Source organism: Periplaneta americana, chromosome 16 (genome assembly GCF_040183065.1).
Source record: "Periplaneta americana isolate PAMFEO1 chromosome 16, P.americana_PAMFEO1_priV1, whole genome shotgun sequence".
In the NCBI taxonomy this organism is placed as follows: Eukaryota; Metazoa; Arthropoda; class Insecta; order Blattodea; family Blattidae; genus Periplaneta; species Periplaneta americana.
The window spans coordinates 153,744,972-153,798,647 of record NC_091132.1 but is presented as its reverse complement, the minus strand read 5'-3'; the positions used below and the strand labels follow the sequence as shown (position 1 = coordinate 153,798,647).

The window sequence follows — 53,676 nt, the reverse complement described above, 5'->3', positions numbered from 1 at the left end:
TCATGCAACCATTAGAAGAAAAAATTACAGAATATAGAAATAGATGGCTTGAACACATTTCTCGTATGGAAGCTGGCCGGACACCCCAAGAAATGCTAAAATACCACCCTCAAGGACGACGACGACCTGGACGTCCACAGAAACGTCTATTGGATCCCGTATAGCTGCAACCGAAACAGGCCAACAATGGCCTAATTTCGTGCCTGGAATATGATGATTATTATTAGTGTAAGATAAGACTCTAAAATTAAATATTCTAATGTTTTATTTCCCAAAGGAAAATATTTTGCAAGCTTTTTGGGCATTAAATTTAAGTTGTCTTGACTGGGTAATAGGTACTGTTTTGTTTCCCTAAAGTTTCCAGGACTTATTCATAGAGAGATCAGGTGTTAAAATGTTTTTTAACGAGCTGTTGTTGAATAAATATTTTGAGATGTCTACACTGTTAATTCCAAAGCTTCAGGATCAAGGAACTTTTCACTCTGTACTACGTTCTTCCTGCCATTTTTTTTCAGTACTTGGGGTTAATCTTAAAATTCAAGTGAATATTTTGACAGAATTTTGTCAAAATTGTTTTGAAACTGAAAAATTAAAGATATTAACTCATTTGTAACATCAATGACATGGAAGAAGCAGCTATAAAATATGTTGTTGTTTTCTAATGCCAGGCGTTTGACAATAAAGTCATTTGACCTCTTGCACTCCAATATTTTTCAAAGATATTATCATGACCAGCCGCTGAAGCACAGATTTTGAGGTGTTCCGAATCCATTTCTTGGTTTGAGTTGCACAATGGACAGTTAGGGGACTGATATATTCCAATTCTATGCAGGTGTTTGGCCAAACAATCATGGCCTGTTGCCAATCTAAAAGCAGCTACAGATGATTTTTATGTTTTATGAATTCATTGGATGCCATGAGATTTGCATAGCTTTCACATGCACACTATGAGAATGAATCTCTTTTTCCCTGAGGCAGAGACCTGTGTTTTGTATTTTTTGTTAATAATGTGTGAAGTGAGTTCACAAATCTTGTAACATCCGTGACGGAAACTTTTCTTTATTTTCTGCAAAAATAAGAAATTTTATTCAACAACTTTTTTTCTGTAAAATGATACCAATCTTCTAAATTGATTCTAATAATAAAAGTTGACGAAAGTCATTTCATTTTCAATATATAGAGTTTGCAAATAGTAAAAGTGTAACATCTGTGACAACTGGAATGACTGATTGGCAAGAACAGACACTTTTATCCTCTTATAATATCCTTCTTGGATTTCAAGATTTATGTAACAAGATTTATTAAATTGTGAAATAAATGTAGTTGCCATACTAACTTCTCCATGTACAGCAAAAGTTGATATTCCTAATTTATTTACTAATGAAACTCTCAGAGCTTCCAGTATCAATTAAAGCTTCTGCAGGCATTTTATTAATTTTTTAATTCATAACAGTTCTGATCAAAGAACTCATGCAGTTCAATTCCTTTCAGCAGGTAGCAATCGAATTCTGAGAAAACTATCTGCTGCTTTTTTTTTTAACAGAAGTACTAACTTCAAGAAAAAAACTGCTTGCCACTTAGAATTATAAGAAGTGGAGACTTTTGAAAAATACATTTCTTCGGCCTTATCTTGAAGCAGCTTCCAATTTCACCCACAAATCCAAAACACCTTAATTTAATACTTCATAAATACCAGTACTCGTAAATCATTGGGAACAATAAATAACTTGTAATGTTTTAAAAAAATTAATAATAATTAAGTTACATAATACAGATTTCATGTGAATATTATGGCGAGGTTTTAAAAATAATTTCTGAGTATCCGTCAGTCAAACATTACTTGCAGGTTTCAATCATAATCAAGGGACTTACAAGCAAACATTCTGATGGGGGCAGATAAAAATTTTTTTTTCTTTCACCATGTTAATAATATCAAAAGAAGTACTTATACAAATAATTTCGGCCACTCGACCGCAATTACGAGTGCCGTAAAAAAATAAGTTCGCCAGGGATGTTAACAGCAACAAAACACAATTACATTGGAAAAATTTATTGGAACAGACACAGCAATAAATTATTGAGCTATTTTTCAACATATTCCCGGCTGGAATTGAGACATTTGTCATATCATGGAATCAGCAGAAAGGTGCAGACGGCTGTCAAATGCTGATTTCAATCTCAGGTGGCTGACTTCTATGACACAAGGATACAAAAATTGATCCCTTGCTATGACAAATGTCTCAATTCCCGTGGGAGATATGTTGACAAACAGCGGAACAATTGCTGCACTTGTTTGAATAAATCTTTCCATGCAATTGTTTTTTTTTTCTCCTTTAAACAGCCCCAGGAAAAATCACTTTCTGCACGGCCTCGTAATTGCGGTCGAGTGGCCTAAATTTGTATAAGCACTTCTTTTGACATGATTAACATGGTGGAAGAAAAAAATTTAACTTTTCTTTTCTGCCCCCTTGTTAGAGGTAAACTAGGCTAAGCGACATTAGGATGTTTCTGAGATATTTAAGTTTTTAAAGTTTAAATGCGTATTATAAATTCTCAGCATTTTTTTTTTATAAATTCTTCCAAACATATAGATAATAATACTTTTGTGCACTCTTTTAAACATACCTTCAACGAGTAATTACATCATTGTTTTCCTGTATGTTTTGCATTATTTTTTTATACAACTTTGATATATAATTTTGTATGCGGAAAACCAATCTAAGTGATAGGTATTACCATTGTCGGCATATTTCCCATTTGCTCGACACACTATTTTAATTGTCCCTACGTGAAAGTTCGATTAAAAATTACATTTATGTAGGCCACTACAAAATACAGACTTAATTGTCACGTAATTCGTCGTCATCCAACAGCTAACGAATTAATAATACGCACTTAAAAATATTAAAAAGCATGTGATCGTTCATTGTTGCATTCAACACTTTAAATAAATCACGAGTTTTCAAGAAGCCATGTTTTTACTTATGATACTCTGCCAATCAATTCCATCTTATCCTGTCACAAATGTGGAGCTTGCGTCCAAAATCAGACAAGTTCATAATTGGAAGAAAATGAGTTTATGATGTTTTCGTTATAATTTTATTGAATTCTATCGATATCTGCAATGATTTTCAGGCAAACTTGAATATATTCCATACAAAATTTCATTAGAAATATGAGTTTCCGGTCAAAACCGAACACGTCCAAAGGTAACATGAAAAATAAAACGTTAACACATTTCCAGTCATTACAAAAATCGTATATGTGTATAATCCAAAGTATGCTCTTTCTTCAACCAAGATTATACAAATCCCTTTTACACATTATCTTGAGAAAACCTTTGTATAAATGTCAGTAACTCAACCCTAATGCTCTTGCAAATACCAAATGCATCTGTAGTGAAGAGACAATAACCTTTCCCTTTTTGGGAATACCACATGGATCTGTTGTGTAGAGAACAGTAACCCACCACTTTCACTTTTTGGGATAGCCAAAAGAATTTTCTGTTCACAGGTGAGCAATCTATACTTGTCTCTTAACTCTCTTTTATTTTTTCCTTGATAACCCACTGACATGTCACCTCTGTTCCAGTGTTGATTGCATTACTTTTGTAAGATATTTGGGGACTTCATTCCCCCCCCCCCCTTTCATACTAAATAGTATAACAACCGATTCCGACATCTGTCCCTGTATCATGGCTACTGTCGTAAAAACGCAAGAGAGTGAGAAATTCAATTATTAAAGTGATTCAATCTATGATTTAAATGCAACAAATGTTTTCACGAGAAAGAACAATGGTTTAGTAATGTTTATTTGTAATCAAAAAATGAACAAGTGTCCAAACCATTTGCACTCAATGCAAAACAAGTTCACCTCTTACAATCAATACTGAAGAAATAGCTCGAGGACATTTTGTGTACGGCAGAATATAATCTACAATATTACTTTGTAGGTCCTCAATACCCTAACAAAATATTACATTCACCGTATTGATGTGAGTCGATTTCAGTTTCCCCCCCCCCCCACTTCATGAAAAATTAGCATTGACTGACTTCTCTGTTTTGGACGCAAGCTCCACAAATACTATCTACCCACGTTCATCTTCTAACCTCTTCTTCCAAATGCAATGCGTACAGAATACAAAAATATTTCCCACAAACATCGAATCTGAATAGATTCTCGTGAGAATGTGTACGTGCATAGCTTGCAAAAAAAAAAAACCACTTCCGACAAATATTGGATTACATCAGGCCAGAATACATGTGTATGCACTATAAGTCACAAGATTTGAAGAAACTTTTCCTGTATACAGAATACTTGGATTCCTTTTCGCCGAAACGCTTATAGTATGCTAAAGACGGTACTTAGCTTTCTCGCCAGAATGTGTCTGTGCATGCCTTTTGAGATGACTCGAATCTGCAAAACCTCGCCCACAAACCTGACATATGAATGGCCTCTCGCCAGAATGCGTGCGTTCATGCCTTTTGAGTGTGCCTGACTGTATGAAACATTTCCCACAATCCCCGCACTTAAAGGGCTTCTCTCCAATATGCTTACGTACATGCATTGTGAGATCACTCGAATGTACAAAAGATTTCCCACAAAGATCACATCGAAATGCCTTCACGCCAGAATGCGTACGTAAATGGCAAGTCAAATAACATGAATCTGCAAAACCTTTTCCACATTTATCACATTTGAATGGTTTGTCGCCAGAATGAGTACGTGCGTGCACGATGAGTCTAGATGATTTCACGAAACCTACTCCACAAACATCGCACATGTACGGCTTCTCACCAGTATGTACCTTGAAGTAACCTGAATCTACAAAACATTTCCCACAAATATCGCATTTGAAAGGCTTCTCTCCAGAATGCCTGCGTGAATGAACTTTGAGGTGGCTGGAAACGACAAAACATTTCCCACAAACATCGCATTTGAATGGCTTCTCGCCGGAATGCGTACGTGCGTGCACTGTTACCTCACCAAACCTTGCGAAATATTTCCCACATATTTCGCATCTGAAAGGCTTCTCTCCGATGTGGGTAGGTACATGGGATCTGAGATTGTTTAATCGTAAAAAGTATTTCCCACACGTATCACACTGAAATTTCTTGTCGGCGGTGTGTATTCGCAAATGCCTTCTCAGGCTTTTCACAGTCCGTAACATCTTGCCACAAATATTACACTTAAAGGATCCAACGCCCGTATTACTGTCTGACTGCGATTCCTCGGTCTTTTTTCTTCTAAGCCAGTGATGGAATATCTGGGATTGGAGCTTACTGTCTCTGACAAGATTATCAGAAAAACAGTTTTTAGTGCTTACGCACTTCACCTGTGGCGCTTCATTTCCCTCAGTGTTAAAAGAGCTGTAATCAAAAAAATATCATTCATGAAAATTACACTACCATCACAACAACAAAGGCAATCAATATCAAGAAATATCAACAGTAAAGAAGTGCACTATCCTAAAAACTATGAAATATGTTAGGATTTGCATAGAATATTCGGTTAGGAATATTGGATAGGTCTGATGTTAGAAGTCAAATCGGCGGATTAAAGCAGAATGTAGACAGTTGGAGGTAAACATCGAATTTTCAGAAACTCAAGAATATTAAGTAGCCTATGAATTTAGCTCTCGTGAACAAATTGCAAAAGCCAAAAGGCAAAGATTAATAATTGGTTTTGTTTTGTGATACTGGAATAGTCGGCTTTCCATGCTGGTGTCTCTGGTTTGAATACTAGCAGGTCGACATTGTGTTTGTGATGGACAAAATTGCGATGGTTGGTAAGATTTTGCGGGAAATACATATTATCCTACTGTCATTCGAACACTTCTCCATAAGTCATCACTTACTGGACACGGATCTCGAAGAACTAAAAACTTATATTTCAAGCGTCTAAAGAGGCACTAAAGATCTTAAAAGTGGGCAGTAAAATTTGAGGATTGGAACAAAAAAGCACTCAAATATTTTACTGTACATGCGTCTAAGTTTAGCAAAACACGTATAATCAGTAGAGCAAACTTATATGGACATGTGGGGCCCAAGACCACACAAAAATGTCTGGTATTAGTAATACTAAAAACTGAGGATTGGAAGAAAAAACGCACTCGTATATTCTACTGTACTTGCGTCTAAACAGTAGAGCAAACTTATATGGGCATGTGAGTCCCAAGCCCACACATAAGATTCTGATATTAGTAACACTAAAAACTGAGGATTGGAAGAAAAAGCGCACTCGTATATTTTACTGTACTTGCGTCTAAGTTTAGCAAAACACATATAATCAGTGGCCCAAACTTATATCGGCCTGCAGGGTCCGAGCTCACCCAATATATACTTGGTTATTTAACGACACTGTATCAACTACGAGGTTATTTAGCGTCGATGGGATTGGTGATCGCGAGATGAGGCCGATGATTCGCCACAGATTACCAGACATTTGCTTACGGTCGGGGAAAATCTTGGAAAAAAAAACCAACCAGGTAATCAGCCCAAGCGGGAATCGAACGTAATTCCGGATCGGCAGGCAAGCGCCTTAGCCGACAGAGCTACGCTGGTGGCCCCCACACTGCTGCCGCTGCCGCCGCCGCCGCCGCCACCACCACCACCACCACCACCACCACCACCACCACCACCACCACGACGACTACTACTACTACTACTACTACTACTACTACTACTACTACTACTACTACTACTACTACCAAAATCTGTGGACTGGAAGAAAAAAGCACGCATATTTTACTCTACTTGCGACTAAATTTAGCTAAACACATATAACCAGTGATGCAAACTTATTTGGGCCTGTGGGGCCTGAACAAACCCAATGATTTGTGATATTATTATTATTATTATTATTATTATTATTATCATCATCATTATTATTATTTATGGGATTTATTTATTTCAACTTATAACTCAAGTCCATTCAATGTTTTTCAAAAGTTGGCGTCACTACAAATAATAAAGGAAAAATAAATTAAACCAGCTGTATCTGATATGGAGCAACAATACTAAATCAGTGAATGCTAACTGGGACAGAAGATCATGCAGGTTCTGTTAATGGGTTTGTGGAAGGTGCATTATCGGTATTTCATTCTAAGACGACTGGTGATTACCACAAAGACATGGATGCCACCTGTTACACGTCACAGTTTTTCCTAAACTGTTTCCTAACATTCCTCACTCTCGAATAATTGTTACTGACAATGCCTTCTACCACTCCACGCAATTCGACAAAGCCAACCACAAGGACAAAGAGAAAGGCAATTGGGTCTAATGGCGTAATGTACCCTGCACTGACGATTTAAAACAAGTTCAATTACTACAGTTGGTAAAGATACATTAAACCCAAGTCCGCAATATATACAAAATTGACATCTTTGCTCAGGAAGTGGGATATACTATTGTTCGTTTGCCAACCTATCATTTAATATATAATAGAACAAAACTGATTTGAGCACAAGTTAAAGAAAACTTTAGAGGAAAAACAATACTTCATAACAATTCATGAATGCCGAAGTATTGAATTTGACCGAAGATGTGTCGCAAGTCACCTGAGATAAATGGCTCAATGTTGTATACTACATAAGGGACCTTATACAGCAGTGGTTGTCAGCACTCACTGTAAATGGGTAACACTGCAGTGCTTCCCAACCTTTTTTTACTGAACGCCTACTATATTGCGACACACTTATTTGTTTTTATTATTAATAATACTATAATAATAACAACAACCAGTGCTTTTCTTCTGGAGAAAAGGTGGTGAAACTCTGTGCAGAATATTTTATAGTGGACGGGGAGATGATTACTGTTCAATGTACAGGAATTTTGTCGTTTTTAAGCTCCTCTTCGTCCAACTAAGAGTTTCAAGGCCTAAGCAGAATACAAAGAAAAAATTATATTAAAAAATAATTATTCACACATACAGTATTTCTGTTTCATGATAAAAAGAATGCAAGAAAATGGTGCCAGAATGCTGTTCAAACGCGTTTCACCAGGATAAAAGCACTGATAACAACTTCTTTGTATTGTCGGACATCCAATGTTGTAGATAGGTCGATGTTAACACGCAATCGAGAATTCTAAAAAACAGCAGCAACTTGAGCGACGTTAGAAAAAAAAAGGTATGTGTCAAAAATTCCAACCTATCTATGCTGGATGTCAGATAAAAGATTTTCATTATCGTTTTTCAAAACTCACCAATTTATATTACTGTCAAGTCTGCGCTTGGTGGGTTGCACAGAGTTTCTCTATACGTGATCTTATGGTTCACAGACCAACACGTAAATCATCTTCAAGATACAGCAGTCTGTTCCTTTGTTTAGATTTCACTATTTTCATGGTACAAAATGCTGATTCGCACAATTATGACGTTGAAAACGGCAGTTGCAAATGTTTTCTTTAGTTTATTCGGCACCATCGACTGATTTGACAAAACATTCTCGCATGTAAGACACTCGGGATTTTGTTTATATTCATGGCCACACCACGTAAACCATATTGCAAGTATTCATCACTGTATTTACGAAACGCAATAGGTTGTGAACCTTGAAGGGAATTTTCGCTTACATTATTCGAATTAGCACTGCTGTCATCTAACCTAGAATTTGATTCTGATTGTCTTTTTCGAATTAAAAATTTGTCCATGATAAAATCTAAATAAAACACTTCTGATGAAATAGTCGCACTATCACCTGCTCACACGTATATACTGAAACTGACCAATATGTTCTGACGATTCTAAACTCTGTTAATTATTAAGGGGGAAGAGTAAATGAATTACTAAGCACTGATGCAGTGTTCACTTTCATTGGAATTATCACCAGGCAGAAAAATTAAACTGAGCATTGTTGCAGGTGTTCACTTTTCATTGGTAAATCTGTCCCAAAATAAAATGTACCATATCAAAGACTTCGTTGTAAATAAGAAACTGCGTTGTAAAGAGACTTTCTGGATGGCATGAAATTTATTTTTCAATTAAAAAATTTCGCGACACACTCCATGGGGCTGCGCGACACACCGGTTGGGAACCCCAGGGGTAAGGAGTGTATTGGAATATGCACCATCGTGCAGAAGAGAGGGGTAGAGAGCATACCTGCCAGCAGCTACGGATGCACGCCAGTGCGTCTCTTATCACTTGTTTCTCAAAAATACTTCCATTTTATATTATTTTATTGTATTTTATTTTATTGCTTCCTCTAATTTTGATGTTGCCCGTAGACAAAGCATACTAGACAATAATCAATTTATATAATGCATTAAATACAATGTTCAGCTAAAGAAAATTCAAGTTTACAACAGTGAAAAATTATGAAAAGTTCCATAATTAAAGTAGATAGTAACAATGTTTAACAGGGTTTTTTTGTGCCAACGTTTAACTTCGTGTCTTGGAGGGAGCCACCAAGTTCGGACACTTCATCACCTTGTTCAACATCAATACCAATCATTGGGTGGCGCAATATATACACAAACTACTAAAGTTCCTTGATAATCGGTACATTTTGCAAACAGCAGCTCTTGTGTTCCTGGGAGTGCAGCATGGTTTGCACTCTGGATATTACATATGCTTCTTCATGGAATTCGTTGTAATGAAGTTTGAAAAAGCTGCTACCCATGTCATACTTAAAACAAGTAGAAAACATTCATTATAGCCTAATAATGAATTCTACTGCCAGGATTTATCCATTCCTTGTGTTATGTACATCTCATTACTTCTGAACGTACAGAGTGAGTCAGCCAAGGCTAGACCAGTGTCAGCAGAAAGTCGTATGCATAGTAACTGCTGCGTCATCGCAGTGATCAGACCTCTTGCTCGCGTACGTTTTGTGTTTAGTTACGTAAACACATTCAAATAGTGAAGGTGCAGCTGTATACCGTACATTTAGAGCAGACGCAGGCAAACTGGTAATCATGATTACATCTAGTAGCGGGGAGTGTTCTGACGTCACGTTCCTCCCACTAACTTCCACCCCCTCTGTAAGCGACTCTTAGTCGATGTGATGTATTGTCTTTGCGATGTTGAAAATATCAACCTCAGTGAATACTTATAAACGCCCATTACAGGTAGATTGGGAAGAAAAACTCTTCTGTTGTGCTTATTATGCCACAAAAGTCGTTATAGGAACCACAGAAGCAATATACACAGACATTATATACAATGTCATAAGAATCATAGCTTAATATCACAGGTAAGTAATCGTAATTTGAAGTTTAATACCTACACAATAAGCTAAAATAATAATATTAGCTAAATCATTTTTCTGTTTTCACAATTTTTAAATAAAATTTTGCTCTATCTTTTCTATTTCTCTCTATCTCAATTTATAGAGACCAAACGTACGGAGCAGCTTGAAATATTAAAAATCGAAATATTACATAACTAGAATAGAGAGGAGGCGAATGGCTTGACTTAAAAACAAAAGGAAATTCTTGCAGTGACATAGTTGCATAGGAAGTCGCAAAATCATTGAAACCTTTTAGTGACAGGGAATTTGTTAAAAAATATTTAATAAGTGGCGAGTATTATGTCTTTGAACAAAAGAAATAATATGAAAACATTAGTTTGTCTCGTCGTACTATAGGAAGAAGAATAGAAGATATTTGATATCTGGTGGATGACCACCTAAAATCTAGTATTTCCCAAATTCATAGCGTATTCACTTGCTTTAGATGAAAGTTCGGACACTGCACAGTCAGCATGGATCTAGAGGTAATTATCACTTATTTCTAAATCAACTTCATGTAATAAAATGTGTACAATTAATTTAATTGTAAAACATTGATGAAAGCATGCTTAACACACGGCAGAAATAATGTGTCCTCATATCTTATATTATGTTCCTGTTACAGATCGCCACTGCATATGAAATGGATGAAGTACATTCCCCTACCATATAAACTCTCTTCTGTGTGACGGGTGGTATCTCAAGATCTGTCCACCACTGATTTAGAGTGCAGTAGAGTGTCCATTATGAAATATAGCCTTCAACAACGAATGTTTATTTACGACAACTTTGTGAAATACGAATCATGGACAACAACTGTAACAAACTTCTGTCAGTAATTTCCTGGTTCCCAGAGCCTTGTATAACAATGATTTACAATTTAGTGAAGACATTTCGTACAACTGGATCAGTAATGAATAAGAAAAGAACATGTGTGAAGCATGTACTCGCTGAGGAGATGTTAGATGAAATTGGTCACTGACTAGAGACAAGTCCTATGACATCATCGCGCCATGCAGCTCAGCAGGTAGGGGTGTCAAATACCTTACTATTGTTGCCAGACAGCTAGCAGTTCTGTGCGCTAACGACGCTGGTCCTGCTACCTAGGCAACTGGTGTGGCGATACACTTGAAACAAGCTGTAATCAATGTATATTGTGCTGGGCTAGTTAATAGTTTTATTAATTAGTGCTGTGTTAAAATGTCAGGGTGTATACATGCTGTTTATAATTGCTACAATTACAGCATTACAAATTGCTCCAAATCGTACTTTCCATTTTCGGGAGATCATAAAACGTGAGTCAACAAAATTCTTTATTAGGCCTAATAGCTTTGTTTCTGAGTTGATAGAACAATAAAAATTAGCTTTTTTATTTAGGCCTAATAAATTGAATAGAAGTTAAAATGTATTGAAAATGTTAATGTTTTATCAAATTAAGTTTCATTGTTGTCCATATGCCTTTACTAATTATTACAAGCCTCACATTACTACCAATTTTATCTTTGCAGTTGTCAGCAATGCGTATATAAAGCAATATTTCTCATAATACGCAGTTTTGATAAAAATAATGTTACATTAAATACTATTCAACATTTCTTAAGTGTCTCATATATTATTCCACATTAGTACCTCTTGTTTTAAACAATAGTCCGATTCCCACTGTGTTAATATTTGTATTTGTGGACATAATTCCATGCCGCTCAACCAGATGTCAGGTCCGCGATATTTCGCACTCACGTCAATGCTGCTAGTAATACAGCTGTCTGGTATTATTATAGTAAGGTATTTTGGGGTGTCACAGTCTTCAGTGATGAGGCACGAAACAATTAAAATTAAAACCTTACATAATCAGAGGTTAACAGAACCCAATTATCAGACTTAGGTTTTACATTTGGTTGCAAAAGTCAGTGTATGATGGACTACTTGACCCCACATTAACATTTTTTATAGTGACGAAGCATGGTTCCACCTCAGTGGTTTCGTCAATACGCAAAATAATCGTTACTTGGGCAGTGAAAATCCACATAGTTTTCACGAACCACTAAATGACATAAATTCGAGCCATTTTGGAGAATGAACTGCAGCAAGTTGCTGGACATGTCTTCAAGAGATGTGCAACCTGTCAGATATCACAAGGACGTCATTTCGAACATGCATTGTGAATTCGTTAAGTACATCATTACACAATACTAACCGCAAAAGTGCGGAACAAATCCTCTGCATATGGTAGCGCTGTTACATATGAATCAGCCGCCATGAGAACAGTTAAGAGACTAGCCCTGACTGGTTCATCCTGTATCTGATCCATCATTAAACCTACTGAAGACATCTGTGTAGTACTACACAATTGTTGCATAGGAGACTACACTCTCCTCTTACTGTTGTGAAACCCATCTATTTCATTTATTAATGTTCTACATTATCATGTAACTGAACTACATAAATTAAGCACAAATTAAACACATGCACACTACACTCACCTCTCAGTCAAGACTTCAGATTCTGCTTCCACTATTTCCAGCTCCTTCTCTTCTTTTTTAGTGATTACACCTATTGTCTCTTCCTGAAAACAATAAACACAACAGAGAAGGTTGAAAACACAGGACCACTGAAATACAGAGTAATTATTGCCAAAGCTGTGCAAAGTGAACTTATCACTACAGCCCTGAATTTTAGGTGCTAAAAGTTAATATTGTTCCTCGCTATAGTTTATAAATATAGAATCCATGCCTCCACATCTTTGAGATGATATTCAGTATTTTCCCTTCGGTACCACTAAAGATCTCTAATCCTCTTAACCACTACTTACAAACTAGCGCATGATTTATCATTGCCATGCCTCCACTTCTTTGAGATGCCATTCTTGTCATTCAGTATTTTCCCTTTGGTATTGTTAAAGGTCTTTAATCCTCTTAATCATCACTTACAAATTAGCGCACAGTTTACAAGATCCACTGCTCAGTCCTTCTGACTCTGTTGTCTATTATTACATATCGGACTCTTGTGTAATAAGCTTAAAACCCTCCTCACGAGCACTACTTCTATTCATCTACCCTCAGTGTCATTCTTAACTTTTAGCACCTAAAATTCCGAGCTCTACTTATCACCACTGCACTCTATATTTATTGAGTGTTCTCATGCAATCAAAGAGAATGTACAGAGCTTTCAATAAATGACGAAACAACATTGCTTTCATGAAAACAAATATAATATTTTTACATTTCTGCATTTCATAGTGCATGTTTAATTCTTCTCATTTTGAGACTTGAAACTCGGTTTTGAAGTTTGTATGAGTGCTTATAATAATCATACTTACTTACTTACAAATGGCTTTTAAGGAACCCGAAGGTTCATTGCCACCCTCACATAAGCCCGCCATCGGTCCCTATCCTGTGCAATATTAATCCAGTCTCTATCATCACACCCCACCTCCCTAAAATCCATTTTAATATTATCCTCCCATTTACGTCTCGGCCTCCCTAAAGGTCTTTTTCCCTCCAGTCTCCCAACTAACACTCTATATGCATTTCTGGATTCGCCCATACGTGCTACATGCCCTGCCCATCTCAAACGTCTGGATTTTAAGTTCCTAATTATGTTAGGTGAAGAATACAATGCGTGAAGTTCTGTGTTGTGTAACTTTCTCCATTCTCCTGTAACTTCATCCCGCTTAGCCCCAAATATTTTCCTAAGCACCTTATTCTCAAACACCCTTAACCTACGTTCCTCTCTCAGAGTGAGAGTCCAAGTTTCACAACCATACAGAAGAACTGGTAGTAGAACTGTTTTATAAATTCTAACTTTCAGATTTTTGGACAGCAGACTGGATGATAAGAGCTTCTCAACCGAATAATAACACGCATTTCCCATATTTATTCTGTGTTTAATTTCCTCCCGAGTGTCATTTATATTTGTTACTGTTGCTCCAAGATATTTGAATTTTTTCACCTCTTCGAAGATAAATCTCCAATTTTTATATTTCCATTTCGTACAATATTCTGGTCACGAGACATAATCATATACTTTGTCCTTTCGGGATTTACTTCCAAACCGATCGCTTTACTTCCTTCAAGTAAAATTTCCGTGTTTTCCCTAACCGTTTGTGTATTTTCTCCTAACATATTCACGTCATCTGCATAGACAAGAAGCTGATGTAACCCGTTCAATTCCAAACCATGCCTGTTATCCTGAACTTTCCTAATGGCATATTCTAGAGCGAAGTTAAAAAGTAAAGGTGATAGTGCATCTCCCTGCTTTAGCCCGCAGTGAATTGGAAAAGCATCAGATAGAAACTGACCTATATGGACTCTGCTGTATGTTTCACTGAGACACATTTTAATTAATTGAACTAGTTTCTTGGGAATACCAAATTCAATAAGAATATCATATAATACTTCCCTCTTAACCGAGTCATATGCCTTTTTGAAATCTATGAATAACTGATGTACTGTACCCTTATACTCCCATTTTTTCTCCACTATCTGTCGAATACAAAAAATCTGATCAATAGTCGATCTATTACGCCGAAAACCGCACTGATGATCCCCAATAATTTCATCTACGTACGGAGGTAATCTTCTCAAAAGAATATTGGACAAAAGTTACCACAGTTGGTTTTGTCCCCCTTTTTAAAAATAGGTACAATTATGGACTCCTTCCATTATTCTGGTACAATTTCCTTTTCCCAAATAGCAAGTACAAGTTCATAAATTTCGCTATATAATGCACTTCCACCCTCTTGTATTAATTCTGCTGGAATTTGATCGATAGCTGGAAACTTGTACTTTTTCAGATTTTCTATCGCAATTTCGACTTCTGAAAGCGTGGGTTCGGGTATAAATGGCTCAGCAGTTTGTATTTCAATTTCGTCCCGATCATTTCTATTTGGCCTATGTACATTTAGTAGTTGCGCAAAATAGTTTTTCCATCTGTTTAGGATTGATGGAGAGTCTGCAAGCAAGTCACCATTCTCATCCTTGATCACGTTTACCCTTGGCTGATATCCGTTATTAAATTCCTTTATACTCTTATATAAATCTCGAATGTTTTTATTCTTACTATTTGTTTCTACCTCATTCAGTTTTTCCTTCAAGTAACCTCTCTTTTTATTCCTAAGTGTACGACTTACTTCCCGTCTTTCATTGAAATAATTCTCTCTCTTCTCCTCAACTGGATCCTGTAAGAATTTCAATTTTGCCTGTTTCCTTCTTTCTACTACCATGCAACAATCTTCATCAAACCACGGTTTCTTTTTCTTAGTTTCATAATAACCTATGCTCTGCTCAGCTGCAATTTTGATACTATATCTGATATTTTCCCACACGCTATTAACATCTAATTCTTTCTCAATTTCGTCGGAACTTTCTAAAGTGGCAAACCTATTCGAAATTTCGACCTGATAATTTTGCTTAGCTTCCTCGTCCTTTAATTTCAAAATATTGAATTTAGTAATATTAACTTGTTGCTCTACTCGCTTGGCTACTGATAATCTTTCTCTTAATTTTCCAATCACCAAATAATGGTCAGAATTACAGTCTGCACCGCTGAAAGTTCGAATGTCTACTATACTAGTGTGTCTCCATTTATCTATCAAGATGTGATCTATTTGGTTGTGTGTCAATCCATCTGGAGAAGTCCAAGTATATTTATGTACATCCTTATGGGGGAATGTTGTACTTTTGATAATTAAATTTTTCGATGTGGCAAAGTTAACTAATCTAACTCCATTGTCACTACTAATTGCATGTAGGCTCTCTTTTCCAATAGTTGGTCTAAAAATATCCTCCCGTCCTACTTTAGCGTTGAAATCCCCCAATAAAATTTTCATGTGATATCTAGGGAACTGATCAAAAGTATGTTCCAATTCCTCATAGAAACTATCCTTTATATGGTCGTCTTTCTCTTCTGTAGGGGCGTGAGCATTTATAACTATGATGTCGCACCATCTACCCTTAAGTACTAAATATGATAACCTGTCATTGATAAATTCGACCTTTTTTACTGCTGATTTTATTCTTTTATGAACAAAGAATCCTGTTCCTAATTGGTGATTATTGTTTCCTTCCCCATAATACAACAAGTAATCTCCTATTTGTGATATGCCATTCCCATCTAACCTAACCTCTTGTACTCCCACGAAGTCTATTCTATATCTAGCTAGTTCTTTTGCTACTAATGTTACCCCTCCTGTTCTATAAAGACTAGTTACGTTCCAAGTGCCAAATCTCAAAACCTTATTCATTTGCTGTGGTCGTGCCAGAGAATCAGTCCTATTCCGAGGCTTATTGTAGGGATTCGTAACAAGCTGTTTTTTACGGTGATGGGTTGTTAGCCCTTCGCCCAACCCCCAAGCTGGAGGACCACCCCTTATCGGCTGTCCACGACTGCTTATTCAATATATTCGCAGCTACCACTCCATATCTGGAGGCCGTCTCCTCTATCCGCAACCTGAGGATGCGCCATGCCGTGGTGATAGGGACCCACCATACATGGGTATAATAATCATAGTTTTGCAAAATTTCCCGCACAAAATGTCAGTGGATTTTATACAAAATTAAGCCATGGATCATCAAACTGCATGACAATGAAATCAGTTCGTAACAAGATGAAATAAGTAAACTGTTGCGATTTCAATCTGAAGCACACTGGTCAATCTATGGTCATTTGAGGGATATTATTTGCAAGAAGTGAGAAAGATAATTACACAACGCAGAGCTGCACGAATTGTATTCTTCACCTGACATAATTAGGAACATTAAATCCAGACGTTTGAGATGGGCAGGGCATGTAGCACGTATGGGCGAATCCAGAAATGCATATAGAGTGTTAGTTGGGAGGCCGGAGGGAAAAAGACCTTTGGGGAGGCCGAGACGTAGATGGGAAGATATTAAAATGGATTTGAGGGAGGTGGGATATGATGATAGAAATTGGATTAACCTTGCTCAGGATAGGGATCAATGGCGGGCTTATGTGAGGGCGGTAATGAACCTCCAATAAACGCCAATAAGTAAGTAAGTGAGAAAGATAATTCCTCTCGATTCCATGACAAGAAATATTAAACAGGAAATAAGTAAATTAAAACACGACGCATTATAGACTGCAATGAATACTGAGAGAATAATTCATGCACTCTCACTCAATTTCCATAACGCTTCATTCTGTTATGTGGCACCAAATTCTGAATTCTGTTTGCTATTCTCTCTTCTCGTAAAGGGATTAGGCCTATTATCATAAACAAATTTGCAGTTGGCACATCATTACTTGTATAGCAGAAGCAATACAATTCATGAAAGAGTCCTGAGTTCAATTAACACCAATTCTAAATTGAAGTTACAGTGGACAATAATACTGTGTCAGTAAATTTCCTGATGTACTCCCATTTCCCTTGCAAGAATTCCACTATTAATCTAATATTATAACACTACTCAACATGAAATTACCTCCGTGAAGATAATACGTGTTTTTAGTCTATTTTCACGTGCAGATTCTGAAAACAATACTTAAAATGTTACATCACGTCATAATTTTTAGATACTTTATATTCTACATCGAAAACAAGTTTGCGTGCCATCTGGTAACACGTGTTTCATATCTTGGCTACTCCTGCCCTACATGACTGCTTACATACTTACAAAATGTAAAGTTGAAAATGTGTTACAGTAAAATCCCTCGTAACTGGCACCCAAATAACGGCACTTTGGATGGTCAAAAAAAAAAAAAAAGTTTAAATCTGTCAGATTGCCACAGTCTGGGGCGTCAGTTTTGCCACATTAGGAAGTTAGCACGAACTTTCATTTTCAGTAAGTATTCGAATCTAAAATTTGTGTGTTATTTGTGTTGTGTGATGTATTTTAATAAAGAAAATCCACACAGTTTTTATGTTTAGTTAGTTATGTTTGGGCCGTCAGTGTCGCCTCATTAGGAAGTTCGCACGAACTTTCATTTTCAGTGAATATTCGAACCTAGAATTAGTGTATTATTTGTGTTGTGTGATGTGTTTTAATAAAAAAATTCCACCCACACAGTTTTTATGTTTATTCAGTTATGAGCAAGTGATAGAGAAATAAGCTTCATATGGCTGCAGTTTCAACATTTGGCACCACGAAATAGCAACTTTTTTCGTATATACCAGTATTTAATCAATTATCCGGCAAAATCTAGTATCCGGAAGTAGCCCGGTCCCTTTGGTGCTGGTTAAGAGGAATTCTATTGTATTTGTTATATAGTGTGCGACAGTGCAATATGAAGGTTTTTATAGCCCTGTAATGGAACACTCAGGACGAATTAAAAGAAAACACATACTGGAAGTAATCTAGTGCAATGCAAGTTATTAATGTCTGATTACTTTTTAAAAACTACATTTCGTAAGTAGCCTCCACGACAACGAATAAATTCCTGTAAGCTGCTATGAAAGTTCGATGACACTAATTTCGTTCCTTATGTTTTGTTTCAGCTGGATGATGATGTTGCGAGGCTTGTTGTGATGCACTCTACTTTTGAGATAACTCCATAGAAAGTAATCAGCGCACACTGCTCATGGTTCAATGAACTGTCTGCGAAACATGATTCCAGGACAAATAATTTCAAAATTTGGAGACCTTGCCTGGCCGCCAAGATCTCCTGACCTACACTCTCAAAAGTAGAGTGTATTGCAACAAGCCTCGCACCATCATCCAGCCGAAACAAAACATAAGGAACGAAATTAGTGCCATCGAACCTGTTTTGTTGGGGCGAGTTATGCAGAACTTTCATAGCAGATTGCAGGATTGTATTCATTGCCGTGGAGGCTACTTACGAAATGTAGTTTTTAAGAAGTAATCAGACATTAATAAATTGCACTGTATTAGATTACTTCCAGTATGTCTTTTATTTTAATTCGTCCTGAGTGACCCACAACAGAGCTATAAAAACCGTCATATCCCACTGCCGCATCTTATACAATCTAACCAAGTCTTTGTCAGTTATCAGGATACTGGTCAGAAATCTGTCTTTTATTCTAGAAGTAGACACTGCAAAGAGATAAATCCAGGTAGAGACTGATCAGATACTTCTAATGGGATTGTAAAGTAATATTATTTCCCAAATAAAACGTGATCTAACTTATGTTATTCACATTTCTGCTTACTAAAAACAGAACCGAAAATTTGTCGGTAAACAAAAATATTTGGAGAAATAGCTTATCTTATTCCTTTCAGGACAATGCATTGTTAGCAGAAGGTTGAATCTGTATTACCTACGTGGTGATTTCGTCTACCAGTTTAAAATACGTGTACTCCACTTGTGAAATGAATCGTCAGTCTCATTGTGGATGTGTTGACAGCAGTGAAGTAGGCCTATATTGTGAAATTTCTCTTTCATTTAATGTAATTTTTTCAGAAGTAAATGAGTGTTTTAGTTGTGCAATGCAAAGGACTAGTTCACATCGGAAGTGCAGAAATAATCCGGATAATTTTTGTTATGTTTGTGGATGTTTACTCTCAAAAATGAGAGGAAAAAAAATTTATAATATTACTAAATGTGCACATTCTTTAGTCTTTACTTTGGGTGTCAAATTGGTGACCAGAAAAAACAATGGTCATCTCATCAATGTTGTATCACTTGTACAACAAATCTTACATGGCATACTTAAAGCATTACCATTTGCATGTACCAATGTTGTGGCGAGAACCAACAAATCATATTAGTGATTGTTACTTTTGCTTGACAAATATATCTGGCATGTCTAGGAAAAGTAAACACGTTATTCAGTATACAGACATGTCTTCTGCCATGCGAACTGTTCCACATAGTGATAAATTGCCTGTAACTGAACTCCCTAATATATGGAGTAGTGACAGTATTGGTGAAGGAAATAGTGATCTCCGATCTGAGTTGTTCCCGGAGCCAGAGGCCTCTACTTCAAAAGATTCTGACTTTCAACCAGATAAATCTGAAAGTGAAAGACATTTTGTAGAGCAAGTAGACTTGAATGATTTGGCATGCAACTTAAATTTGTCGAAAGAAGACTCTGAACTTCTAGGTTCTAGGCTATAACAATAGAAATTATTTGCATCTAGTACAAAAATTTCAGAGTTTCGAAATAGACATCAGATATTTGAAAAATATTTTGCTGTGGAGGAGAACATGTGTATCTGTGTAGACGTTAATGGTTTAATGAATAAACTAGGGGTTGAGCATAATCCAGAACTGGCGATTGTTTATATATTCATTTAAGTTTAGCTTAAAAGCAGTGTTACTTCATTGTAATGAATTTCCATCTGTTCCAGTTTTCCATTCTGTAGGTCTTAAAGAAAGTTATGAAAGTATGGCTAAGACTGTGTGTGTTTTAAAATATGAGACTCATTGTTGGAAGATATGTGGTGATCTTAAAGTAATTGGTTTGCAAGACGGCTTCACAAAATTTTTTTTTTTTTTGGATTTGCAGACAGCCGTGCTACAGAAAAACATTATGTGGTACAACAGTGGAACAAGCGATAGAAATATGTTCCGGGGGAAAGTAATATAAAAGAAACACCATTGATTCAGCCTGATAAGATTTCTCTTCCTCCCTTGCACATAAAACTTCAGCTGATGAATTTTGTTAAGGTACTCAACAAGGACAGTAGTGGCTGTGTATATTTACAAGGGAAGTTTCCACAGTTAACATACGCAAAATTGAAAGAAGGAATTTTTGTTGGACCTCAAATCAGAAAACTCATGGTGGAAGAAATTTTTGAGAAAAATTTACAAACGGTTAAATTAGCAGCTTGACAATCATTTAAAAGGATTGTGCGAGGTTTTCTCGGAAACACAAAAGAAGAAAACTATAAAATTTGGAGTCAAATTTGTTGAAATGGTATAAAAACATGGGTTGTCGAATGTCTTTGAAAATCCATTTCATACATTCACATCTAAACTTTTTCCGGAAAACCTGGGTGATGTTAGTGATGAACAAGGGGAACGACTTCATAAAGAAATTTCCATCATGAAGAAGAGATATCAAGGTCATAAGGATCCAGTAATGATGGAGGATTACTGTTGGTTTTTTGTGAGGGAGAACAGGTAGGAGTACAAGAGAAAATCACATATTACCAATCACTTTTAAGCAAAGTTACAGGTATATTCCCTTAAAATATATCCCAAATATTATTACATGCATATAAAACTACATTTACGAATTAATCTTAACCTGGCATGAATACAGCATTATAACATAATATTTTATCTGAAACTGCATATGTGAGATTCTAAATGTGTTTATATCTTTTTAATCTGATGTGATAGGAGATTTTTATGGCGATTTTCAAAATCAGCGCAACTTTTTCGTTAAGACTCACCTATTTTTATTGCGAAGATATGACAATTTCTTTTTCTTTTGAGTGGTGTAATCAACTACCTATGGAAAACATAGATCTACCTCCCACAATATGACCATAGTATAATATTTCAATGTTACCTCTATAGCAGTGTGTTTGTCATTATCAAAGATGAGCATTCTAGACGCGGCTGAAGAAAACAATGTACGAACAGTGCTCAAAGAAGTAAATGAGGGTTACAAGGAAAGAACCAGTTTTGTCCACTTTCCTTCAAAAATGAGTTATACGTGTTGTGTACAGTATGATTTCATGTAGTTTAATTTTATGAATCAAACACTGATAATGTGAACAGTCTGTGTGTTCTGACAGACTTTAAATTTGGCATATAAGGGAAAGTATATGCTAACGACAGACTTTAAACTGCTCTCCTGAATAATTTACTAACATGGACTGAGCTCATTCTTTTCCTGTACCCTTCACAGTCTGTGAAATCTCGCCATAGGTATCTGATTTATTTTTTTTTTGTATCGACTTTTTAGTGTCCCAAACCTATGAATGTGTCCGTCTTTAGGGATGGATAGACAGACAGATAGACAGACAGAGGTAGATAGATAGATGGATGGATTGGATGGATAGATTAGAGAGAGAGATTAGATAGATATATATAGAGAGAGAGAGAGAAAGGGAAATATATATATATATATATAGAGAGAGAGAGAGAGAGAAAGGGAGGGAGGGATATATATATATATATATATATATATATATAGATAAATGTCCCGCGCCGTGGCGTCGTGGTCTAAGGCAGCTGCCTAGGACTCGCGTTACTGAATGCGCGCTGGTTCGAGTCCTCATGGGGGAAGAAATTTTCTCATGAAATTTCGGCCAGTGTATGGGACCGGTGCCCACCCAGCATCGTGATGCACTTGGGGAGCTGCGATAGGTAGCGAAATCCGGTTGCGAATGCCACTATAACGGCTGGGGGGATCATCATGCTAACCACACGTTACTCCATTCTGGTTGGATGATCGTTCACCTCTGCTTCGGCATGTGGGCGTGAGGCCAGCAGCCGGCTGGTCGGTCTAGGCCCTTCACAGGCTGTAGCGCCAAGGATTATTATTATAATAGATAAATAGATATATAGAGATATAGATATAGAGCAATAGAGAGATAGAAAGATAGATATAGATAGAGAGAGATAGAGACATAGAGATAGATAGAAAGATAGAGAGAGATAGAGATATAGATAAGAGAGATAGAGACATAGAGAGATATAGAGATATAAATATAGAGAGATATAGAACGACAAAGATAGATATAGAGGTATAGATATGATTTGGTTATAGATAGATAGACAGATAGACATAGATATAGATAGATAGATAGATAGATAGATAGATAGATAGATAGATAGATAGATAGATAGATAGATAGATAGATAGATAGATAGATAGATAGATGTTATCTTTTATTTAACGATGCTCGCAACTGCAGAGGTTATATCAGCATCGCCAGATGTGCCGGAATTTTGTCCCGCAGGAGTTTTTACATGCCAGTAAATCTACTGACATGAGCCTGTCGCATTTAAGCACATAGATAGATAGATAGATAGATAGATAGATAGATAGATAGATAGACAGGCAGACAGACAGACAGACAGAGACAGACAGACAGATAGACAGCTAGACAGACAGATAGTGTTTGCGCTTTTACATGTTTCCAGTGTTATTGTTTTGTGTTTTTTTATGTTAGTATAGATGTCTCCACCTGTATTGTTTCAGTGGAAGCATCGCCATTTTTTGTATACAGACGTTCTCTCTCATGTGCTAACTGCCATGTTCTATTTGTTTTGAATTATAAATAATTCATTATCTCAAGTGCCACATCACCAGTGGATCTCTCTGTAAGCTCCAAGACGGCTACTCAATAATCAATAAACATGAATGAAGGTAACCTTGTGCTAATTTTATTTATTATGGGGCAGTCCTCCACAGACAGATAGACAGACAGACAGGCAGGCAGATAGATAGACCGATGGATGGATGGACGGACAGGCGGGCGGGTGGGCGGGCAGGCAGACAGACAGACAGACAGATTTATTTGTTACAAAATATTGTTTAATAGCATAGAATGAAGAACATGTCCAATTCTTACGTTTAATATATAAAAATCTAAATATGAAACATATCAGAATTAATATCTTAATAACAATAATATATTTATTATACAATGCAATATGTTTACTATTTAATAATATTAAAATAGAAAGTGTGAGATATTAAATAATTTTTTAGTTTTACCTTAAAAAATGGTTATGACTCTTAATGTCTTCAGGAAGACTACTGAAAATTTGTATTGCCATGTAACATACTCCCCTTTGATAGTGAGATAAATTTTATTATGGCGAAAGAAAAGCATTCTTTCTGCGGGTATTTATACTATGTATGGCTGAATTAGTTGGAAAATTTTCTTTATTACATACGAGGAAATTTAGTAAAGCATATATGTACTGATATGTTAAGGTCAGAATCCCTAATTAAAAAAGAAAATAGTCTACACGATTCTCTAACCTTTCCTCCAACAATTATCCTAATTGCTCTTTTTTGTAATAAGATTATACAGAGTGCTTCACGAGGATTTACCGTCCTTTACAGAGTATATTTCCGAAGACATTCTGAGCAAAAAATGTCATATAAACATGGGTCCTATTTTCAATATTTCCACAATTACATTTCGTTATTGGAACACATTGCTGTGAACGCGTGATCTTGGTCAACGTGAAATCAGCAGCCAGCGCAAGCGCTATAGAAATCAAAGTTACATAGTTACAGTTACGCAGTTACATAGCACGACAAGTGCCATTCACAAGCATGCAGCCAAGTGTACTCAAGCAGACGGCAACATTTTTTAAAATGTGTTGTAAACTCTCCAATACTGTAAATTAGGATGCAAAATTGAATTGTAAATAATTAAGTCGTTGGAAGTGGTGTGATTTGTAATAATTGTTGTGGTAAGTGCGTAAGAAGAATGTAGTTTTCTAGTTAAAAATAGAAAAAGATGTCTGTATGAAGCAACTAAGGAGTTCATAGCACATTTTTACCTTCATAATACTTGCCAATTAAAGAAATGATACTTCTGAATGGTTCCTTCTCTATTTGGATTATTCTTTTACATTCAAACTAAAGAAAACGTATTTTACAAACAACTTTAAATCGATGTAACTCTGAAAATATTGAGAATAGGAACAATGTTTATATGACGTGTTTGCTCAAAATGCCTTCAGAAATAAGCTCCGTGAAGGACGGTAAATCCTCGTGAATCACCCTGTATTTTTGCTGTCTGCAGAATTTCCCCAAAATATTCAAAATGGAATGAAAATAGGCACAACATATTGTCTTTAAGATACTACTATATGTTCGATCTTATTTGAATTGTTATGTATCTGGATAATTTCTTTTATCTCAAGCATTCACCTTCAATTGTCTTTAATGTATTCAAATTCATTTGCTCCTTTATACATGCCAAGACTTCATAACGCAACATTACCAGCAGAATTTTACAAATAAAGAATGAGAAATGGCAAGCCAATGGCGTGTCAGTACGATCTGCACAGCATTGAAAGACAGAAAGGCTCACGAAACAATACATTACTAAGAATGTTACAGAATTTCAGTTCAAGAAATTGTTACTAGAAGTACTATTCACAAGTGGCGCATGCATGAGAATTCTGTGCAGATCATAATGAGACTGTCAGTGGAATCTAATGAGATAATGAGACATTAATTTCCATTATAGTTTCGTAAGTCTGAGAAGACTGAACAAATGTCTAGGATATTCAACCTTCAAGGCAACACCCAAGGATTCGAGAAAGGTTTAGACAAAGTCATCTCATGCAATAGATGATGATGATGATCAACAAAATGGAGAAAAGTATATCTAATTGTAGACTTCCAGCATGCGATAAACTTACATTTCTAAGTTGTGCAGAATAAAAGATGATTTTGTTTTACTGGAAAAATACTGTTTTATGGATAATCTTAAGGAATACTAATTTGTATGTAATGGATGTTTTTTTCTTAATTTTTAAATAAATATTATTACTATCAATTAAAATTTTCGCACGGAAAAAAATTCTTAAAATATTATTCATAAAAATTTATGTTTGCACTTGTTGCAAGTATGTTACATTAAGGGGTTAGGTACACCAGCGAATAGGGATTATAAAGAATGGACACTGAGCGAATTTTCCTGTGTTTTGCTTCTCTGTGCGCAAGCGTTTAGTTCCACTTTCAAGCGCTAGAGGTTAGTGTAATCGAGCATACGCTAAGATCACTGGTCAACAAAAAAATATTTTTTTCGAGGTGCCAGGGAAGTTGCAATGAATATGGGGTATTTTGGTGATGCTGAATCCGAATCTCCCATTGGTTTTTCCAAATTGGCTCTAGTTTTTAAGATACAGAGTGTTCATCAAATAAACCTTGTATTCTGACATTACCTACCTGTTTCCATTGACTTATGTGGGAGAATCTTTCAATTTTTTTTAATTTCGGTTTTATTGTCATGTGACATTATATTGTGTCAAATTAAATATTAAGTTCCCATTTTCTATGCTTTGTTGCAATGAAATATGAGTTCTTTACGAAGAGGTTGCCTCACCTGCCCTGATGAGCTCTGTTATATGTGTGGTGACTAAACTAAGCTGAAAAATAGTAAGAACATCATTGATTTTGTGAAGCAAATATGTTTGGAATATTTTGGTATTCATCTTGGGGACCAAGATAAGTCTAGGACTCCCCATAAGGTTTGTAAAACCAGTGTGGAGATTCTATGAAAGTGGACAAAAGAAAAGTTTAAACTTTGGAGTGGCAATAGTATGGATAGAACCATGAAACCACCACGACGACTGTTATTTTTGTGTTGTGAGTGTAAAAGACTTCAATAAATACAAGAAACGGAAGTGGAAATATCCTGATTTGAACCAGAAGACTGGTGACTGTTTATCGACAAATTCGTGAAAGCTTGAAATGCGTGCTGTTACACAATGGGAAATCCTATCCATCTATTCAACTTCCCCACTCCACAGTACTTCATGAAGAATACAGCAACATGAATATGGTTCTGCAGAAACGTCGTTATCATCAGCATGGGTGGCTTATTTGTATTGATTTGAAGATGGTCAACATCTTGCTTGGGCAGCAAAGTGGCTACACAAAGCACCCATGTTTCATCTGCATGTGAGATAGTAGAGCTAAGCAAGATCATTGGGAAAAGGTGACATGGTCTTCAAGAAAACATGTGCCAGTTGGTGCAGCAACCATCATACATGAGTCTTTGGTTGATAGGGACAAAATCATTCTCCTTCCACTCCATAAAAAGCTAGACCTCATGAAGCAATTTGTTAAGGCCTTGGACAGAAATTCTAATTGGTTCAAGTGCATTTGCAGATCCTTCCCTGGACTCAGTTGTGAAAAACTTAAAGCAGGAATCTTCGATGGTCCTCAAATTCGCAAGCTCATCAATGATTCAGATTTGAGTAAAGTCATGACTGACATTGAAGCATCTGCCTGGGATAGTCTTGTCTCTGTTGTAAGGAACTTCTTGGGCAACCTTAAACCAGAGAACTACGAACAATTGGTCCACAACATGCTCACAAACTGTCATAATTTGGGGGTTAATATGAGCATAAAAGTACACTTCCTCAATTTTTTTTTTTTTTTTTACCTTGGGGATTAATTGAAGTGAATTTTTATGGGGAGGCAGAGTAACTATCTCATGCCCCCATGTTTTAAATTGCTTCCAGTGCACTTCATTAGAACCAGGTACCCAGCTTCGAAGCCGTTAGCCCTGTGAACTTACAATATATTTATTTTCCCCTATTATCATAATACAGGGTTGTTATCTAAGAAATTAGCAAGCTTTAGGGCTCGTCGCGACATTTGTCTTATTGCTCAAGGGAAACCACGGAAAAACCTAGAGCAGGATGAGATGTCGTGCTGACGACAAGCCAATTGGCTACAATGGGGTCATGAATATGTTGTGGTGGGAGGTTGTCATTTAATCATAATTTGAAGTACTCAAACATTAAAATACATATTAATTTGTTACAAAGAATTCAAAGCATCTATGCAGCCAATAACGTGATGACCCTGGAAGAGAGAAATAACATTATTAGTGCATTAATTGACATGTATGTCTGAGGAGTCAAATGGTTGTTTAGAGTTCAAGTTGGTATTCGTCTTGTATGTTGTCGTTCCAAGCTAGAGGGTGGAGTACACTCTTAGGTCTTTTATGTTTATCTAATGCAGGATTGTAATTTCCTAGTGAAGAAATTAGTGGGTTTGTGCTGCTGTACTACTTGGTGTACGTGCAGAAGGTTTGATTTGAAATATATTCTTGAATTGTCGAAATTTCTAGTTCTTCATGAATCAATCTAACAGGAGTTACTCTAGGAAGTCCTGTGATGAATCTTAAAATTTTGTTTTGGAAAACTTGTAATTTTTTACGGACTGTAATAGGTGCATGTCCCCAAGCAGGACAAGCATATAGTATTACTGACCTAATTAATGTTTTATACAAAGGTAGAGCTGTGTGTATATTTAGGTTTCTGCTTTTATTTAATATTGGATAAAGCTCCACCATTCTAGCATTGGCAAGTCTGAGTTTTGTAGTATATGTTCAGAAAAAGTGAGCCATCTGTCTAGTGTTACTCCGAGATATTTAACTGAAGTTTTCTACTCGATTTGTGATCCATTTATAGCTAACTTCGTGTGATTTATACCCGGTCTAGTGAATTTATTTCTTCTGCTAAATAGGATGGCTTGTGTTTTAGATATATTTAATTTGATTCTCCATCTGAGGAGCCATGGTTCAATGTCACGCAGGTGACCTTGTAGCCTGGTAATGGCGACAGTTGGCTTCCACGATGCCGTGAGAAATGCCGAATCGTCAGCGTATAGTGCTAAAATACTATTATTGAAATTTTGATTTAAAGGCAGGTCATTAATATAGATTTGGAAAAGTGTCTGTGCCAGAATGCTGCCCTGAGGCACACCAGCGTTAATACCTCGCGACGTGGAGTGCACGTCGTTCAGTTTAACCTGGAACGTTCTGCCCCGAATATAATTTTCTAACAGTTTTACTAGGCGGCAATTTAAATTATTGTTAATTAATTTGTATATCAAGCCCGCATGCCATACTCTGTCAAAGGCTTGTGTATTATCTAGGAATATGGCCGCTACTGTTCGATTTAAATTGAATGCGGTGGTAATGAATTCCGTTGTGCGCAGCAATTGCTGTGTGCACGAATGACCTGAACGGAATCCAAACTGTTCGTTTCGGATTAGATCATTGTTTCTGAGTTCGGATTTCAATCTTTTTTGTATGATCTTTTCCGCAATTTTACCTAAAACATTTAGTAAACTAATGGGGCGATAATTACGTGGATCAGATTTATTCTTTCCTGGCTTAGGAATTTGAATAATGTTCGAATGTTTCCAAATGTTAGAAAAATATCCTATTCGAAAGATAGCATTTATGATATTCGTAAGTAATTTAAATGATTTTTGTGATAGCTCTTTCAGTACTTCAGCCTGTATGCCATCGGGGCCAGGAGCTTTTTTATTTGGCAAGTGTCTAACTTGCCATTTAACCTCGTGAACACTAGCAGGACGGATCTGTGGTGCGTCGTTATTGTTGAGGTCCACGTTAAGTAAGTACGTAGTTATGTCTTGTGTTATTTGGTCATTTATTTGTCTGTCATACAAATCACCATGTGGATTGAAGGAGTTCTCGAGGACTTCCGCAAAAACCGTAGCTTTCTCTTCTGGACTATGATATATTCTCCCATTGTGCTGGATGGGAGGGATATTACTATATGGCTCAGTGAAGAATTTTGTGATTTTCCACACCTCGCTCATATTGTCGGTATCTAATTTACTAACTTTTTGAGTCCAGGCTTGGATAATCTGATCGTTTATTTTCTGAGAAATTTCCCTTTTCAAACGATTTATCCGTGGTCTTAGGCGAGGGTCCCGTGTTCTTTGCCAGGCGCGCCATCAGTCGTTTCTTTCCCTAATTAGTATTAAGGTGTCATTTGGAAGTTCTAATTTTCCCGGAATAATAATTTTTGTTGGAATTACCGACATAGATTCCTGTATAGCGTTCGTTAGCATTTTAGCAGCCTCTTCGATCTCATCAGATGACGTAGGAACCAAGTCATCTGTGAGAGCGTCCAACTTATCTCTAAAGAGGTCCCAGTCAGCTGCTTGGTACAGTAGCACAGTTTTTGGGAGAGATAATTCTAGTTGCGCTCGGAACGTAATGATAACAGGTTTATGATCTGAATTTGCTAACGAATCATGAACCGAAATTTTGGAATGGAAATTTATGTTTTTGAGTAAAAAAATATCTAAAATATCTGGTTGATGGTTAGCATTGTCTGGGATATGCGTAGGTGTACTCGGGGCAGAAACAACATAGTCACTCCTAAGGGAGTGGCAATAGAGCTTATTGCCATTCGAGTTGCCCACACGACAACCCCAGACAGTGTGTTTTGAATTTAAGTCTCCGCCGACTACCATCTTTTGCCCAGTATCCATGAGGATGTCTAAGTCCCTAACCTTAAGTGATTGGGGTGGACAATATACAGCTATAAACATTACAGGTTCATTTAAGATTTGTAAAGTTATAGCGGTGGCTTCCAATTTTTCTAGTTGAGGGAGCAGTTGCTCATAGTGAAGAATTCCTCTTTGAATTAGTATGGCAGTGCCCCCTCCCCTGACTGCCGCGTCCTGTCCCGGATCGATTGAATGATCCGTATGGTACACTTTGTAATTTGTAATTCTAAACTTATCGGAAGGGCGGAGATGGGTTTCCGATATGAGCGCAATTTTTATATCTTTTGCTTCTAAATAATGCCTAAGCTCGTTTTTATTAGCGCGTAGTCCTCGAGCGTTCCATATTAGGACGCGAAATTCACCAAGTCGGCCTCGCTTTCCTTCTACCACTGGTAGGCTTTCGTGGAGTTATGGGAGTGTCCAGTGCTGTCCTGATGGTCCTGACTACTTTATACAAGTAGGGGTTGTCTCCCAGATATGCACTCATTTGTTCCAATATTTGGAACATGAGTGACAACGTAAACTGTGGTGTCCATGTGGAAGCCTGCTGTCTGAAGGCATTGGCCCACTCTCTGTTAGTCGTCGGGAGGTTGGGACGGGGTGGAGGGTTGGAAGCAACCTGGCTGAAGGTCTGCTTGCTCTCCTTGGGACGTCTATAATCAGTAGACGTACCCGGCTGAGAGGTGAGTGCGAACACCTCGTCGTTAGCAGCCTCGTTTACTGCTGGTTTCGTAACGGGAAGAGGAATCTCACTTGCAGCAACAGTTGCTGCAGTTCGCTTTCCTTTCTTCCCTTTCTGCCCAGCAACTTGCCACTGGCCCTCCGAGGGCGCAACAGTGTTCTGCTGGGGAGCAGGTGCTTCAGGTTCCGGTTCTGCAGCCTGTGAGGGACACAGGTGCGGAAAACTTTCCAGGTTTATAGGTGGAGCGGGAGGGGAATGACGGGGACGAGCAGTGCTGGCAGTGTGACTTATGCCATGCCTCTTTTGATAGAGGTTCTTGTAAGAAATATACTCCCTGCAACCTCTATACGTTGCAGGGTGTTGCCCCTGGCAGTTCACGCACAGTCGCGTGTAGTGCTCCGGCATCTGGCACGCAGATGTTACGTGCTGGCCGGCGCATTTTCTGCATCTTGGCGGTGCTTTACACTGCCTTGCTGTATGACCGAACCTCCAGCAGCAAGTACACTGAGGAGGGGTGGGTCTGAGAAAATACTTTTCTACCCTCACGGACGTAAACAGCAGGTTAGTGAGGTCGAGTATTGATCACGCCTTCTCGTTGTCAGTTAAATTAATTAAAAACATGCCATTTGGGGTTTTACGGTAATTGTCGTACATGACGACAGTGTTCCGTACAGGAAACCCAAGCTGAGTGAGCTCCTGAGTCACAGTGTTGGGGTTCGTCCTGGGATGAAGCCCCTTCACTACTGCCTTTATTACCTTTTCATTTCGTGCCTCCACCAAATGAAAAGGTACATGGTACTGCTGCAGGTGGCTTATCAGAGCTTTGTAGTCCCTGTTACAATAGGTTTTGATGCCAAAGCCTGACATGAGCCATTTGCAGTTGATTTCTAGAGGGTTGGATTCGTCCCGGTACATCGTAAGTACAGTAACAGGGTCGCCATTATAGTCATTTTCTATGATAACTGGAGGAATGTCCTCCCTCCTAGCAGTCATGTAGTCTCCCGGTGCGACTTCGGGGTTTAAAGTTGGCGGCTGAGTGGGCGAGCGTCTTTCAGCTGCACCCCTCTAGTTTACTGGTGGTGTGGAAGCCCGTGATGCTGGTCTCCCGTCATCTGCCGGTAAATCTCTACTTTCATTTCCAGAAAGCTCTCCAACACTGGAGGCTGGAGACATGGAGGAATCATTTCATGCCCTCCTCGTACTTGGGGTCACTTCGCCAACCGAGGGCGAGGTTGACGCCCCTACTGACACGTCTGAAGCTGCCGGTGAGAGCAGACTTCCAGATTTCGCAGTTGTTTCCAATGCCGGGGATGACATCGGAGAGCTCAATTTCTGCCTAGGCTTCACTGAGACTGGCAGTTTGGTCCTGCTTTCTAGGCCAGTTCTGGACTTTTTGGCCCTAGTCGCGACCGGTGATACCGTTTGTCCGTCAGTCAGAATCCTACAGTCGGTAACAAGTATCTTCACCTTACGCGCAGGACCCATCTCTAATGATTTTCAGTAAGATAGCAGTGATGCGCGGCTTACCTACCGGCAGAGCACATGCCTCTCACTAGTTATTTCGACTTAAGTAGTGGCCCAAATAAGGGCCGCCTACAGTAAGACCTCTTTTGCAACTGGCCCTCAGAAGGGCCAGCTGCCGACGCTGCTCTTTTAGCGGTTGATAGAGTATTGGTCCAACACGCAAGTGATGTAAAAATTAGAAATTAATAGGGCACACGCCCTGGTGCAGCTCAGCTGCTACCACTCAATCGGCCCAGTCGGGCAGTGAGTGGCAGCGGCTATTCTAACAAGTCACCCAGTTAACACCGCTAGGTGGTCAGACTTGTTAGAACACCGGTGGGTAGGCACACCGTATGGATCCTCTCTTCATGCCGAGCCTCCTGGCTCAGCTAGACTCACACACACACACACAAGGCTTCCTCATTGTCGCCGCGGTCCGCACCCTCTTAGGAGCACAGCAACAAGGCCCACGCCAAACTGAAGTCCCGGGCGAAGACGAAGTCAACTGGAGCGCCTAGTAGAAGCTGGACTATTCAATGCTGGTAGCTCCGCTCTGAACTGCTCTCTTTGAAATCCGATCGTCCTTACACTTCCTCCATAGCCACTTAAATACATTTATTGTCAATCTTAGTGATTTCAGTGAGGAACAAGAGGTTCCATCAAGACATCCAAATCATGGTGGAAAATTATCAAGAAAGATGAGACAGTCACATGATGGTAGACGACTGCTGCAATCTCCACTCTGATCACTCATATAGGAGACAATCATACAAACTGAGTTTTTTCAAGCAATAATTATTGTGAAGACTATAATGCTTTCTGCAGGACGAATAGAAAATATAGTGTAAACACTCTGTGAGTTTACACGGATCCGCCGCAACGCGGCGTTGTTACTGCTATGAGCCTGACTCGGAAAGAGTTCACAGTACTTGTTACGCTGAATGTAGTCCTTTTTAAAAGCAAATTTCTTCCATTTAACCTGGCTATTCGTAACTTAAGAAATACCTTTAGAGTCTCTTATTCACAATTAATAGTCTTCTGTCAGGTAATTTACTGTTATAAACATTCGTAACAGAAAGTACAATGGGATCTGAAACGTTGTAAAAGCAATATTATAAGTTCAGCATTTAAATAATCTTTTCGTAACAAGCTGCGAATTCAGGGACAGAAAAACCTACAAAATGTTAGTAAATGAAGAGTTGAATGAATTTTTTGTGCCTATAAATGAATTAAATTACTCATCATGATTAGTTGCCTGCTACCTTTGAGAGTTTGCGAGATGACTTGGCAGATTTACGAGCTTGTAATTATCTTCGAATTTACTTTGTCCTGAAGAAGAACCGACACTTTAAATAGTGGTAGACTAATTTAGTAATAATATCCATGCTGTGTTCTCTGCAACAACCTGCTCCCGAAGACTGGATCGTAAGAGCGTCAATAGTGTCAAGACAGTCATAGAAGATATTACCCCACATTGCACTCGCTGAGCTATTCCTTTCTTTAATTTTCAATTCTGTTTGGATAAGTACGTCATACACAGCTTGGGAGGGATGGGTTAAAAAACTGACGTTCCTACCTGATCGGCAGTCTTCGATTTGGGTGAGAGCTGCACAATGTTCAGACCTATTACATTCCTGTCGAAGGGCACAGAGGGTACACGCCATAAAATTAGAGGAATGATTTACGACATAAACGGCCACATAATACACCAAACATCTGCCAATCAACGCAGGAGGAGTGGTATTCACCAAACTCGAAACAGCATTTTCCCAGTCTTGACCATGCATTTTTTCATGAATAATATATATATATTTTTTTTTTGTTTTATACAAACTTCTTAATTGTCTTGTCGCGTAATTCCACATTTCGCGCTAATGTTTCGCATTTGATTCACAAACGATGTGAGTAGTTCATCAGAGTTTCCAGCAATACTCTGCGAGGTTACTACTAAGCATTGCTGTGCAGACGCAAATGTGTTGGTTGTAGTTGTGAGACACTGAAGAAAAGCAGTAAGGAATTAGTGATCAGAGAGTCTTTATAAAGAGCCTTAGCAGAAATGTGTGAATTTAATGTGCCGACAATACAGTTTGAATGCCCTGTAAATACTTCAGTGCTCTCACTGCCTTCGAAACCCGATGACCCTACTTCCCGATAAGATTTGAGGCCTTTGTCGACACTGTTGCTGAAGAGTTGGAACGCGAGTCTGGAATCCATCCTCTTAAAGGACGAGAGATCTAAATGAGCTGTTGTCGACTTGGGACAACCCTAAGACCCGCACATCCAGATAAGTCTTCCTTAAAAAGTCTCCTATGAAAACTAAAATTGATATTTTTCTCTTTGCAAGAGAGTTCAATTTTATCATGGAAATAATTATTTCTTATGCATTTCAGTATGTGCACAATATCTGAGATTGCCCGTATCTTTCTTTTTTATAGTCGAGCGAATTAGGACTTATTATGCTTAAAATTTTTTCCACTGGTTTCTAAGACTTCCAGGCCTTTCTATTTGTTTGACTGCCATCACAAGTGAAACCGACTACTCTCGTCCCAACTGCTTCTAATTGTAGTATAACTCGTATAAGAATTTTAACGAGAATGTCACCTGGAGTAGCGTTTCTGCTAGCGTAAATAGCAATTGGTTGAATCCAATCTTGCATAAATGGCATAAACATCAATACTAATGCATGATTTGCTAATTGATTTTTTTGGACATCAGTCGTGAGATCTCCGAAATCAACAAATACGTCTATTTTAAGGGAATAATTATTAAATTGAATGTCTTCTCTGAGTCTGACCTCATCGAATATTGCCGTTTATTTTCATATATTTAATCATTTCGGTAAATTAGGGAAAATGTGATATAGAGCTCCTGGTTGTATTTTTCAACACACTCGCGGTATTGCTGTCTTATGACTTTTTATATTAAAACAGTCTGATTGGTTATTTACCGAAAGCTGCCTATTTTTCCGCGAAATCGCTCTGACCCTTTTCCCAAACTCATTTTTTTCTTTGGGAGATGAAAAGAAATGTCTTGTTACACTATTTCTGCTGTATTCCGATCTACAACCCAGAACAAAACAGTACGGCATTTTTGTAATTATTTTGTAAACCACCACACAATATTCTTTTGTCACTGGTTACTTTAAAGCACAACAAATTGAAGACATCTACATAACTCTCAACAACAAAGCATATTAACAACCCTTAGAAATTTTCATTAAACGCGCGAGAAATATATTTTCGAGGTGTCTGACTTCAGACAACAGATGGACTCTAGCGATCGAAGCGCCACTAGTTGTCAGGTCCACCACCGACAATAAGAAAGCATAGACGTGTGTACACTATTTCTTCTATTCGTCCTGCTTTCTGTTATGAACTGAATCCAATGTCACTATGTATTTCATATTTTTTTATGATGATTGGGTGTTGTTTTCATACTGTTTGTGAGTAGATTATACTTTTCATGTTTATTTTCCTGTTTTTTTTTTATGTTTTTCGGTAGGACTTACAATATCTCAAAAACTAGTGCCAATCTAGCAAAACCCTTGCCATATTCTGAATCAGCATCCTAAAGTCAACCAAAAATCACTCAGATCTAACTGGCACCAAAATGGTTGTTGACCAGTGATAATAATTGAGAATAGAGTTGAGACACAGGATCCAAACATCACCTACCTTATTGCATAATCCAGTAACGCTTTGCTTCAAATAAATCCAAGTTAACAGCTTTCCCTTATTTCTCAGTGACAAACTAGTTGTAATAATAATATTTTATATTTCAGATATAATAAATTATATTATAAAATAATATAATACATTATAAAATTAAGTATCGAATTCGTTTAATATTTGTTTAGAATATAATATAGGTATATGGTTTTACTTCTCGTAAGAGTTTTGTTTTTCCATTTTCAGCGCTATCAAATCATTACATATTTTAATTGTTGTTGGGGTCAATGTCTCAACTCTCATTATAAAGGAACTCTAGAGTCTAGATATTACAGTTAATGACGGATTTATTATGTTATGGATCCAATTTATTTTATTTGAGTACATAATGTACCTAGATGTATTAATTATATGTGTTATATTTCCGCTGTGTCGACTGCTAGCTGGTGTGATGTCAGCGCCAACTCTAGGGAGAAAGCAGAATCTCACGCTTTAACTGGCTTGAAGGTCATTGAAATCAGTCCGGCTACATCAAAGGTACCGACGCGAAGTGTCCATTCTTTATAATCCCTATTCGCTGGGTACATCTTACAGCAGTAAAATTTTGGAAATATTCAATATTTTTTCCTCCATTACTGTATCTTATACAATAATGAAAATTAGCACGTGTAAAACATTGTCCTTCTGCTATATGAAAAAAATATGTTTACAATTTAAAAACATTATTTACAATTTCTTTTCAAAATTCAGTTAACTGTGCAGTGATAGTGTTTCCCATATTACTAAAAAACTATCCAACATTCTGTGATGACATTTTTTGTATGTATTTATGCATGTCATATATACAATATGATGCAAGATCACTTCTCTACCTTTGATAGATTGTCTGATAAAAAATAAATTCATTTTTAAAAATGGTCAAATATCAGTAGTTTCTTCTAACACAAAATAAAAAAAAATATTTATTAAGGAATGTAGTTGAAAGAGCACGATATTGTAAACATGAGTTTCAGCAATAAAATAAAAGAGAGATAATGTAAAAAAATTTAACAAGTTTATGAGTTATGAGGGAAACGCTTCATCATTGCACAGTGAACTGCCAATATTTTGAATTTTGAAAAAAAAAAAATTTAATAGTAAAATTGTTTTTTTTTTTTTTTTTTCATATAGCAGAAGGACAATATTTTACACATATCAATTGAATGTTGAATATTTCCAAAAATTTTAATCCTATAAGCTGTACCTAACCCCTTAAATGGCATACCTTTTGGAAGAACAAAAAATAAAGGTCTCACTGTGTGATGATAATTGATTTAAATTAATGACGAAGAATAGAACGAAGTTTAAAAATAGGATAAGATCTTGTATCTCATAAATGGAATTATCTCACTGAGCTTCGACATGAAAATAACTGAGAAGACTTATTGAAGGAAAGTGGACAAGCACAAGAATTTAGTAAATTGCGATTTTCCAATTGTAATATGTTTCTTTTACACACCAAATCTTGTACATGATTTAAAGTAAATAGTACTAATAATGCCTTAAGGCCCGCTGCAAATCACAGTCCTTCGAGCTTATTTTATTTATTTACCAGAGCTTCCTCAAATTAGAGGCTGCCATTAGACAAAGCATACAAAACAAAGAAAGAACAAATAGACAATGAAAGATAACAGAGTAAGAAAAATGACAAACAAGTAAATGAACAAACAAACAAATAAGAAAAGTGATAAGCAAGTAAAGAATGAAAGCTAATAAGAAAAATAAAAATGATAATGGTGCGTCAGTTGTTTCAGTATACTGAATTAGACTCCATAGAGGTGGTTCCGTAAGAGTTTGACTGACTCTCTAATTATGACGAGGGCTAGTTCATTTAGAAAAGATTTGTGCAGCCCTAGGGTCTTACAGAATTGAGAAGAGAAGTTAGGTATCATTCCTCTTGCTCCAAACATCAATCCCGTGACACTGATATCGTGAAGTTGGTATTTATCTTTATAATATGGGATGATTGGAACGTAGATTGCTAGTTTCTCCTTGTGTACGTCTTCAAGCTGTCCTTTTTATGTTTCAAACCTGTGGTGGGGTCGATGATCATACTCTGAGACAGGGATTCACTAATGGCAATTATGTCAATGCATCTGTTACTGCCATTGTTGGCAGTTCCGTGGACTTCTCCGTAGACAGTGTATTTTAATTTTCTAAGGTCATCGACCAATTTAGTCCCATGCTGTGGCATCGTGGTCTAAGGCATCCTGCCTAGGAATACGCGCTGGTTTGAATCCTCAAGGAGGAAGAAATTCTCATATGAAATTTCGGTCAGGTTTCCATCCAGCATCGTGATGCACTTGGGGAGCTATGATAGGTAGCAAAATCTGGTTGCGAATGCCAGCTATAACAGGGCTGGGGGGGGGGGGGATCATTGTGCTAACCACACGATACCTCCATTCTGGTTGATGATCATCCATTTGGCATGTGGGCATGGGACCAGCAGCCGGCTGGTCGGTCTAGACCCTTTACAGGCTATAGCACCACGAATTATTATTATTATTATTATTATTATTATTATTATTATTATTATTATTATCGGCCAATTTAGTTCTAAGAAGGATTTAGTATTATGTCAATAACACTGAAGACGTAATGATGCACCATAAAGCATTGTTAAGTTTTATGGGGATGTAGTTTACTGGCAGAAAAGAACACAAAATTACATTGTATCAAGAGGATTTACGGGGGAAAAATCAGTAACATGACTCACCTCAAGCTCACACTTTATGGAAGGAAATGTTATTGGCTCTGGGGATTCCTCAATTTTCACTTCCCATTTGAGATCACAGTTGTGGGTGTTATACTCCACTAATATCATTTCCTGTGGATTGTAAATAAAACATGAATTTGTAATTAATGAGAAAGAAGAGCAGCATGTTTCAAAAATGGATGAGATCTTGGATCACATGGAATAATGTATCTTATTCATCTTCTATATTAAAATATCAGATCGAAGAAGAGCCTATAGTCCACAAAGAGTCATCGAAGACAAAGACCGGATAAGAGACAGGAATTAACTATGTTGTGATTTTTATATTTTTTAAAATATACCTCTTCACAGGAGTTTTGATGATAGTGTTAATACCCATTGCAAATCATAGTCCATTAAGCTAAGAAATTCAATAATCATCACTCACCTCAGGCTCACACTTAATAGAAGGCAACTTAATTGACTCTGGTGACTTTTCTATTTTCACTTCCCATTTCACATCACAGTTAGGGGCGTTACATTGCACTGATGTAACTTTCTGCAGAATACAAGCACACCATGACTTTATAAATATTGAGAAAGAACAGGTTTAAAAAAGTACGAGATTTCCGATCACATATATTGTTCCAACTTCTACATTAAATCAATAATTATAAGAGCTGGCCAAGCTACACGCATTATCTAAGGAGATATTTTAGAACTTGCAAAAAAAAAAAAAAATCACGAAAGTTCTGGGATAGCATACAATAGGTCTCCAGGGGCAATAGCAAATTGGAAATTAGTATTAATTTAATAGCTACTTAATATTGATAACATAGCCTATTCTTTTATGTGGAGAGGGTAGTTTTGGTATACTATATTGTAATATTGTACTAGATTACGTTACGTTACGTTATGTTATGGTGCTGATATTATGAAATACAATGAACTAAGTGCTATGCCATTTTCGTGTTGGGAATATTATAGCTTCTTATCTGTGTTTATGTGATGTTATACATGTATTATAGCGATCAGAGCTTTACATTCTATTGCATGATTTTAGTTTACGTAACTTTCTATTTTCGGTGTTACCTGTACATTGGCATTACCAGATAATGTGTTCATTGTTCTGTGTTCGTAATGGAGACAGTAAGACGTAGATCGCCAGCTACATGACGTCAATGATTACAATTCCGCCAACAGAGACTTATATGCAAGATTAATTACTAGGACGGATATTAATGAAAGGTTAGGGCTTGATGACAGGTGTATATCAGTGACAGCTTAGGTTTTACGAAGGGCATATATTAGAGAAAGGTTAGAAGTTCCCAAAGGCGTATATTAGCAGAAGTTGGTATTATGTGATGAAGTAGACCATTTTACTTCATAATATGTGACGTAATGTGTGATGTAGCATGTGACGTGACACTTGAATTTCCGTCGAAGTTTTACCAAATTCCTTACTATAATAATACGGGACAGCTGTATATTAGCAGCATTGACGTGAGTGCGAAATATCGCGGACCTAACACCTAGCGGAGTAGTGTGGAATTACGTCCACAAGTACAAATATTAACACAGCAGGAATCTGACTATTGTTTAAAACATGAAATACCGGTACTAATGTAGAATAATATGAGCCACTTAAGAAATGTTGAATAGTATTTAATGTAACATTATTATTTTGTATCAAAGCAGGATATTATGAGAAATATTGCATACTTCGTATTACTTTCCATAATTAATTGTTACATATTTTTTCTTTGCTTTAGTGAGGCAAAATTAATTCCGACATTAAGAATGAATTTACAATAACGCATTACACACCCATTGCTGACAGCTGCAAAGATAAATTTGATAGTAATACCATGCTTGTAATAATGAGTAAAGGCATGTGGACAACAATAAAACTTAATTTGATAAAGCTTTAAAATTTCCAATGCATTTTAACTTCTATTTATTTATTAGGCCTAAATAAAAAAGCTAATTTTTATTGTTCTATCAACACACAGACGAAGGCACACTAAAAATGTTGTTGACTCACGTTTTACGATCCCTTGGAAATCGAAAGTACGATTTGGAGCAGTTTGTAATGCTGTAATTGTAGCAGTTATAAACAGCACATATAAACCCTGACATTTTTAACACAGCACTTATTAATAAAACTATTTACTAGCCCAGCAATAATCTACATTGTAGTAGATTATAGCTTGCTTCGCAGGTTTCAGCACACCCTGCCACCTAGGTAGCAGTACCTGTGCTGTTCACGTGCAGAACTGCTAGGTGTCCAGTATTTTTATATTAAGGTATTTGGTTTTACCTTTGCATTAATTTTAAGGCATGTTTTCGTAATGCTTCTAGTAAATTTTATTAGGGGTTAGGACAATTGAGTACAGAAGTGAAGTCAGTGGTTTGAGTTTCGACATCTGCAAGGTAAGGTAAGTAAAATAGTGTGTTAATATTAGATATATAGAGTATAATCTAACAATTAAATTAGGTAGTGGGAATAGAGAGATGGGAGTATGGAAAAAAGAGAAATAGTAAAAGAGTAAGAGAGAGGGAGTGGATGGAAAGGATGTAAGGAAAATCGTGTTTATTTCAATTTTTCGATGCAAAATATTTCTCTACGGTATTTGTTTTTTTTTTTTTTTTTTTTTTTTTTTTTTTTTTTTTTTTTTTCCACCCAGAAAATGGATAATCTCTGCAATATCATTTGAGATATTTCATTATTACCGTATATCATGTAGTATCTAAATATTTTTAGTGTCATTTTGTTACTGCCCCTGTATGGTACCACATCAAATTTCCAACATGATAAACAATGGTGCTATTAACTTTGCATCAATATTCATTGCATATAAAGTTGTAAAGTTCTTATACTACCGAAGTTAAAAATCAAATCATATTCTATCAAGATGACAAATAATAATTAATTTAAGCAATGCCATTAAAGTTCCATTAGGATATACTTTCGCGGCAGAAAAGGACACAAGATTAAGTTTAAGAAGACTGAAAGAAAGAATATCAATAACATCACTCACCTCAGGCTCACACTTCACAGACGGAAATGTTTTTGGCTTTAGGGATTCCTCGCTTTTCAATTCCAGTTTGACATCGCAGTTAGGGGCCTTACAATGCATTAATATCTCTTCCTGCAAATAGAAATACATCATAAATTTGTGAAGTGAGGCATCTGGAGGAATTGACCAGAGAGTTCCGAAATTGCAAAGCGCCAGTTCTGCAAAACTGCTTGCCGCACACTTTCCATCAGTTCTGGCGTCACCAGGGACGGTCGATTACTACGGTCTTCATCGAGCACATTGGTTCGGCCTTCAGTGAATTGCCTGCATCATTGTCTGATCATACTGTCACTCATAATGTCGGGTCCATACATGTTGCACAATTGGCAGTGGCTCTCTGCTGGAGATTGCTTCTGAGTGTGCAGAAATCGGATAAATGCACGACTCTCGCAGTTGGCGTGAGACAATATCAGTGCAGTCATTTTCTCCTAGCGCTATGCAATAACTACTACCATCACAAAACTGAAACTGCACTGCATTACTCCCACATACCCCCTCTCTACTGCTACGCATGCGCATTTCCGACATGCCATCTCTGGACGCGATTGGAACTTACTTCCTGGATGAATCTCGTAAAAGCTACCAGCATAGCTCAAGTAGTAGCACGTTTGCCTGCTAGGGCGTGGGTTCGATTCCCGCTGAGGGTGATTACCTGGATGGGTTATTTCGAGGTTTTCCCCAACTACAAAACCAATGTCAGGTAATCTATAGCGAATCTTCGGCCTCATCTCACGAAATACCATATCACTGTCACTTATTCCACCAACGCTAAAAATAACCCACTAGTTGAAAGAGCGTTGTTAAATAACCAAGTAAAACCAAATAACTAGAAACAATGGTTTGTATATTAGTTGAATGTATCTACATTAACAAATATTCACTACAATTTGAGTTGATTCATTACTATATTTTATCTTACATTTCTAATGATTGCAGAAAGAACCTGGATCCATCAATTATAAATATTATTCACTGTTTTAATTGAAGTAGCAAGTGTCAATAACATAGCTTTAAATGTGTTTGTTGAGGTATTCTTCCCAGAGATAACAACTACAAACATATAAAAATCTCGCGGAAATATTTAAACAGCCTTTTTATTTCTAAGAATTGTACTGAAGTGACCGAGGTCACCGAATTGTGGAGGTATACTTCACCATCAAACGTCATAATATAAATCAGACGTCAGACCCTTGTGTGGTACTTAGCGAGATCGAAGTTCCAATATTCATGGAAACATATATATCGGAAACTCGAAATCTCCTCCAGTCTCCATTTAAAACCATTAGACCAAACAACGTCTTCAGTAATCACTAACGATTAAGTAATAAATCTATCATTAACACAATCGCGTCCACACCTGTGGAGTAACGGTCAGCGCGTTTGGCCGCGAAACCAGGTGGCCCGGGTTCGAATCCCGGTCGGGGCAAGTTACCTGGTTGAGGTTTCTTCCGGGGTTTTCCCTCAACCCAATACGAGCAAATGCTGGGTAACTTTCGGTGCTGGACCCCGGACTCATTTCACCAGCATTATCACCTTCATTTCATTCAGACGCTAAATAACCTAGATGTTGATACAGCGTCGTAAAATAACCCAATAAAAAAAACACAATCGCATAATCTATCACCCAATCACTTAGATTAATAATATAAAGGTTCGCACATCAAAAGTTAAGAATTGCTATCACTTCCGCACTGCTTCCAATTCAAGACTTGTTCCAACTTCATGAGAAGCAAGTTGTACAAATTGGAATACCAACCGAAAAATGAAAAGTAACATACATAACAATGCAATTACCGTAATTCAATGCTATCTAAACAAAATAAAACACCAACCATAATTAGAAAAGACGCAGTACTTTCTGGCACAATCACAATACTAACCGGTGATTTCATTGTTATAACATCATCCATTCTCTAATCTGGACAATGTAACCTAAAATACGGACACATTAGTAACTTATGTAATAAGTCTTTTATTATTATTATTATTATTATTATTATTATTATTATTATCATCATCACTAGTGGCTTGTGCAGCAAATGCTGCAAACTAAGTTCATTGAAAGTTCAAATAAACTTTTTTTTCAAATTTATTTTCAATGTAGAATACGAGACATTTTGAAAGTTAATATAGGTAGCAGCTATTTAAGGTCATTGCAGATTGTAGGTGAGAGTTAAGAAAATATCAGGTTTGTCATGCTTTCCAACAATAGAAATAGTATCTTGGTATAGACCTTGAATCAATTTTTTCCTTCTAAGAGATCTTGCTGAGGTGATCAAGAGACTACAAAATCTTGTAGGCTTCTTATTGTATCAATAAATAATACCTTTTCGTCTTTTCTTAGAAATTACAATTTTTACGCTTCCTCCAGACATTACTGTTCTACCAAATATTACTGAATTAACTTGTATGACTAATGAATGTGTGAGAAATGATTACGAACAGCAATCTGAAATGGTACAAACAGAAGTAAAGTCTTCTAGCAGCCTTCTTTTGCTGGCGTTGTGTTGCAATTGTGATTCATCAGAGAAGAGAAGGGGATATATTTAATCAGATCACAGTGAGAGTTTAATTTGGTTCCCTTTGTCTTCCAGGCACAACTTAATGGTATTTTGGTGGCTCACCATCTACAGAGACTAAAACATCTGCAATGTCCTCTGCAACAAGTTTATTGTGTCGTGTTTGATCTAACCCAGGCCTGCACAAACAGCTCTCAACGAGTGCGCACGCTCCTTTGGAGCAGGAGAGCGGTGTTTACCGCTCGCCGAAGCGGAGAGGAAGATACGTCAGAATGACATAGACTTGCAATAGGTAGAGGAGAGGGAAACGACCACTCAGTTATCTAGTGGAGTGCAGTGTGTAGGCCTATTCTCAGTAGCTGTTTCACGTTGCTTACCTACTGCTACAGTACAGTATGGAATCTAGAAGACGGAACATAACATTTAACGATTTACAGCTCGAACTTATTGATCTTCAATGTGACCCAAGAGCTAAAGATCGTTTAAATAATACTACTAGCCAGGTTGAGTTTTACAAGACTAAACATTAGCAATAATATCCACGACTATACAGGCTGGCTGTGAAAATGATTGCCATGTTTGGCTCAAAATTTATATTCGTGAGCAATTGTTTTCTATAATCAACTTTAATAAAGGCAGACATCGAACATCTGTAACTGATGTTTCATTATGATCAGTAGGCTACTGTTCCTTTCAGCTGCCAACAGCATAAAACCTCGTTTTGATGTACTGATAAATAAAAATATAACAAAATGATATTGTACATTTAAGTAGCTATAGAATTTCTATTACTTCTGTAAAATAAATATTTATTTATTAATTAATAATAGTCGAAGATAGTTTTGCAAACAATGAACGGGAATTCATTTCATAAGCACTCGTAATAGCAGGGGCGTATTTTGTGGACTACCGGGGCTACCGGCAGTAGCCCAAGGAAATTACAAAAGAAAAAGTTTATAATATAACATAATGTAATAATTTTGTATTACCGTATTAGTTTTACCACAGTAATTAAAATTAAAGTAATTGTTAGATTTATATGCGCTCTCTGCTCTCGAAAAGAAACAAGTTGTCAAGGCGGCATCACTGGAGAAACCACTGCCGCAAAGGGTAGCCTGTGACCGTTCCGCTCACGTCGCACAACTTCCCGTCCCCCCGCTCCCTCCTGTTTCCATCGTGCACTGTAGGTGGGTGAGTTGCCGCTCTCGTGATCGGTTTCTTGGAAGGCGCAAAGCAACAATATGCTTAGTATGCTAGCTCATTAATGTGATTGTGTTCTTGCAGTGCAGTATTTTAAATTTGTGATTTGTTCGAGTGTCTAAGAGTTATATTAATTGTGAATTATTAAGTTTTTAATTTCCCAATTAAGTGATATTGTGAAAAATATGGCAGAACAAGTTTCTGGAGAGGTTTGTGTTGAAAATGACTGTGTAATAGAAGGTTTATTAAAAGTGCCTTTTAACCGTCGTACATACGAGAAAGTTGAAATTGTGAAAATGGAAAGACCAACTCCTGAGTTAAATTTGTCCATGGACGTAAAAGAAAAACAGCGTGAGTACACACGCCATTTCACTTCAACATCATATGGTAAGTGGAATTGGTTGTGTGGTAGTTCTAAACTGTCTAAACTATTTTGCTGGCCATGTTTGTTATTTAGCCGCGAAACTAATGTGTGGTCAAAAGAGGGGTTTTCTAATATGAACTCCCTTCGAACGGCAGTCCTAAAACACGACAAATCAAAAGCTCATATTTATAGTAGCATGAACTTTGCAAACTCTGGGAAGACAAGAATTGATTTACAGCTAGATAAGCAAAAAGCTCTACACATCAACCAACACAATGATCTTGTGAAAAAAAATCGGGAGATTTTACTGCGTCTTATTAACGCAGTCTGCTTTCTAGGAAAACAAGAATTGGCTTTTCGGGGTCATAATGAGAGTGTGGAATCAGACAATAGAGGAAATTATATTGAATATTTAAGTTCCTTAAGTGAATTTGACCATTTACTGGCCAATCATCTTGAGAGTTCAACAGTATTCCGTGGTACTTCTCCCGCAATTCAGAATGACTTAATATTTGCTATAAGTGGGGTTATGATAAAGAACATAAAATGTGAAATAGAAGAAGCACCTTTTGTGGCCATTGTTGTTGATGAAACAAGTGACTGCTCTAATCAGAGTCAATTGTCCACTGTTTTAAGATACGTCGACAGTACTGCCAATGTTCAAGAACGGTTTATAGGATTCACAAATGTCAGTTCGGGCAAAACTGCTGCTGCTTTGTTTCAGCATGTGGAAGGTGTTATAGCAGAATACAATGTCGGCAATAAGTTAATTGCACAGACATAAGATGGTGCTTCAGTTATGGCGGGAAATATTAATGGCTTAAAAACAAAAGTTCAAGAAAAGTATCCTCAAGCACTATTTGTCCATTGTTACAGCCATGTTCTCAATTTAGTTTTGCAACAAACTACTTCATCCATTCCAGAATGCCGCATTTTTTTTCAAAACACTGTCGGGTTTAGCTGCATTTTTCTCATCATCTCCTAAAAGATCAGAAAAACTCAAGGAATTTATGAAAAAGAAACTCCCAAAAAGTAGCACCAACTAGATGGAATTTTACATCTCGGCTTGTAAATACAGTAAAAGAATACAGAGAACAACTGACTGCTTTCTTTGAAAATATCATTTGTAATGACTCTGAAGAAAACTGGGATGATGATGTAATTGTGCAGGCTCAAGGATATTTGTATTTTTTCACACAGTTTCAGAATATATTTCTTCTTGAAGTCTATGCTAGAGTGTTCGCACATACAGATGTGCTCTACAATATTCTTCAGACAAAAAGTCTAGACATAGCATACTGCTCGCAAGAGGTATCAAAGTTAAAAAATACTATATCCGAGTTCAGACGTAGTGGGTTTCCGTCCATATGGAGTAATATGGAAAATGAAAATTCTTCAGACAATACAATGGAACCACCATTAAAGCGAAGAAAAGGAGATGATGAATTGAAATACAGGCAGCTGTACTACAGCATACTAGATCGTATGCACATGGAAATTACTGACAGATTTTCTGATTATGGAAAGCTTCAGTTCACACATCTTCTAGATTCTCAAAAATTTTCTGCTTATAGAGAAAACTTCCCGAATGAGGCACTAAACAAATTATTTCAGTCCTATAACAGTCACTTTGATCAAGTACGTTTGAAAAATGAATTAAGTGTAATATATTCAGCAGAAGTCTTTGATTTTTCGAACAAACCTATCCATGAAATATTATCTGCCATATATGAAAACCAGTGAACCAAGTTATTCCTGAAGTCCTTAAATTGGCAACATTAATTGAGACAATACCAGCTACGTCAGCATCGGTAGAAAGAACATTTTCTGCGTTGAAGAGAATAAAATCCTACTGTAGATCAACTCATACACAAGAACGTTTATCCGGCTTGGCACTGATGTCAATTGAAAAGTCATTTCTACAGAAACTTCGCAAGCGGCCCAACTGTAATTTCAATGATGAAGTCATCAAAGTATTTTCGTCCCAATCAAGACGTCTGGAATTTACATATAAATAGGTAAGGAATTTTATTATAGGGTTTTAAAAATATATTTTGTGTAATAATAGGGTCAGTGGTAGCCCAGACCCTTAAACCAGTATATGCCACTGCGTAATAGTACTTCCTTTTATGTATATTTTGTACGAGATCTACCCCTTCTCCAGTCCACACTTATACAGAGCACAGCTAATATCTGCATTCCGCTCATGAGGTGTGAGCTGGCTCGGAGAGCGCAAACCTTGTGCAGGCCTGATCTAACCCAATATGATCATAGAAACTTAAATCTGCAGATCACACGTTTTCATTTGCCAATAACTGTCCTGTTTTTGTGCAGGAAATAGCATAAAGAGTGTTAGCAACAATATCTGACAATGTTTGGAGTGTATTAGGTACCTGGACATTATTTTAGCCACGTAAAACGTTAGCATGTTGAATCAATGACTTGTAATTTTCCATAAGCTTGTAATGAATTGTTAATGGCAGAAGATTAGAGACGTGCCCAGCAGCGATCATAAATCTAATCGATTAAACCAAAGGAATATGAAATTAATTTTGATGCAGTTTAAAGACGCAGATAAAATAGAAATCATGGCTTAATTACTAATGCCTCTTCCACTACCTAAGAAAATTAGGGAATCACACATATAAATATCTATACCACACCGCAACTAAATATATGAAAAAAACCCACAGCACTTGATTAATAACTATAAAAATATTTCATTTTTAATAACAATATTGTTACCTTACGTAAATTTTTAGTACATATTATATAGCAGCGCTATACTTCAGAATACCGCATAGGTAATTATGTACAAAGACTGTGCAAATTAAAAATAATTAAAACACAATTTTTTATTATTGATGGCATAAAGGTAGATAAATAAACAAGTACATAAAAAATATATGTCCCCCTGGACCAAAAATAAATAATTCGATAAAGCAATAACGACATAACAGTATGTACTTACGGAGTATTCTGAAGTCGTTCCTATAGCCATTATTCAGTAAATTATAGAAATGAAGAACTAATTTAAGATATTCTTTCTCTACGTCTACTTATAGCTATAACCCCAAAAGTTTCACTTTCATATCATTAATATAGCATTAATGTGTATATAAATAATGACAAATACTCACATAATTGCATGAACTATAATAATATTTCATTTTTAAGAGTAATAATGTCATAAAATATTCTTAACTTTTGTAGTTTTTAATATCCAATACCTACACAGCTGTACTCAGAAAATTACACACCAGAGAATCAGACCTGTAAATCTTTAAGTTTTTAATATCCAATAGAAATGTTATAAAAAAAATTACACAAATGAATATCGACATATTGGCATTATGATGTCAGAGAATCTAAGCCATCTGAACTCTAAATATGTCAGTAATCCTGCAGGTCATGGCCTTTATGTAATATTGTTTACTGTAGAGTGTTTCGTTTCATTATGAAATGCAATTAGTTCTCAAAACTGAAGAAAGATGGATTTTGGAAAATAGGAAAATTATGTAGGAAAACTAATGCTTCACCGAAAGTTTCTATTTTTCTGAAAATCCTTGGATGCCAAGCTTCAAAATGACGGATCATTCATTAAAATCTGTTCACCCATTTTCCCATAATTTTCATTACGAGTTATAATTATATATAGATTACCATCATCATCATCATCAACATCATTATGATTATGATTATGATTATTATTATTATTATTATTATTATTATTATTATTAAAGTACAGATCTTCAAAATACGAACATGTCTTGTTAAATGCGGATGTTTCGCAACACTAGACCAACATTTCTCAAACTCCTATAGCAGGGATGCAGAACTGAGCAATTGTGGCAAACGTCACAAGCCGGATTACGTCACTCATTCCTTCCTTTCACCCCACGCGTCATTGACATGGTAGGGTAGAGGGGATTTGTATTCAGAGTCTGTGCTACTTGGTTGCAGAATGTCACAGCGACGTCATTCAATACCAGTAGATTGTGAATGGGGAACCAATGCTTTTCTCATGCTTTCACTCCTCTCTTCCCCAGTTCTGCATCCCTGTCCTATAGTAAAAGGGACTGCTATAACCAAAACACAAATGAGTACAAAGCACAAATTTTCAAATTGAGTGACCTCAACGCTGAGTGTGTCTTAAGCTTACCTGTGGCAAATAACTTGCCTGCTCTGTATCTGCATCATTACTTGAATGCACAACCAATGGTTCCGACTCGGAATACGGCTTGATCACATCCATTACCACTGCAACATTAGTCAAACATTTGAAATGCTCTTAATACAGATGCATGTGAGTACAGCTTGAATTCAAAACCAAACTTATGCCTTACTCAGTAGTTTATATATTAATTAAGTCTGAACTGCAATACCGTAAATGTTAAGTGCAAAAACTGACCATATTTACTGCTTTTTCCTACTGCTATCTTGACTTACAACTTACAAATGGCTTTCAGAGAATACGGAGGTTCATTGCCACCTTCACATAAACTTGCTATCGGTATAGCCTGAGCAAGATCAATCCAGTCCCTGGCATCATTCCCTTACTTACTTATGGATTTTAAGGCACCCGGAGGTTCATTGTCGCCCTCATATAAGCTCATCATCCGTCCCTATTCTGGGCAATACTATTCCAGTCTGCATAATGATATCCCATCTCCCTCAAATACATTTTAATATTATCCTCCCATCTACGTCTCGGCCTTCCCAAAGGTCTTTTTCCCTCCGGCCTCCCAACTAACACTCTATATGCATTTCTGGATTCGCCCACACGTGTTACATACCCTGCCCATTTCAAACTTCTGGATTTAATGTTCCCCTAATTACGTCACGTGAAAATACAATGCATGCAGTTCTGCGTTGTGGAACTTTCTCCATTCTCCTGTAACTTCATCCCGCTTAGCCCCAAATATTTTCCTAAGCAACTTATTCTCAAACATCCTTAACCTCTGTTCCTCTCTCAAAGTAAGAGTTCAAGTTGCACAACCATACAGAACAACCAACCGGCAATATAACTGCTTTATAAATTCTAACTTTCAGATTTTTTGAGAGCAGAGTGGATTAGAAAAGCTTCTCAATTCAATAATAATAACAGACATTTTCCATATTTATTCTCTGTTTAATTTCCTCCCGAATGTCATTTATATTTGTTACTGTTGCTCCAAGATGTTCGAATTTTTCTACCTCTTCAAAGGATAAATTTCAAATTCATATATTTCCATTTGATACTATGTTCTGGTCACGAGATATAATCACATTCTTTGTCTTTTCGGGACTTACTTCCAAACGTATCTCTTTACTTGTTAAAGTAAAATTCCCGTGTTTTTGCTAATAGTTTGTGTATTTTCTCCTGACATATTCACGTCATCTGCATAGACAAGTCGCTGATGTAACCCGTTAAATTTCAAACCCTCTCTGTTATCCTGAACTTTCCTAATGGCATATTCTAGAGCAATGTTAAAAAGTAGGTAATAGTGCATCTCCTTGCTTTAGTCTGCAGTGAATTGGGAAACATAAGACAGAAACTTGCCTTTATGGACTCTGCTGTACGTTTCACTCAGACACATTTTAATTCATCAAACTAATTTCTTGGGAATACCAAATTCAATAAAGATAGGCCTATTATATAGAACTTCTCTCTTAATCGAATCATATGCCTTTTTTAGAATCTATGAATAACTTATGTATTATGCCCTACTCCCACTTTTTCTCCAGTATCTGTCGAATACAACAAAAAAAATTACACTTTAAACCACATTGAAGATACCAAATAATTTCATCTACAAATGGAGTTACCGGTAATATTCTCAAAAGAATATTGGACAAAATTGTATACGACGTCAACAAAAGTGATATTCCTCGAAAGTTACTACAATTAGTCCTGTTCCCCTTCTTAAAGATAGGTACAATAATGATGGACTCCTTTCATTGTTCTAGTACAATTTCCTTTTCCCAAATAGCAAGTACAAGCTTATAAATTTCGCTAGATAATGCGCTTCCACCTACTTGCATTAATTCTGCTGGAGCTTGATCGATACTTGGAGACTTGTACTTTTTCAGATTTTCTATAGCAATTTCGACTTCAGAAAGTGTGGGTTCGGGTATAAATGGCTCAGCAGTTTAGCATCCTATCCCACCTTCTTCAAATCCATTTTAATATCATCCTTCCATCTACGTCTCGACCTCCCATCACTCTATATGCATTTCCGGATTCGCCCATAATGTGCTACATGTCTTGCCCATTCCGAACGTCTTCACTTACACACTGACGACAAACCTTCGTGATCACATCACACCATTGCAAACTAGACACTCACTGCTATCATTTGCCTGGTATGTGCATTACAGTAACCTATTCACATGCGTAGAAATCAAATGTATAGTCTTGTATAAATGTGGTACCAAACCAATGCATATTTTCGGTGACGAGACAATGTATAATGAAAATAATTGTTAACAACTACCTGTTATACCCATGGCGAAGCTACAAAAATAAATCTATTGTAAGTACATTCTACAAGACAAAGTAGGAAGTTTTGTACGCAAAACTCTAGAATACAGGTAAGCAAACTCTTCCAGCATCAGTAACGGTGAATCTTGAATTTGGTATTGCCAGTATAAGGAATTAAAAACAAACATTGAAAATACCTTAGTTTCGTAGTGTGCAGTAGTAGAAACTCGATGTGACCACTGGGTCCCATCCAACCCGCCCTAAATAGGTTCCTTACTTATATAGGAAAATCGTCGTACTTTAATGAAGAAGGCGGCCATATTTCGTAGTTGTGACATAATTTGATGTGGAGTGGGAGAATGATTGCAGTGTCGCCAACTGTGGTAACCATTCATATGATCTTACACACCTAACTAAACCAAAACTAACCTAACCTAACGTACTACACATCTATTGTAACATTCCTCGCCTTTAGACGAGACGATAGAAGTCACCCTCGGCTCTCTTTTTGCGCATGTGCCATCGGTGTAGTATTTCCGCTTCTGGTGTGATGCTGGGCCCCGTTGTAAGCATAAAAATTGTTTTATTCACCGCATGCTAGATTCACCTTCGTCACAATCATACAGTGTTGCCAGATTTGAGGAAATTTCCTCAAATTAGGGAGCTTCTGTAAAGAAGAGGGAAATTTTGAGGATTTGAAGAAAATACTAGACTTTTGAGGAATTTTTGGCTTTCAATTAAATCCACAGAAGAAATGTACAATAAAAAATTGAACGCTTTATATTTTCTTTCTTTGATACACGTGTGTTATAAATACACATCTCTCAAGTCGATTTTCAATAAAATATTATGTTATTCATGAGATTTATATTTGTCTTCCGTCTCTCCACAGCTCATCTTCTGTCTATCCAACTGATAAAATTCTACATTTTGATTACACAACTTTTAACACAAGAAAGTCTTATACATATTCCGAAGTGATAAGATTCGTTTGTACTGGCCGATCAGAAAGATAGTTGTTGACAAATTAGAACATGTACGCGAAAGAAAGTTTAAATTTCAAATTATTGCTACTTCACCAATACCAATCAATCTTTCTTATTTATTTATTTATTTAATTATAATCTTCAGCTCATTGCTTACAAAAATCTGTTGCCCTTTTCAAACCTACTGTTACCAACAGCTAATCACTCTTTTGTTTTGCTATAGAAGAAACAAACTTCACTCACATAATGTGTTTCAAATAAATCAGTATTATGATAGAATCTGTATTTCCGTTATACTTTAACGAATAAAATAACATGAAAGTTTAGAATGCAGTTG

At 36.8% G+C, this 53,676-nt stretch overlaps 1 protein-coding gene across 2 annotated transcripts; it reads right to left on the bottom strand.

The window, feature by feature from the left end:
- Positions 1 to 4,208: 4,208 nt before the first annotated feature.
- LOC138691411 (zinc finger protein ZFP2-like) lies at positions 4,209 to 53,164 on the bottom strand. 2 transcript variants are annotated; one of them, XM_069813323.1, is made up of 7 exons: positions 52,551 to 53,164; positions 50,053 to 50,150; positions 41,769 to 41,879; positions 39,176 to 39,286; positions 38,749 to 38,859; positions 12,712 to 12,794; positions 4,209 to 5,369 (listed from the first exon to the last, which is right to left on the bottom strand). In XM_069813323.1, exons 2-7 carry the CDS (start codon positions 50,143 to 50,145, stop codon positions 4,352 to 4,354), a joined length of 1,527 nt encoding a protein of 508 aa, XP_069669424.1. In that variant the 5' UTR covers positions 50,146 to 50,150; positions 52,551 to 53,164; the 3' UTR covers positions 4,209 to 4,351. The 2 variants fall into 2 exon arrangements, with proteins under 2 accessions (XP_069669424.1, XP_069669425.1); XM_069813324.1 differs by lacking the exon at positions 39,176 to 39,286 and having other exon boundaries at positions 52,551 to 53,162.
- Positions 53,165 to 53,676: the final 512 nt, after the last annotated feature.

Bases quoted from the DNA above. Each gene is read 5' to 3' on its own strand.
- LOC138691411 (XM_069813323.1), bottom strand. From the start codon at position 50,145: ATGGATGTGATCAAGCCGTATTCCGAGTCGGAACCATTGGTTGTGCAT. The intron at 41,880-50,052 runs GTAAGCTTAAGA...TTCTATTTGCAG, and splicing joins AGGCAAGTTATTTGCCACAG to GAAGAGATATTAATGCATTG. The intron at 38,860-39,175 runs GTGAGTGATGAT...TACAATCCACAG, and splicing joins CTATTAAGTGTGAGCCTGAG to GAAATGATATTAGTGGAGTA.